The sequence below is a fragment of the Electrona antarctica genome, assembly GCF_951216825.1.
Source record: "Electrona antarctica genome assembly, chromosome: 3".
NCBI classification, from domain to species: domain Eukaryota; kingdom Metazoa; phylum Chordata; class Actinopteri; order Myctophiformes; family Myctophidae; genus Electrona; species Electrona antarctica.
Window position 1 is genome coordinate 35074743 of NC_136808.1, and position 72089 is coordinate 35146831.

The 72089-nt window shown below is 43.2% G+C and overlaps 1 protein-coding gene and 1 long non-coding RNA gene across 3 annotated transcripts; both read left to right on the forward strand.

The window, feature by feature from the left end:
* The first annotated feature begins 18334 nt into the window (after window positions 1-18334).
* Window positions 18335-32573, forward strand: sall1a (spalt-like transcription factor 1a). The gene is made up of 3 exons (XM_079496094.1): window positions 18335-18707; window positions 25308-29047; window positions 30960-32573. The coding sequence occupies exons 1-3, from the start codon at window positions 18629-18631 to the stop codon at window positions 31398-31400; spliced, it is 4260 nt and encodes a 1419-aa protein (XP_079352220.1). The 5' UTR covers window positions 18335-18628; the 3' UTR covers window positions 31401-32573.
* A 332-nt stretch (window positions 32574-32905) lies between these two features.
* LOC306918860 lies at window positions 32906-49162 on the forward strand. 2 transcript variants are annotated; one of them, XR_013789419.1, is made up of 5 exons: window positions 32906-33055; window positions 35653-35724; window positions 36002-36236; window positions 37461-37569; window positions 48721-49162. It is a non-coding gene; the product is annotated as an uncharacterized lncRNA (long non-coding RNA). The 2 variants fall into 2 exon arrangements; XR_013789420.1 differs by lacking the exon at window positions 48721-49162 and adding an exon at window positions 42070-42460.
* Window positions 49163-72089: the final 22927 nt, after the last annotated feature.

A 72089-nucleotide genomic window follows, 5' to 3' on the forward strand; every position in this document is an offset into this window, starting at 1 on the left:
GGAGATTGATTCATCTCCGTCAAATTAGTGATATGAAAACGGATCGCATCGCTCTACAGCCTAGATGCGCTTGTTGCGCAATCCTCTGTGTTGCACAACAGTGACACGTCATCGAAAATGTCCCCTGCCTGTTTAGCCGACGACAACAAAAATCTTAAAACGTTGCGATCTAAATCATCCCGCCTAATTATAAAAAAATATCCTGTGTTTGACGGCCCTCCGCGGTCCAGTCGCTAGTCGCGATAGATTTATTCTTACCTCCCGTTGTTGTCGATCGACTCTATAGTGGCGTGGCTAATGTTAGCTGCTACACACACATTCACAACAACATCCGGTCCGTCGGTAAAAGTGGTCCGGGGCGCTATAAACGATGGGCACATTTTATTAATGTATTAAATAGGCCCGGGCCCTTAAGGTGTTTTAACACAAATGGAATCCTCAATATCGCTATGGGAACGGCGTGGCTCCAATGTGGAACTTGAACCTGACGTGACCTGCAGCCTGTGACGTCAGATATCTCTGACGTCCGTCGTCTATGACGTATCTATAGGTGGATCTCCACCGCACCGACGTTAAGTATTGGAAATCTGCTGTTGAAGAGCTGCAAGACTTCCATTATACACTTACATTAAAAACAATTAAGTGTAAAACGTGTGTAATGTGTAATGGAGGTATATACACTAGCCTACTGACAGTGTGCGCAAGAAATCTGTTTGCAAGTTTAACTCACACTGAGTCACCCAGACAGACCCTCTTATAGATTGGCTGTATGGTCTCCTGCAGATCCACGTAGTCAGTGTGGATGTAGCCTCACACAGCAAGGATTTGAGTATTGCTTTCCATGCAATTGGTCCACACATGCTACAAATGTGCTCATGGGACTGAATGGTGGCTTTGTGTCAAACCTAATGGTAAGTGTTAATTCAAGCCTAATTGATAGTAACATAGTTCAGAACAATTGAGGGGAAATAATTGGACAGTTTTTTTTGGGGGGGGGGGGGGGGGGGGGGTCTTGAAACACTAATACTTTCTCCCTTGCTGCTGTGTTGCAAGCTTCACTAAATAAGATGAGAACAAGTAATAAACGCAACCATGGAACACTGGGAAATCGACTGATAGGGGGGGGGGGGGGTCGCGCCCGGCTCAATGTCCCCCCGGTTTGATATAAGAGCTGTTCTATGCAAAAGCACTCCCTGCTCGTTTGTCCTCCCCGCTCTCCACTCTGTCCCCCGCTCCTCCTTTGTCACTTAAAGAATGCTCACCGTCTGTGGATTAATTAAAGTCTAAACATTAAATATTGATTGATGCATTATCAGCCGCTCGCAGTCGCCTCCTCTCGGATTGATTTCCGCCGTGATTTATTGTCATATTTGCAGAGTCATTTCACTTGATAACAAAGAGAAATGGCTTGCAACCTCGCCACACCCCCTGCAAGACACACACACACACACACACACACACACGTGCGCGAGCGCGCACACGCCCATTAGCCCCCCACATTGACACGCTCACTGGTGCCTCCCCCACCCACCCTTCTCTGGTCTTTTTCTCCCTCAGATCCCTTTCTCTCATTTCACTCACTTTTCCTCCCGTTTCTTTGTCTGTCCCTGTGCGTGCGCGGTGTCTTCAGTTAACGATGAAGATGCGCAGCTTTCCTCTTTGTTTAAAAAAAAAGGATGATGGCGTGCTCTCATACTGACACACTCACACTATTGCACTTTACAAGAGTTGAAAATGACCAAAATATTTTACTCATCATCAGAGAAGGAAGATAACTACATATAGTATATAGGCCATAGTAGTTATTTAGGAAAGTCATTAAGGTTAGAATAAATAATCCAAAACACTGAACTATTATAATATAACTTTAGGTTCTCCACTAAAATATAAAATGTACCATATATTTTTTGCCTAAATCGTTTATAGGCAAAGGGATTTTTTTCTATGACGGATCTGTCTGTTGTCATGCCATTTCCACACGTCAAACATAATTTATGATTTGTCTGTTCAGCCTGTCAGCAGTGAACTCTATTCATTTGTGGTGGGGGAGTCTGATTTATAAGCCACTGGGACCAGGTATTCACATTAGCATTTGTTATACAGATATTTGCTGCCAGCCTTTCAGATGATGGCCTCTCACTCTCTCTCTCTCTCTCTCTCTCTCTCTCTCTCTCTCTCTCTCTCTCTCTCTCTCTCTCTCTCTCTCTCTCTCTGTCTGTCTGTCTGTCTGTCTGTCTGTCTGTCTGTCTGTCTGTCTGTCTGTCTGTCTGTCTGTCTGTCTGTCTGTCTGTCTGTCTGTCTGTCTGTCTGTCTGTCTGTCTGTCTGTCTGTCACTCTCTCTTGCTCTCTGTGTCACACACACTCACACTCACACGCACAAATCACACTCATTTTTTTCTTTTGTTACGTATATGTTGTAAAACTGCTGCATTTGTCCAGAAACTCATGCTTATCATTGTATAAATAGGCCATTTACAACCATTGTTGTAATGCAGAGAAATGAGTGAAAGTTAATGAAATCCTTGCCAAATTTGAACATATACTGGGTCAAGGCCTAAATTAGCCACACACAAAAATATTAATACAAAAATACCCTGATTGTTTAATATTTTGTCCTATAGCACCAGCCTCAGTCAGAGCAGCCAACTCAAATTCTATTTCATATTTACAAGGCATCACATTATATTAATTCAGAAAATATTACATTCACGCCTAAGGTTCCTGCTATAGTTTTAGTAAATTAAAGAACATGGCGATTTAAACGCTCTGATTTTGCACAGTCATGTGCTGTCATTTTAGAAAAGTGTATCAGTCATTAAGCATCGCGGGGAAGATAGGGCCTGTATACTACAACTGCTCATTTAATCGGGATGTCTTTTCTGTCTTTGACGTCCATAATCAGCACACGACAAGGACAATTATTCAATTAACCCTAATTAACGCCATAATATCCCCGCTAACCAGAAGAAGATTAGTCGCTTCGTGCTCCCGACTACGTTGAAATGTGTTCACACGCAATCGTACAAGCTTCGTCTATTGTCTGGGAGCACTTAATTAAAGAGCTTAAATTTTGCTAATTGTTCATTTGTATTTTTCTTATTGGCCTGTCATGATAAATCATGGCACGGTAATTCATCTCATCCGGACGTAGTTCATCTCTGTCTTGGTGAGCGCGGGGAGAGCTGGGGGTGCCCACCGAAGATGAAATGCTCGGCGCTTGGCGTCATCCATCAACGCAACGGGTGCACAGTGATGACACAGCCCTGATCTGCCTGCCTGCCTGCCGGGGCTCTTACAGTATAACAGGCCTTCTCAAGGTCTCCTTTAATACAGTCACTCTCAACCTTCTATCATTTCAAGGACCCCCGCTTTGATATGCACTGAGTCAGTGGTTTTCAACCCTTTTCATATCAAGGTCCATTATTCATCATGCATTTAAGCCACGGACCACCATTTGATGACATTTTAGCCTCAGACCCAAAACTTGTCTCAAAATATTGTGTTGTCGTTCTCTCTTGAGAGCGTAAAATGAAACCAAATGGACCCGTAAGGGTCCATTTGGTTTCATTTTACGCTCTCAAGAGTTAAAGATAAGGGTCCATTTGGTTACCAACTCTCCATCATTTAGCTGAGGACTACCTAGAACCCCGTTCAAGGACCACTGGTGGTCCCCGGACCAATGGTTGAAAACCACTGCACTAGGTTAGTGTTTCACAAACACTGGGTCGGGACCCATTTGTGGGTTGCATGGAAAATGTTTATGGGTCGTGTTTTTTCATCTTGGGTGTCTTGTTTTGGAGGACATGGGGCTTACTGTGGTGTGGAGGTCAAAAAGGTCAAGTCAAATCAAACATTTTTATCTGCCTCACACATTTCTCATCCACAAATTAAACATAACAGGGAAAGTGGTTGATTTAAAAACATGAATATAGGATTTTTGTTTTGTCTTGTCTTGTCCACCAAATATCCTGAAACTGGGGTTGTTGCCCACATAGTAATAATTAGGTTGGTATCAGAATCGTGGTGGTGGCAAAGGACAGGTGTTGATTTTGTTGACTAAAACTATGGTGAAAAATGTCATTCATCATGCCAATGACAGTGTGAGCCACTGAGTACAGTATGTAAGGTCCAGTGTGAAGGCCTACATGACACAAGACCACTATATGTGACGTCCTAGACCTCACACCTGCACTGCCTGGCACATCGCACGGCCGGATTTAGTTCGCAGACTGTAGCCTATAGGTCACAAATCCACATCTCCTCAACTTCTTTAAAAAAAAGTCTAATAAATGATTCATTTATTTTTTTGCTTTTTGCTCATATATTCTATTATGTCGTTGCTGTCTGAAAGAAACCACCTAACTCCATTTTTTAGGTTTTTGATTATTTTTTTTCTTTGCATAAATGAATGCTATTGAACACCTTTCGTGTCTGTGTTGGTTAAAAAATATTGAACCATGGAAAGTATTAAAAAGTTCTAAAAATGCTAAAGTATTAAAAAAAACCTACTAACTCCACTTGAGCTGGATGTTTCATTTTCTGTGAATTCAGAGATTATTTTAACATGTCTGAATTAAATTTATATTCAACTTCCAATGTCCAAATCAACTATATACACAGTACAGTTTGACCACCAGATTTAACTGTGTATGCACAATGAAGGTTGTGAGTTGATTAATAATTAATTTGTAGTATATTACCCAATATCACTCGCTCTGCAGCCTCTGCTGATTATGACCTAGATATGTCATATGCGCATCTGACTGGCAAGATAATTAGTTATTTGGCAACACCTGTGTGAAATACCAATAGTATAATTTATAAAATGCTTTCATATAGCCTACTCTTAGAATAAGCTTTTTCTTTTTTTCTACAGGCCGGGCATGTGTACTACAGCTTTCTCTTGAATACGGAGCAGTTTACCGGTCTCGTCTATACAGCATTAACATAACCGCAATGTAGACGCTGGAAAGTTTTATATCATTTACAAACTTGCGCGGCTAACAGCCCGAGCCGAACCGTAGGCAAGGGCCTAAATGTACTCAACACTGGAGGCCAACAGTACTTCTGGAGTTTGTGACGGGGGCCTTTGGGGCCCTTTGGGGCCCTTTGCCACGGATCTCTGTGCCTAATTGTTTTGCAGGCTGCTGGGTGGAGTTGGAGCTATTCAGATGTGAGAAGGGGAGACACCTGGCCACTGTTTCCCCACACAGTATAAAAGATCTGGTTCGTATAGCTGGGGCATGGCCACACAGAGGCCCCTTTTCCACCAAAAGAACTTTGGTTCAACTCCGGTGGAAAAGGGGCCAGAAAGTGTTTGTGTTTCACTTATGTTTGCACTGTTTGGTATTATGCCTGCATTTTTGCTCTCTGCCGTTTCCCCTTTATTTGTTGGACCCAGAGCCAGGCCATAACAAGATCCTTAGTTAACATATCGTCTCTGTTCTACTGTTAGAAGGTTCAGTCAAAACTTTGAGTCTTTCTCTCTCCATGTCTCTGTTTATCATGCTCTCTCTCTCTCTCTCTCTCTCTCTCTCTCTCTCTCTCTCTCTCTCTCTCTCGTTCTGCAGCATACTCCAGCCTCTATACCCAGCCTGCATGCATTGGATCCAGTCTCTACCTATCGCCTTATTGATCACAAATGAAACACTGAACTGATCAATATGGTCTTAATGTGAGTTTGTTGTTCAATCACTTGCCATTTAAATCACCGACTCACATCCTCTTCCCTCCCAGCCATCCCTTTTCTGTCATATGCCTCACGTCTCACGTCAATTTGTTTTGTCATTTTGGGAGTGGTCGGTAATTATCATAAATATCTTCTAGGACTCACTTCATCAGCAGTTCGACGTTTCCACTATCTCGTCTGAGAGAATTCAGGAGCCCCGGCCGGCCCCCCACCCCCAACCCTCCCTTTTTTCCCTGCTTTTGTTGCCTTTTATACCACATTGAAAATGGGTACTTTTCTCTTACCACCGATACTTAACAGCGGGCTATTCTTACATCTTAAATGAGGGCTCCATGAATGTCACAAATGAAGGCGAAGTGCGAGCCCATTGATTAGGCTGGTAATTAAGATGTAAATGCAGCTGTGGGCTGCTGAGTGATCGCACCTGCGATAATAGCAGTGCACTGTTAACATCGCCGGGGGTTCGACTGCCATGCGCGCCACGGAGCTGCCTTATCAATGTTTGGACTGATACTGTTGTTTAAGTATAGACCACGCTGTGTGCTAGCACTGCACTATAACGATGCCTGCATTTAACAAGGCAAAGACAATTTTCTCCACCCAGATCATGAGCGTTGGCTACTCAGACATTGCATTTACAAGGTGATAGTTTAGCTTTTTAAAAGTCGTGTTTTACACCTTGTTAAACAGACCGAAATGTGGTGAATGGTCACCAGACAGAATCACTTTGAAGTCCAGATGAAAAGGCATTTCAGCAAGTATCGAACTTCCGTATCGTCGTGTGGCGTGTCTCCGAGTGGGCACAGGGCGTCACGTTGGGAGACATTTGAACGTTGGAATGGTGGGTGTGTCATAACAAAGTGGAGAATTACAATTGAAGTGGTTGTCATATTATTGGTTGAAACTGATTGGTTCAGGTCTATGGAAGCACAAGTCATATTCTGTTTTCTGGAAAGAAAACATTAGATTTTTAATATGACATGGATGTGATCTAATCCTGTTAAACAAATCCTGTTATGATGCATTTTAGGCGTGAATCCCTTCACTTAACGTATCTGTTTGTACTGATTCACTCTCCTCTGCAAAAGAGTATAGATCATACTCACTGCTTTATCAAGACTCGATTGTATGCCTGACGATACAAGATGCGACTGTTTCTGAAGTATACAACCCATCTCTGTATCATGTCATAATGATGTATTGTGTACTCATTCATATTCATTCTCTTTTACTTTATGCTCCTATATCTCTTATGATGACTAATCTGTCCCGGCCACGTATTGGACTGTCCAGTACAAAATGTATTATCTATTATCTCATGTGTTTAATATAATCAGAACCTCAGAACGAGCCTTGTTTCACTTTTTCTCAGAGCTTGCCACTCAACTATATCATCATTCACCACCCTAAATTAGAGGAACATTCTGAGGACTGCGTTGAGGGCTGTATGCTACTTTAAAATCTTCTGAATGAGGGACACCAAACTACGGTAAGTTGCATGATGATTTAAAAAATGCTCTGTCTGTCTGCCTGCATGGACATGTGCGTGCAGTGTACATGTACGTAGGAAGTTTAGGCTGTCATACAAGTGCTACGCTCCAGAGGCAGGAATGGAGCAGCGAGCGCCTGACTGTACCTACATGGTACATCCTCCTGGCTGATGCTCCCTCCCTCCCTCCTCCTCCTCCTCCTCCTGGTTCCACCCATTGGGGGCCACACTTGGCTGTTAATGGAGGAGAGAACTGGGAAAGCAGTTGTCTGGTGTGAGCCAAGACTCTTTCTGTGAATATTAAAGAGAGAGAGAGGGGGGGGGGGTGCAGGCAGATGAATGGAGAGAAAAATAAATGGAGAAATACTATCATCAAGAATGCGAGAGATGCGCTGGGAGAGATGGAGAGACATTGAGAGGTACAGACGCTGTCAGACGGAGGCAGAGAGAGAGAGAGAGAGATCTGGTCAAAACAAAGCTGTGGTTTGGAGAGCTGGTACACATAATAGACACTGGTCTTTCACTGCACACCCAGGGCACTCTGGAAAAGTAGGGAGGCCCGCTGAATGGGAAAGGAAGTAATAAAAACATCTTTGAAAAGAGACCTGTGTGCGTGCGTGCGTGCGTGCGTGCGTGCGTGCGTGCGTGCGTGCGCGCACAGAGCAGCACCTCTGTTTCTATTTATGTGAAAAAGCCTGCCTGGGCTACAGTATGTCCTTACAGTGTACCCTACCCGAAGTGGACACACAATTTACTTTTGTCAGATCAGTATATGGGGATAGAAATCGAAGCGCGAAAGAGGAGATCCCGCGCCACGCTCTCCTCCTCACTGCAGACATTTTGACAACAGACCTGCAGGAAGACGAGCCATGGAGCTGCATGGGGAGGAGAGACACTCACTGAAAACGCTGGAAAAGATGGGGTTATGCAGCCACATTTATTTGACATGAGAACCACAGAGTTTGAAGATGGAGAGATGAAGATGCCGGGAGGCAGAAAGAGAGGTAAAAGGCCTACAGGGGTAGGAAGAAGAAAAGACAGGAAGAGAGGGTGGGCCGTGGGGGTCAAAGAAGCAGGAAGAGGGACGAGAGAAAGGAGATTAAGCAGAGAAATTAAGGGGAGAGAGTGAGAGAAAGTCATGGGGGGAGAGGGGAGGGTTTGGACTCCTTCCTACGTCCAAACTTCTATTCTGAAAGGTAGGTTATAACTACAAATTGAAATAGGATCCAGCAGGAAAGCACGCACATCTCAAACACTTCTACGGGTGCTGAACAAAAATATGTGCAGGTGAGAAGAGAAGATGTTCGCACACCGGTCTTGAGCTCCAAGCTTTTATTAAAATAAATAGAAATAGAATTGTATTCTTTAAATAAAAGAAGGCAATAGCATAATTGCCTAAGTAGTTGATTGATATTTCTGCCTAACTATACTCTGCTAGCACTGCTGCTTCATTGCCCATGTCCTCAGCCTATCAGAACAATATTCCAAAATCACTTAGGCAGAAAGTGCTTTTAAGTTAACTTTTTTGAATTTTTTAATGTACCAAACATTAAGATAGGCTGAGGACATAAGCAATAAGGCATGATGAATCAGCAGCATTGAGAGAGCAGATATACAGTATAAAAGCAGATAAACATGACTTGGGGGAAAATAAAAAAAAATCACCATTGATTGCATTAGTCACCTAGATGACTTTAGGCAGATTTTAATTTTTAATTTTGTCTCTCCTGGACTTAGGCAATTATGCTATATGAGGCTAATGGTAAAGTTTCCCCCAGACTATAAATGCTGGGGTTCAAATCAAGTGGTTAATTTATCCATTTATAGAGGATTCATTTAGAGTTAAATGAACCCTGGGGGTAAAAGTGGGGTAAAGGTTTTACCCCATCAAGGTGGTCTCCTCAGCGCTCCTTGGGGACCCTAGCAGGCTCTTGAGCGACTCCCACATCTGACTCAGCTTCTACAAGGAGGCTAAATAGAGCATGACAAGTTCAAGGCCCTGGGCACACTTCACCCTGCTAGCCTCTGTGGAGTAACTCAGTGCAGTGATATGATGGCTCTATTGTAATGACGACACCATTTCCCTCAAATCTGTTTGCCCAACAATGTGGCAAAGACGTTGCTGCTGTCTCCAGAATCTGTCTGCCTCCCTCCCTGTTCTCTTGTGTAGTTAGTGGCACACAAAAACAAAATGCACGCACGCACGCACGCACGCACGCACGCACGCACACACACACACAGACACACAGACACACAGACACACAGACACACATACAGTACTACAGTACATCAATTACCGTCCACACACAGACATGCATGCACGGCATTGCACGCCTGCACACATGCACAGTTTGTCTGATACTACAACAATTACAACAATACTACAACACACACACACACACACACACACACACACAGCTTTAGTCACAGCTCTTGTGTGGTCAGTGGAAGGGAAAACGCATGCGCACGCACGCACGCACGCACACACACACGCACACACGCACATGCGCATGCACGCACATGCACATGCACGCACGCACGCACATGCAGGCAGGAGACCTCACATTAAGCTACAACACGTCTCCTTCCAACAGACAGCGGTAAGGCCTAACCACGGAAACCTCAGCACAGTCTAATGTGTGTTTGTGCTTGTTTTAAAAGCACAATTAAGCAAGGAAAGGCGTCATATTTAACACATTTTTTTTCTTTATTGGGAATATGGTAGAATATGAACTAAGGCAGAATTTTGCCATTTGAAGAATCTAATGGCGACTGAAGGCTTTGGGGCTGAAACCATGCACTGTTGTTCAGCATCATCATCACTGTCGGCCAGAAATCTCCATATGTAAACTTTTGTTGTTTTTGTTTGTTCGTTTTTGTAAACGAATACCCTACATCATCATACAAGAGTGTCACACAAAGGTAGTGAAAATAACAGATACAACTTAGCTCGCAGCGTCTCGCGTTGTGAGCTTGTAGATCTGCTATTTTCACTAGTTTGGGTCTTGGGGAGACATCGAATTTCCTCTTTTGCGTGTCAAGATATTGGAAAAGCTTTGAAAGTGGTTAAATATGTCTGTTTTTTTTTTGTTTTTTTTTAATAATTACTACAGTGGATACATTGTGACACAGCTTCTTCTTTTTCATTTCCTGACAAGTAACATGTTTTGGAGATACAACGTTTCCACCCGACATGCAGCAACGATGTAGGTATGTATGATTATTGTCCTGCAGAAAGAAAGTATAAAATCAAACCCAGACGCTGCGGCACATTAAAAACTTTATTTGAATACCGGAGAAATGACAAATCAACTTTTATGCTTATTTAAATACTTCAAAATATCAAACAACGAGTCAGTGGTTGTTGTTTTTCCTTTCTTCCTTTTTTACATGTTCAATTGTGGAACAATTAAACAAGCAAGTTCTAACTTCTGGGACCATTTACCCCCCCCCCCCCCCCCCCCCCCTCCCTCCAATATATTTGAGCTCAATGAAAGTATACTGTGCAACATAACCAAAAGAGATGCCTACTGTAATCTCGCTCTCTCTCTCTCTCTCACACACACACACACACACACACACACACACACACACACACACACACACACACACACACACCACACATATACACCGACCCCCACCCCCACATCATCAGGGGCCACAGTGAAGCCCTGGCTGTTAATTTATCCAGACCATTTGTTATAACTCTGTTACATTTATACCCTCTCTATAGAGTGCATCAAAAGTGGGGGGGCAGCATGGGTTGGGGAGGTGCCTCCTTCCCCTCTCCTCTCCTTCTCCTCCTCTGGCTCCAGGCAGAGGCAGGGACAAGCAGGGAGATCAATAGCCCTGCGTTGGCCCATAGCAGCTCCATTTCTCAGGCCGGGACACTGATGCTAACTATCAATAGCAATAAGGGTTCTGTCTGAGACGGAGTTAAAGTGCCGGGCCAACCAGCGCGGCTGTCTGGCGGCCGTTGATAAACATCTCGTGTCCAGAATTGCTACAAATAAACCCACTTGATATGTTTGAACTTTGTGTATTTATCGTGCACGGTATCTTTTTTCCTTCTTTCCTTCCCTTTATATATAGGACATGTCCACTCGCACTGTGGTGGTTACCTGCACACCCCCCAGCGCCCGCCCCCCATCATCCATCCTGCCTTGTAGCTTCCCCCAGACGTGCTGTGTGTGTGTGTGTGTGTGTGTGTGTGTGTGTGTGTGTGTGTGTGTGTGTGTGTGTGTGTGTGTGTGTGTGTGTGTGTGTGTGTGTGTGTGTGTGTGTGTGTGTGTGTGTGTGTGTGTGTGTGTGTGTGTGTGTGTGTGTGTGTGTGTGTGTGTGTTTACAGGCGTATGCAACATGAGGATAATTCCATGTGTAATTTTTCGTTTTGCTTCCAGGGTCTTAGAAATACATAAACACTGGGCTATTTGGGGGGTGATGTCTGTAATTTCTTCAAGATGTGTCGGGTCGTGTTTTGTTCCTCTTTTAACTCCCCAGTCTCAGTGATGTGTGTCGGTGTAATTCGGCTCCACTCGGCCAAACATCTAACAAACTAAAGCATCTCTTCTTCGTACAAATATCATTTGTCACTGTCAATATGAAAGCAGAAAGTGTTTTTTTCTGAGGGGGGGGGGGGGGGGGGGGTGAATATGAAGAGAGTTAAACTATAGTCTTCTTGGTGGCTGTACAATGCCGCAGTCAGTGTTTCCCATTAATCCAATTAGTCCAAGTCAAGCGAACATGTTTAATCAGGTACAATCAAGTTGATTTGTGATGTGACAGCTGGACTACTTGATTATTGAGATATTTGAGGGGATGTTTGTATGTCAAATGAAAAATTAAAGCAATTTTATGCATGCAGCATGAGAGAGAGACAGAGAGAGACTTTTACTAGATTTACTAGAATTCATATTATATAAATGTATATCAGAGCATTTCAGTTAATCCTGTACATATGAACACTTTGGATCTATTACAGTTCCCTCTTTAATATTTTATTTTTGGGTTGGAATTACGTGTATATTTTAGCCGTTAGTTGAAGTTCCATTTTGACATTTTCTTAAAAAAGATTCTGCAGTCAGCATTTACTGCAGTCAAAAGGAATTTCAAACTCAGAGTTAAATTAACACTAGTGAAGAGGAGTCCAAATGTATGTCAAGATGCATTAAACTGTACAGTGGAGAGGAATGTAACTCAGATTCCGAGTAGACTTCAGGGCTGAGAAGCTCACTTCCTTAAGTTGGAGTGTGTTCTCCAGTTACAACACTGAGGACAGAGACACTGCTGCCTGACTGACTGGCTGGCTGGCTGGCTCACTCTCTCTCTACACACTCACTCACTCTCTCTTTCTCCCTCTCTCTGTCTCTGTCTCTCTCTCTGGTAACGAGGACTGGTGTCTGGGAAGTTGCTTCGTGGTCAGCAACTCATCGGCCCACATCTGTCAGCGCTTGTACACCTGGGCTCATCATCAGAATGCTCATAGACAGACACAGGTACATGCACACACACGCATGCATGCAAGGATGCACATGGTTATGGACATGTGTGCTGAGTGGGGGTGCAGTGACACCAATGACACACACACACCTACAGACATAGTGTAAACATGCTGTGTGCGTGCGTGCGTGCGTCTACGTGCCTGTCTGTGCTCTCGCATATGTGTGTGTGCTCTTACGTGTGTGTGTGTGTGTGTGTGTGTGTGTGTGTGTGTGTGTGTGTGTGTGTGTGTGTGTGTGTGTGTGTGTGTGCGTGCGCGTGCGCGTGCGACGTGCGTGTGACCTTTAGCACCTCTGTAACACTCTTACTGTTTGCTTGTTTTGTCTCAAACAAGGCGGAGATTGAAAGGGGCTGCCTGTAAAGTGTGTGTGAGATAATGTAAGAACAAACAGGGGCCATTGATATGGGCCGATGCTGCAGGAAGTTTGTCAGCCAGGGAGGGAGGGATGGTGCACGTGCAGCGTGCACGGAGAGAGAGAGACACAATCGGCACGGACAAGTGCTACAGCAGGACTGCAGGAGGACAACAGAGGAGGAGGGGGTTGATCTCTTAATTAATGGAGGCTATTCTGTGCCGATGCAGGTACTGAATGCTAATGCGGGGCCATTTTTCAAAGTGCATCGACACTTTAGTTTAAATGCTGCATTCTGGTTCATCCCGCGAGTCATTTTAAGTCATCATTTTGCAAAATTATATCTGTGTTTTTCCCCCCTCTGCCGAGATGTTTGATCATTTGTGTGGAACGGAAGATGAGTATATATATTATATAAAAGTTTCCAAATAACGGGGCCTCAAGCAGGTTAGTTGTAATGCATATACACTATTGATCTAAATGTATACGTGTGAGCCAATTTGTTGTTCATTCTTCAGGCATCGTATATGGATTTGAACCTTGGTGTCCCGCATGGGAAGCCCAAACTTCTACCGCTCAACGAAGGGGGGTATCCCTGGGCTTCAGGCAGCAGTGCTACTGTACGGATGTCTTGGAACTCATTTTAAAATGGAAAATATTATTTAACATTACACATTGTTCTGGCAGGGTATTAATACATTAATTGTAAAAACGGAGAAATATCTAGCCTGAAGTTGTTTGCCTATTTATTTTTGTTTGTGCATGAGAGGCTGCAGCTTTACATGCCATCCCTTTAATCAAGGCCTTAATCCATTGGCAAGATGTCAGCATGCTATATGAATGAGGCCATCCAAGACCTTTACATTTGAGATGATTGTTGATCCAAAACACTCTTTACTTTCCATTAAGCCTCACACAACCGTACACATAACTACACAAACACAATCTGGAGAGTGCTCATTTAACTCTGGGCGTGTACAAAAATCAAATGTGGATCCATCAGTTAGTTAGAGTTAAATTATAACACTCCGTATTTGACTGTGTGACTGTATACGCACCCCCACAACATAATGTATAATATTCATTACGTGTTTGTGAATTAAAGCGGCATTATAGGCCTATGCAACTTTCCTCTTCTAGCCCGTATCATGTCAATCTGCTTTCCTGTGCAAGTGCTGCCGTTTATACCATTGAGGTAATAGAGCCAGCCTGCTTACTCAGGGAGATTTTGACCATTAGGGCAAAATTCTTCATGGCAGATCCATGTGTTATATAGGTGATAGGATCCAGGTGAGACCTTTGACCTTTGATATGATCTAAAATGTCTCAATGGAAGAGCAGGGAGACAAAATACGACCCTGATTGACAGTTTATCAAGTCCCGCCCAACGTTGTTCCTCTTTGTACCCATTGGTTGCTGTTTCTTGGTTGGACAAAAATCCTTGCTCTCCATCCACTACCATTGAAAAAAACGTGTTTTTCAGTTGCTTCGTATTGATATTGTGTGTATTCAAATCTTATAGTTTAAACTTGGTGTCAGTAAAAAGGAACATCTCAGGTGCATATAGTGACTGGGCATATTGTGTTTTTCTTTTCTTTTTTCTCTCCAAAAAAACTTGTATTAGCAAATTCAACATAAACAACCATAAGGCTGAACCAGGGAGGAACAAGGACAGGCTGCATGGTTAGTGGTTAGTCAGGGACCAATCAGAAGGCTGACAATGGCTACATAGTTTATTGTCACATACTTACAGATTGGACAAAATTCCATTTTATTCATTACAATGTTTTGTTTAATTTATCCCGGTGAAAACAAGTCGCTCTTGATCTTCTTGAGATGCACAAATGCATAAATTGTGTTTAACTGATCTTCTGCAAATCAGGTCCATCCATGCAGTGGATCATGGAGGCTGTAATGCCTATAATCTGCTTGTTTTGTTTTCTAACGCAGTGCTTATAAGATATGAGTGGATCCCTGCAACTCTGCACCATTTTCCTTCAGTCTTGTTTTCACACACATGTACACGCACGTGCACGCACGCACGCACACACACACACACACACACACACACACACACACACACACACACACACACACACACACACACACACACACACACACACACACGTTGTATTTGCAGTTGACCTAAATGAACATGTGATCCAACTCGTTGTAATTCTCCAGGCGTCGTCTTTAGTAGCAAGCAGGGCTGTGAATAGCAACTCACCACATGTTGAATGCGCTGTGTGTCACACACACGCACGCACGCGCGCGCACACACACACACACACACACACACACACACACACACACACACACACACACACACACACACACAGGCGATTTTTTTTCTCCCCTGGTGAGAAATACTTGAAAGATTGGTATCACACACAACACGCATGCATGCAGGTTGTTGGGGAGATTCTCCCCATTCTTTTTACTATTCAATTATGCGGTCAAACGCTCTGTGTTTCTGAGCCATGATCAATTATCGGACGTCAGTGATAATAGTGAATGATGGCACTATAGGATAGGCAGGACCTTCTCTGATATGTTCCGCGCACTATCTATTGATTGCGCGTAACAGGCGAGCGTGCATGTGCGTCATGTAGGTTCTGTCATTTACTCCCTTGAGGGGTGTGTGTGTGTGTGTGTGTGGGGGGGGGCATACACTTTCTTAACACAAAAATAACAAATGGTTAAAATGCATTATATATTTAGACATGATTCCACCGAGTAGTTTCTATATTGATATACTTCTATCTAGTTTAACAACTAGCTGCACCGAGTTAACATGTCATTAAACTAGGCTATACAATAAGCCATGTTGACTAAAAAACTAATTTTCCCCAGTGCATTCTTCGTTTCCCTCGGCGTTTTTAGGCCCACTGTTAGGCTACTATAGCTTACTGTTCCATGTGTGTTTGCTGCCTGTGTCTCTTCTTGAGTTATTTCATTCTGCCCAGTCGGTCGGTCAGTCCCCAAACTATGGCCGGTTGTGTCTGTGTCAGTCAACCAGAGACTGTTAGCGGCCCGTATTCTATACCGTGAATCTCATTTCAGATGTCTCTCGCTCGACTGGGCTGCAAATCACCCTGTTTACAATCTCACACCAACACTCACATCAATTAACTGGCCATTGATTTTCCCGCCCGGGACATTACAATATTGCAGAGCCCCCCCCTCTCTCTCCTTTTTCTCCCCAACAAATTCAGATTTGCTGCACATAATTGCATAGGCTTATTAAGCTTTACACGCAAACAGTTTTCCCCTATTGATGATCATTTGTCGTTTTCCGCTGCGGTTTCGATTAGGGAGAGAAATAAATATATAGGCTATGCCACGAACAATCAATTAAATTTGAAAATTAAAATACAACAGAAAATAATAGAAATAAAATAAGATCAAAATAATTTAGTTTGATTTGGAGCAATTTGCGATGATAACTCATATCTTTAGCCAACCTATCAAAAGTATAGTCTATTTTATTTTGTACCCCCCCCCCCCCATGTCTTGTTCTCTTTTTTCCCCATGAATAAGTAAATAGTAGGCCAGCCGTCCTAAAAGATAGCTGACACAGGAGAGGACCAGATCCATCTAGCCCGCAGCACCTCTTTAAATATTCAGCGAGAAATAATGGCATCCGAACTGCGTCACCTATAGTCACGTTATTATCTTCATTTCTCAAAATCAGCCCGACTGATGGCTTCGTTTATCTTCTTCATGTAATAAATCTAACTCGACCCGGAGAGGGGCAACAACACATGCAGCTCTCCTGTGGGAACTCTTCTTTGGCCCCTTAAACATATCAGCTGAAAGCACTATAGCGCCTAGTTAGTCCATCATTTAGGACAGGAATTATAATAGAATTACAATAGGCTACACTTATTATTATTGATAATAATGTAGGCTAAATATAATAATAATAGTAATAATTATACCGGTAATATTAGTACAATTGTATATTGTTGTTATTATAATTATTATGCTAATAATAATAATAATAATAATAATAATAACAATAATAATAATAATTATTATTATTATGCAGGACATGTTTTGTGTCTGCCAGATTTGAACAAATAATAATTGACCAGCACGTTTTATATAGCCTATATTGAAATAGGAAGTGCAAGTGCATGAAAAGCATGCTACAACTTTTGATGAAGCTCCAGCTTTTGCTGTCATGAGTACCGGACCCATGCAAACACTGTGCAGGACGAATCATTTATGGATATAATATGTATTAAAAAAGAGGATGTCTAATATATCAGGGAAGCCGATCCAAATAAAGTTTTTGGAAGAAAAATAATAACTACATTTTAAAAGCACCGTGCGGCTATGATGACGATGTCCCTATAATAGCCTACTTTAGAATAGATTGTCATATCACTTCTTCTTCAATGTCCCCCTGACTGCACCGGTCACTCGCTCCCTCGTGTGTTGTGTGTGTGCGTCCAGCGAGCGAGCGAAAGACTGAGAGCAAGAGAACCCGAGAGAGAGGGAGAGAGAGAGAGAGGGGGGGCTGTGATAGAAGAGCGCGCTGACCAATCAAATCATAGATGGGCTGGGCTCCACATTTCTCACTGCGCTCCACGGCCACGGGCCCTCTTCTCAAAGTTTGTTTATTCGCGGAATGCAGTGTGTGTGTATGTGTGTGTGTAGTAGTGTGAGTGTAGTGTGATGAACAACGTGTTAGTAAGTAAAGCCCCCTTCTACAATAATCATCAAATGAAACTGATTGGAACGTTGGATACGTCGTCGTCGTCGTCGCGGACTTTGGGAACGCGTGCTGCTGCTGCGCCGTTACGCGCGGAAGACGCTTCTTCCTCCTCCTCGACGGCCGTGCTGGTTCTGCGCGCCGCCGCCGCTGCTGGAAGAAGAAGTCTCGCTACAAGAAGAACTTGTATACTACTAGGTGTCGGTGTGTGTTGTTAACATATACACACCAGATCTTAACTACAACGAACGACCTGAACCGCGGAAGGAAAGAAGGACGGGACGGCCACAGTTTGTAGAAAAGTAGCCTACTACAGTGACCAGTATATGTGACCAGACCACGGAGGTTCCCCGAGACTACCGACACCGCGAGGAGGAGCGCCTCTCATCGGGTCTCAAACGGCGGGCTGGCTGCGGTTCATTGCCGCTTGATCAACATGAAAGATACGGTGGCAGCGGCACAGGCACGATGGTACTGAAGAGAATACGCGGACATTCCACTAGTAGTCAAAGATAAGCTTTCCGTGGCTATTACCAGCTGGTCGCAAAGAAGGGTTAACTGTATCTAAAGGGAGTTGGGGAAACCCAGCCTTTCTTTTCCACACGGATCAACTCATTGGGTGGGAGCGCGGAGAGAGACAAGAGTCCCCAGCAAATCAGGAGCTAATTGATTAAAGAGACTTCATTTGAATAGGGGGGAGGGGGGGCTGGCGACTTGCCAATCGCCTTTTCAAAGAAGCCCCGTATGATTAATCGCAGAGCATTATTGATAATCATAACGGGGCACATGCGCGGTGGATGGACTCGATTTGGGTGATTTTGAGAAGATATTTGCAGTCATTTTTTTTGTATTCTTTGCTCGCTGATGTGTGAGCCAGCATGTCGCGGAGGAAACAAGCGAAGCCGCAACACTTCCAGTCGGACTCGGACCCTCATCTGCCCTTATCGGAACACAATGGTAAGTGGAGTCCACCACGGACTTGGAGCCTACTGATCTTTTTATCCAATCTCCAAAGCAGAGAACATTTCTTCCTCTTTTTTGAAATGTGTCTGCCCCCTTGCAACAGCAAAGTTCTTTGGTTTATAGCCTGTAGCCCATTTAAAAGTTGTGCCATAGTTTATCACTGGAAATCTAACCTTTTCCAGATTTATTCAGGATAATGAGGATATTGTTCTTTCATTAGGTTAAGAGTATAAGCCTCGGTTTAGGAGAACGCCCTGGACGCTAATAGGGCAGGCTAGGTTGTTTTTAATTTCACAATATTCTACAAAGTGCTGCGCACACACTGGATAAGTTATAAGTAGGAGACGCGAGTTAAAAACCAATCGCGTTTTTAATAACGGTCACCTTTATTCTTGATGTATGCGGAGGGTTCGGCTGAATATAAAGTAAGGCTATAGCCTATAGGCTCCGAGTGAGCGAATGATTCTGACATTACGAAATATTTAGCCTTGACGGTTGTTAAAAGAGAAAAGAAAAGAGAGAGAGAAAGAGGGAGAGAGAGGACAAAAATCGTTCTCAAACAATATTACTTTCCCGAAAGAATAGAGAGAAAATAGTTTTCGGTTTTTGTAAACTCACTTCACTGCGTTCTGTTCACGGATAGCAGACTACTCTACTCTACGCGTCCCCAGTCCACTCCCCACATGCAGCTCCTCAAAGTTTTCTGGGCCATGCCTCTGTATTAAGAGAATACACACATAGCATGTATTATCTCCTGTTGGTCTGCAGGTCTGGGAAAACTTTGTTTTGACATTTCCACCGTAAACGAAACCAAGCCATTTTAGTGCATTTTAGGACATTTTTTTAGCCGAACTCGTTTTTTCTGTAGCATTGTAAATAAGCACATCGAGGCCTGCGTTTTATGGTTCTCGAAAATATTACCAGATTTAGCAGATTTAGGCTACCCCATCTACTTTTTGTTGTTGAAACAATAGCCTATTGAATTAACTCATCTAATCTTAGTCTCTACACCCCCCCCCCCCCTCTCTCTCTCTCTCTCTCTCTCTCTCTCAATCGCACAACATCGAGTATCGTGATTCGTTTATATTGCAAAATAAATGTTCGATCAGCTACAACATGTTTAAAAAGTTTCAACAGACTACAGGCAAAGGCCTGATCTGAACTGTATTTGCTTAACCAACTTGTAGATAAATAGGACATAGTTATTTTTTTACCCCCCACACCCCCACACACACTTTCTTTTCTGTAGGGTTTAGCCTACAAAGCAAACATTAGCCAGTAGGCCCATACTCGCTGTGACGGTGTTTTGAAATGGCTTATTATTTTAGTAGGCTAATTAAAGTGTTATAACATGCATACACACCGCTGATATGGTGTTTCGTATCGAACAGGAGGAAACACGAACATATTGCATTGTTAACTTAAATTGCACTATATTCCTTTTTTTTTTAAAACAAACTAGATTAGCCTATCTAGATTTATTACATGCAGCAAAATCCTGTTATGTAGGCTATAGAAATTTGATACGTTTTGTCTTGAATTATGTAGTGGTATAGGCTATATTTTATTTTGATTTCATCAATGTAGAAAATTATATACATTTTACTTTATTTGCAGATGGAATTGTATTCATGCATAACATATATCATATCGGACAATATAAAAATGAGTTCTAGTAGTTCTATTTTCAAGATTTTGATGTAGGCCTCATGCTTACATTAGATGTCACTGGTGCAGATTTTATAATAAAATGCCAGACGCCATTCTGACTGACTTAATTTTGGTGTATTTGTTTTAATGACATCATTCACATAAAAATATAGTTTCACTGGTAGATTGTTATTTCCTTTTTATTATTCATACATAGTACCATGTCCACAGTCCTGATGCATGAAATATATAGTACAGTTAAAATAGGCCTATATACTGACTTAATATGTACACACACACACACACACACACACACACACACACACACACACACACACACACACACACACACACACACACACACACACACACACACACACACACACACACACACACACACTCAGTCATATGCACTGGCAATTTGACAGGAAGAGTTACTCTTTTCAACGGAGGACCTGCGTCAGAGCCATTCAGTGCTTATGCGACTTAGTTAAACCGGATCAATGCAATGCAGCATAGAGATCATCGCTGAATGATAACCTACTTGTTTTTCCACCGCATTCTGACCTCAAATTTAATAAAAGCGATGAAGTTACTTTTGTTCCCGTTGTCAGCAGACCGGTGGCCTAATGAAATTCCCAATTAATAACCCAAACTCACATAGGCTACTTAAACAGAGAGGAAAGTGCAGTGCGTGCAATTATAAGGCAAGGAAATTGGAATTCTTTGTAATTGACTGAACACTGATGAATGCATGACTGACTGACTGACTGACTGGTGAAAACACACATCCACATGTATTTATTTTTAAATGAGAATGCACATAGTCAGAAATAAAATAACAGAGAAGGGCACGCGTTTCCTATCATGCGCCCTCAATGATGCTGTGGGGACTGGGAGGCTGTGCTACGTACGTATGCGTGAACGTGTCGTCTGTGAGAGACAGGGAGCCAATGCAGGGTGGGATGTTGAGCTGTTTTAACCTTTGCCAGCGTCCCTCTGCGTGGAGGTGACGAGGGGTCAGGGCCTAGTGTGTTCCCCTCTACCTCGTCATTGACCCCGGTGATCAGATCCACAGGCGGCCGGCCATGCACGCAAGGCCCCTGCTTTTTTCACTGTGGGTGTGTGTGTATGTGTGTGTGTTTGTCCTGGAGTAGTAGGAGGACCGGAGGAAGGGGGGACCTTATCAATGTGGTCGCCGTCCCCTTTCGCCCTATCACAGTGTCCCCCCTGTGACGGAGATTGGCAGAGAGTGTCCCCCTTTTGCACTGCAAACAACAGAGATTCGGTTTCTTGTCGTTTGGCCAATGTTTATATAGTGCGAGTCTAGATGTAGCCTGAAGGACTTGTTCGCCCTTTTTTTTCTCCTTTTCCCTCCCCTGAAGCTTTAAGCATGTCACCGGGGCAGAGCTACTGAGACTTGGAGTCTTGTCCTCCTCGGCACCGTGGCAGCCTTAGTGTTGTTGAGTGGGAAAGGGATTTCTTGTTTTGGTTGAGGGGCTGCGAGAGACGAGGTGGTGCATGGGCGCCCACACAGACCCTCCTGAGGTTACAAGTGTCAAGAGGCTGGCAACAAAAAAATAAGAATGTAGGAACTCTTAAAAGCTCTCTTTTTTTTTCTGCTAATCCGTTTGTTTTCTATCTCGCAAATTCACACTTTGTTCAGTCTGTTCGCCTGCTTGTCTTTCTGCCTGTCTGTCCTGCTGTGCTCTTTAGCTCTGTGCACTGCTTGTAATTGTGCTTGTTTGTCTTATAGACTCCATCTTCACGCTGACTTAACTGTATTTTAAGTTTGATTTAGACTAATCCTTGCTATTTAAAGAATTAAACTTAATGCTAGCGTCAGTGCTGCTCATAACCTTTATTTGGACAGTGGATTGTAGATATTCTGCAATAGAGTTGCATATATATATATATATATATATATATATATATATATATATATATATATATGCATATATGTGTATATATATATGAATATATGTGTATGTATATGTGTAACAACAATTCACTGTTAGTTTAGTTTTTTTCCTCATAACAAACACAATGTGAAACCTATTCAGAGTTCAGAGTGCACACACATTTTTGCGTAAGCGTCTAAATCAAAGTTGCTGACCCAATAAACAAACACAGTATGCTTTTATTGCAGCTGTAACAGTGTCACATGTTTTCTGTCACATTTCCTAACATAAGGTCCAGTTGGGGGCTAGAGTAGGATATTCAGAGAGAGCAGCAGTTACAAAATCATTTAAAGAATGGTTTGTCTACCATACCGTTTGAAATCCATAAGGGCAAATGATGAAGATAATTGAGGAATCATTTTTAGTATGAACCAGATATATTCATCTTAATTATTTTTAAAATACATATTGGCTATCCCCAATGATGTGTGGGTGATGTACAGTATTTTAATTAATAGTAATGCAATGCAATTTTGCTAGAGATAATTCATAATCACCAACGGTTGCATCATAGTGTTGCCCATAGTGGTAGTGTTTTATTTTCTCCATTTATCTATGTTTATAGTGAATTTATGAATAATATGCATTTTTCAATATTCTTTATAAAATCTCTTTAGATTTTGAATAGCCTATTTAAAACAAGTAAAATACTAACCGTCAGTTATTCGTTTTTTAGAGACTATTTAAGACATTTTTGTGAAAGACATTCTGGGCTGTCTTAGTCTGACACATGTGTGATTAATGTATCTTAAGATTTAATGTAATTTAGCGACTCATTTGGAGCTTTAGCTGTACAAAGTAATCTTTCCGTGTATTCAGTACAGGATATTTAACCTGAACACACACACACACACACACACACACACACACACACACACACACACACACACACACACACACACACACACACACACACACACACACACACTTGGATAAAGGCGCTATATAAATGCACCATTTACCATTTACACACACACACACACACACACACACACACACACACACACACACACACACACACACACACACACACACACACACACACACACACACACCTTTTTATTTTGTGTCATTTTGACATTGTCCATAGGATCTTTAGGATTGAATGTTCGGCGATAGTAATTTTTCCATGCTACCTTGTGTACGCTGTTAGCTTTTAGAACACACACAACACAAGGCATTTCTGTAATCCACACACAACAAACCACACACATATTTTTCATTACTAACACTTTGGTATTGGGTGTGTGTGTGTGTGTGTGTGTGTGTGTGTGTGTGTGTGTGTATGTGTGTGTGTGTGTGTGTGTGTGTGTGTGTGTGTGTGTGTGTGTGTGTGTGTGTGTGTGTGTGTGTGTGTGTGTGTGTGTGTGTGTGCACGTGTGTATGCGTGTGTGCGCGGGGTGATTAACATGAAAACTTAACAGTAAACCCCCCCCTTCCCCCCCTCCCGTGTGTGTGCATGGTTTTGGTGGCATGAGGGCCCGGGTTTACTGTCATGGCAACTTTGCGTTATCTGATGTCTCTGAGCAGAGAGAAACTTTTTTTTTTGTTGAGGGAGATAATCCCTGAATTAAACAGGATCTGTGCCTTTTGAGTAGACTGAGATGAGCACAGCCGGGCTGCACCGCCGCGCTCGCCGCTCCCATGCTGGGCGAACAATGGGACGGCATCCTGTCCCTCTGCGGGGCAAGGTTGTGCTCCTCCGGGGGGTTTCATTTGCAAATGAATTCCCCGGCCCCGACCCTGATGAAAACGTTGAGGGCCGGAACCACAGTGAAAGGGATTCATAGAGAAAATGCAATTTGTAAATCAACTTGTATGTTAAACAGTGCAGATATTAGTGTGACAATGAGCGACGTGAAAGAATGAGGAAAATCTGGAGCACACAGCGGTCTGGTCTGCTCTGGGGGGGCAGGGGTTCTGTCTCGCCTCCTTTATTCTCTGTTACCCTGCCTGTGCCTGGGCGTCTGTTTTATTAAAACGTATAAAGACACAGACAGAATAGTTTTAACTTTTTCTTTGTGACGATTGACAAAAGTATTCTTGTGTGTCTGTATTATTCTTTGTTTTGGCAATTTGAGTTTGTGGCTACTGCATTTTAATGTCCATCCCACTTTGGAATATATTTGTTACTATTTATTAACATGATTCCATTAGCACAATTTCTTTGGATGTTTGGATGTTTATTAGAATCATTAAGTCACTCAATGTGTATAAGTTAATGCAATCAGGACATAATTGTTTTTTCTTTTTCTTTTTACAAAAGTTTTAACTAAGCTTAATACGTAATATTATATTGACCAGTGTTATTCACACTTTCATTGCCTGTTGTGTGGGTTGAGTGGGTGTCCATAACAATCTGTATGCCACAGGCTGAGTTGTTCGTGTCAGGCCATGACTGCAGCTTGACTGGATACAAATGAGTTTAGTGACATGGATAACCTGTCCAAGATGCCTATAGTTGCCTGAAAATGAGCAAAGTTGACAGCAAATTGAAAGTCTAATAAGTCTTTCAAATACTTGATTTACACCGAGTGGACAAGTAGACACTGAAGGGCATGAAATATAGGAAATCAATGATTTTCTATGAAATTTCATTAGGACCCAATGTCCTCACTTCACAGTATTCTATATTTTGATAGATTATGTTGAAGACGATGATTACCTTCAGCTGTACTGATGAAACCCAGATGTACATCTTCAAAGATCACTTTTAAGCAATATTTGAGTAGTGCTATTGATTTTGCTTCCCCTCTTATCATGTTGCAGAGGCCATCACATTGAATAAGGTCCTTTCTCATTTCTGTGGCTTATTGTTGCTTTTCGATCGTTGTTTTTGTGAACACATCAAGGGGATGAGTGTAAACCTGATTAACTTAAGATTAACAACAATGGAATTTCAAGAGATAAAGCTGCTTCTTCAGCTGTGAAACATTTTCTAATCGCTAATCCTCCCCCCCCCCCCCCCCCTCTTGTTTTTCAGGGGATACAGAATGTTGCTCCGAGGACCCCCCCTGCAAGGAGTCGGATGCCCACGTCTGCAGCAGATGTTGCGCAGAGTTCTTTGAACTATCAAATCTTGAGGAGCACCAGAAGAATTGCACTAAGAATCAATTAGTTCTGATAGTGAATGGAAATCCCGCCTCCCCTACTGGCACCTTCTCCCCCGGCTCTCCTCCCCATAATCCTGATGACCAGATGAATGACACAGCAGATAACACCGAGCAGCCAGAGTGCAGTGATATTTTGGAGCTTGACAAAGAGGAGTCTATGGATGTGGACGTTTCTGGAATCAGCAGTGGCCAGGAGGAGGAGGGCAGCAACACTGACAGCGGCAGCCCCATCAACACGGGCAGTGGACACAGCGGCATGGGCGGTGCTGGCCCCGCGGTGGGCTTCCCCGCCATCCACGCTCCTCTGTCTCAGCTCAGCGCCATGACCGACCTCGGGAATTTCTCGATGATAAATAGCAACGTCATCATTGAGAACCTGCAGAGCACCAAAGTGGCCGTGGCCCAGTTCTCCCAGGAGGGCCGCTCGTCCGGGGGGCCCAGGGTGGCAGTGCCAGCCCTCATGGAACAGCTCCTGGCCTTGCAGCAGCAACAGATCCACCAGCTGCAGCTCATCGAGCAGATCCGTCACCAGATATTACTGTTGGCCTCTCAGTCCCCTGAATTGCAGGTGCCCCCGAGTACTGCTTCAGGCACCACGGGCGCGGGGCCTGCAGCCAGCCCTCTAACCACACTCAGCTCCCATCTCTCTCAACAGCTGGCTGCAGCCGCAGGCCTAGCACAGAGCCTGGCTAGTCAGTCTGCCAGCATCAGCAGCTTGAAGCAGCTGGCTGCAGCAGCGCAGCTACCTCAGTCCAACGCAGGCAGCAGTGAGACATCTCAGAGCATCAGCTCACTGGGGCCCGCAACAATCAATAGCCTGGCCGCCTCAGACAAGAGACCAAGTCACATGAGCAGCCTGCACTCTCAGCTCAGCAACCCATCGCTAGCTAAGTCATCCACGCCAGCATTCGGGATAGGTAGCCTGTTAAACTCTGCAGTGAACCCACTTCTACCTCAGCCCCCACCTGGCAATCCCCTGTTCTCCAGCTCTCTGCCTAGCATAGGCACCACCGTAGAGGACCTCAACTCATTAGCGGCCCTGGCCCAGCGGAAAGGCAAGCCCCCGAATGTCACTTCGTTTGAACACAAGAGCAGCTCAGAGGAGGCATTCTTCAAACATAAATGCAGGTTTTGTGCCAAGGTGTTTGGGAGCGACAGTGCCTTGCAAATCCACCTGCGCTCTCACACCGGCGAGAGACCATACAAGTGTAATATCTGTGGGAACCGCTTCTCTACGCGTGGCAACCTGAAGGTACACTTCCAACGTCACAAAGAGAAGTACCCGCACATTCAGATGAACCCATACCCAGTTCCTGAGCATTTAGACAATATTCCAACAAGCACTGGTATACCATATGGCATGTCAATGCCCCCCGAAAAGCCTGTCACAAGCTGGTTAGACAGCAAACCTGTCCTGTCCACTTTGACCTCTTCAGTTGGCATGCTGCTACCACCAACAATACCTAGTCTACCACATTACATTAAAAAGGAGGACCATTCAGTAGCCATATCCAGCCCTTCGGTTACTGCTAAAGCTTCTGATTTGGCCCAAGTCGAGCCAATGTCGGCTAAAAGCAATGACGATTTTGAATTGTCTGATGATGGCGAGGGTGAGACCCAGCCTACCTCAAACGAGAAGACTGAAGAAGGCAGCATGTCTTCCAGCTTCATGACACATGTGAGCTCTGCCTCGGACCGCATGACTGACTACAGAACGTCGAACAGTCCTCCCATGATGACCAACCCTCTCATGCCCCTCATGTCTGAGCAGTTCAAAGCTAAGTTCCCCTTCGGAGGCATTCTGGATCCCCTCCAGGGCTCGGAGACCTCCAAGCTGCAGCAGCTTGTAGAGAACATTGACAGAAAGGTGGCAGACCCCAACGAGTGTGTCATCTGCCACCGTGTGCTCAGCTGCCAGAGTGCTCTGAAAATGCATTATCGCACTCACACCGGGGAAAGACCTTTTAAGTGTAGAGTGTGTGGCAGGGCATTCACTACCAAGGGCAATCTGAAGACGCATTACAGTGTGCACAGGGCTATGCCTCCTCTGAGGGTACATCACTCGTGTCCAATCTGTCAGAAGAAGTTCACCAATGCTGTGGTTCTGCAACAGCACATCCGCATGCACATGGGGGGGCAGATTCCCAACACCCCACTGCCTGACAGCTACCCCGAGTCCATGTGCTCTGAAACGGGCTCGTTTGACGAGAGAAACTTTGATGACCTGGACTTCTCAGACGACAACTTTGATGGCCTGGAGGAGGAGGGTCCAGACAGCAGTGTCCCTGACACGCCCATGTCAGGCGATGCCTGTCATGATAGTCTCTGCAACTCCCCGGCTCACCCTGATGCGGCCAGCCAGGATGGGCAAGAGAAACATGGCCAGCACAGTGCACAATACATCAGTGCACAACACAACAGTGCACACATCAGTGCACAACACGACAGTGCACACCACATCAGTGCACAACACATCAGTGCACACCACATCAGTGCACAACACAACAGTGCACACCACATCAGTGCACAAGACAACAGTGCACACCACATCAGTGCACAAGACAACAGTGCACACCACATCAGTGCACAACACAACAGTGCACAACACAACGAGACAGAAGAGCTTCAGGCGAGCCGAATGAAGGCTATGACAAATGGCTCAATGGAAGGGGATTGCCTCACCAATGACTCTTCATCCCTGGGAGGCGATGTTGAAAGCCAAAGTGCAGGGAGTCCAGCTGTTTCAGAATCTACCTCCTCCATGCAGGCGCCATCCCCCACCAGTGTGCACCCGCACCAGCGTAAATCCCCCAGCCTGGAAGAAAGGCATCAGAGGGCCTTAACCCTGGAGCACATTAGTGCCAGCCTCATGCACTCTCACCCTTCCAACATAGGCGCCTTGGACCTGACATCCGTGAACGCCTGCAAGGATCCCCTGGGCATGATGTTCCCCTTCCGCGAGCGTAGCACCATCAAGAACACGGCCTGCGACATATGCGGGAAGACGTTTGCTTGTCAGAGTGCCTTGGACATTCACTACCGAAGCCATACCAAAGAACGGCCGTTCATTTGCACGGCCTGCAACCGAGGCTTCTCCACCAAGGGCAACCTCAAGCAGCACATGCTCACGCACCAGATGAGAGACCTGCCCTCGCAGCTGTTCGAGCCCTCTAACACCAGCACACTGTGCTCCAGCCCCACCCCCTCCCTCCTCTCCATGGGCTCGCTCATCAAGCCCGAGGTCAACGGCTTCTTCCACGGCCTCCACTCCCTCTCCCACTCCCTCTCCCACTCCCACTCCCACCCCCACCACCACCACCACCACCATCCCCACCCCCACTCCCACCCCCACTCCCACCCCCCAGAGGTTAAGGACTTTAAGGACTTTAAGGACTTTCCTTCCAGCCTGGTCACATCCTCTGCCTCCACCTCGCCGGTGCTGTCGTCCGCCCCGCCCCGCAGGACGCCCAAGCAGCACTACTGCAACACCTGCGGCAAAACCTTCTCCTCGTCCAGCGCCCTGCAGATCCACGAGAGGACCCACACGGGCGAGAAGCCTTTCGCCTGCACTATATGTGGCCGGGCCTTCACCACCAAAGGAAACCTCAAGGTACGTTTTTTTTCCAAACATTCCCGAAAAATAATCTTATGATTGATTATAGTATTTGTATCATAGACTCTAGATCAGTGGTTACCAAACTTTTAAGCTCAAGACCCAAACGAGATGGTCGATGTCTCCACAGGACCCAAGCTAGTGTAAATAGCAGGTCTACAAGCCTGCGTAGATCTGCTATTTTCACTACATCTTAAACATTTGTTTTTTAAAAACAAAATGTAGGAAACCAAAAATTAAAGAAATGTTTACTCGTGACCCATAAAGATTTGTCCACGACCAACAAATGGGTCCAGACCCAGTGTTTGGGGAAACAGTGCTCTAGATATCCACCATGTTACATTGTGTATTAAATTTTTTTACTCTGGCCCCCGCCCTTTTCCCCTCAACACCAAATCTATTAGCTGAAAATAGCCGAACTACAAGCTCACACCGTCGTTTTGTGACACGTTGTGAGCTTGTAGCTCTGCTATGCTGCCCTATTTGCTTATTAAGAGGTTCATGTTGTTAAACGCTAGTGTGAGAATATATTTTGAAAAAGCAGTCCAAACACAACATATCTGTTTAAATTGGATGTGTCTGTGCATCCTGGCTTAATAAGTGGTAATGTTGTATAATTGATGAAAGGAACAGCTCTTTGTGAAGGGTTTGCACTTGCACTAGTGGTGGAAACTGGTTGAATCTGCCCATTACCCTATATATGCCCAAGCCCTATATACTTGTAAGACACATAGCTCGTCTACAGGCTCACAATGCCTCACATTGCCATGCGTTGTGAGCTTGTAAACATGTTATTTCTTCTATTTTTGAACAACATTTTAGAGTTTTTGACAATTTTTATCTGTGGTGACATGGCCAAAATATGGACGCCAGTTTGAAAGTGGCTATTATAATTATTGGGTTGGACATGGAGAATGTGATCAGCAGAGCTCACAGCTGGGAATGGTTCGGTTAAAAGAATTCACTTCAGTTACCAGAGGCAACTGGCCTCAGCTATGTATGGAAAACTCTGTAGTTTTCCATACTTTGGTTCAGTTTCCTTTGGTCGTTAGGAAAAGGACCCTTCTCTAAAGTAGTGGTAAATACTATGATGATGTCAATCAGCTGAGAGATAAAGACACGTGTTTGACTTTTAACCATTTAAATCCTAACCGGAACCCGGTTAGGATTTAAATGGTTAAAAACTAGCCTATTCCCTTAACACCAAATCACTTTATTGAGAAAAAAAAAAGCACTTGGTGAGCTTGTAGATCCACAATTTTTGCTGAATGGTCGCCCCCAGAATAGGGACACGTCTCTAAAATGTTGTTTAGACTAGAGCTGTGTCAGCTATAGTTTTCATATTTGTGTAAAATCACTTTAGCAAACACTGACATTTCAGTCTTATCGATTTGCCCATTTCTAATATAATTCCTTGTCAAACTGTAAAAGAGGGAAACATATTGTCCTTGTTATGGAAAGGACAGGGCAGAGGTGACATGTCACATGCAATACTGGCCTGAGCAATGGAAGTAGACAGTGCAATCTTAACCAGTCCCTCCCAAGCCCTGTTGTCCCCACGTGAGACGAGCAAATTAAGGTTTAAATTAAATACTACGTGTCAGTGCTGCCAAAATAAGATGTTTACACCATGCTGATACTTTTCGGCACAGGAAACCAGTCTGCTGCGCTCAGGGTGTGAAGCTATTTTAATTTGAGCCCCTACATGATTTTTTTTCCATTGCATCATCTCATGTGAAGTTCTTGAGGCCAAGTTTGTAAACATCGCTAATTATCGTTCGCCTTCCTTTCTCCCTCTCTCTGTGTCTGTTGCAATTCCCTTCCTCTGTGTCCCTGTCTCACCTATACTCACTTCCGTCTTTCTGTCTGCGTCTCTCTCTTCTCCTGGCCTCTCTCTCCTTTCCTGCAGGTCCACATGGGCACACACATGTGGAACAGCGCCCCCGCCAGGCGCGGCCGCCGCCTCTCCGTCGACGGGCCGATGGCGTTCCTCGGCGCGAACTCTGTAAAGTTCTCCGAGATCTTCCAGAAGGACATGGGGTCGCGGGGGAGCAACGGGGACCCGGCGAGCTTCTGGAACCAGTACGCCGCTGCCTTCTCCAACGGCCTGGCCATGAAGACGAACGAGATCTCCGTCATCCAGAACGGAGGCATCCCGTCCATGTCAGGGAGCCTGGGGAACGGGGGCAGCTCGCCCATCGGTGGCCTCACGGGCAGCCTGGACAAGCTGCACAGTGCAGAGCCCAACGCAGCTCTGGCTGGCCTGGAGAAAATGACCAACACGGAGAACGGCACCCACTTCCGCTTCTCGCGCTTCATGGAGGACAACAAAGAGATCGCCACCAACTGAAGTGCTTGTTTGGTCTGTTCATGAAGATGCCCCACACAGGCATTCTGTACAATACAGGACACGTCAAGAAAAAGAGAAAGCGAACAAGACAAGTGCAAAAAAAAGGACTAAAATGCATTGGCTTGCCATTGAAACTTTATGAACATAAAGTGTGAAGACAAATTGCTTTTTTGTACAATGTACAACATGTTATAGTTTTAAGAAGCTTATTTATTAGTGATTATAACCTTGCTTGGAACCAAGTGGAAGCATTAACAATTAGGTTTTTGTTTTTGTTTGTTTTTTCTGTTCAAAGCCAGAATGGGTATGTATGAGTGCTTAAAAATGTGCTTTTTAAACTTAGCATATCTGGGTAGATAACCTTACCTTGGCATTAAGTTATTTTCTGTCTGTAGTAGCTATAACAAAAACTGTTGATGTTCATGTGATGCATTAGATCTGTAATAAGCAAACAGACTGGATGTAAATAATGTACACTGATCTATTGTAGATGGTCTAACATCTGTGTATTCATGTCCCCCTGTGGAGAAAAAAAAGAAAAACAAAACAATGAAACTTCAGGCAAGAGGACTAATGGGTATGGTAGTTCCTTTCTTATTGATGGCTATTTACATGTATTTTATTTAAGGAAGTTAAAAAGCATCCACGTTGCTGCATTTCAAGTGTTTCTTTAGCGTTTAACTTGTTTTGTTGTTACGGTTTCTGTGTATTGTTACTTTTTTCTGTTTACTTCCATAGTTTCATTTTTTCTCTGTTTTCTTTTTGGTTGCTTTTTTTGTGGGTGTGAAGTTGAGAGCAAAACAGTTGTTACAGGGGAATATTGGACAGACCCACTTCCTGGTTTCTGGAACTGATACAGCCAATCAAATGGGCAGGATTCTCCTTTTAAGCACCCCCCCCCATGGGTTTCCACATTGCTGCTATCATATAATAAGCATTCTCATTGACATCAAGTTCACATGTGGAAATACAAACTCCAACTAAATGTACATAATAGCTCATCATCACACAAGACAAATGTCCATCATGGCCAGGGGACAAAATGATAGTGTTTTTTATAAAATATAAATATATATTAGGTTTGACAACCTTCGGACTGTTACATGCACTTTCTTGGAAAGTTGGAAGATCATTTATGGGTCCAGTTTCTCTACACTTTAATACCTACTAACAACTAAGATACTGTAATTCTTTACTCTAATAATCAAATACATCAGTTTTCCAAAAGAAACATTGTGTGTGTTTGTGAGCTTTCATTCCTCCCCCCCCCCCTTTATTTCGTTTGAAATTTTAAATAGTCACTGTCTACTATTGACAATATTTATAGAGCTGAGACTGACAGTTGGCCTACTTTTAGAAGCTTGTATTATTTCATAATGGTAGTAGGCTACTCATTCACAAAACTGAAATGATTAAATTAAATTGACATTTTGCATATATGCTTTTATTTAAAGCATGAACAAATATTTCTTTTTAGGAATGTGCATATTTTTGATACACTTTAATTGGCAATTCATCAGTGTATGAGTATGAGATTTGCTCGTAATTATTAGGTGAATTTGCTACATCATTTCCTTTTGAATGACCGTCCTCTGTTCTTCAGTTCACTAGCTTGATGAGACGGATTTAGGAGGATTTTCACTCAGTAAGGAATGGTAGGTTTGTTTGATTAATTGTGTGCATGCCATTAACACGCGTCTTGTTACCTAGACGTATTAAATTAAATGTAGTTTTAAAACCTTGATAGGGACGAGGGTTAAAGCTGAAGTTGTGTATCCTGGCCGCGCTTCCGTTTGATACAAAGTAAACAACGTCAATAAGTGGCTGTTGTCGGTATTTTAGCCTGCAGTGTTTTCTCAACGGCTTTATTTTTATTTTCATATGTTTATGGAATGTCTATATCGGGAGTATATCGGCCAACCCGCCGAGGCCTCTGGTGGCATCGCAGGTATTTTCTTTTTTATTCAAACTAAAGTGATATATTTGTTTCCCTTTTTATATTTCAACAGCTGCGTTTAATTTAACACGTCGTTGCACATCCTCCTCCTGCAATACAGGACTGTTCATTTGAGCCTCGTCTTCCCCCCACTTTCTTCTCCCCATTCTTTCCCTCTCCCTCCTTGGAATTTATCGCTGGCTAAATTCCCCCAATATTTACAAGAATATTTACAAGATGTCGGGACTCGGAACTAAATGATCCTTGCGAAGGCCTGGACCCAACAGTGAATCTGTTTTCCCTTTAGACGGAACGGGTCGCACTGCACTCTGACTCACATCTGTTCCCCCAGAGCTTTGTTTGTACAGAACAGCACCTCGGCTTCCTGAAGCTCAGCGACATTCTTCCCAAAGAAACTAGAAAAATAAAACTTGTTTAATTATAGGAGCTAAATTTCGTTGACTAGACTAACGCCCGCAATATTATAGCTATATGGTAAAAATGTACGTTCCGATTAGGGTTAGGCTTAAATTAACATTAGCTTATTATTATTATTATTATTATTATTATTATTATTATTATTATTATTGTTGTTATGCCTATTGTTTCTCCATTCAACCTTTTTTGATAATACAAATAATAATTTCATTCTAAATTAGAAAAAGCACTATAGCCTATCTTAAATCTTTAATTAATTATTAGCCTGTAGTTCAGTAAGCTATTATCACATAATGATGAAGATTCAGTTCATATTTATACATTTCATGGTAAATAGATTTAATTTAAATGTGTTATTTTATTTAAACACCGTATACTGTAAAAATGAAGAAAGGCAAAGAAAGAACGGTGGCTTATATATATATATATAGGCCTATAGAAACATATCGTTTCACGACCATGATGAGGAGAGTTTCGACTCCCGCAATCAAAGATGGGGAGATAATGGGAGTGATATCAGTAAGTAAATAACCATGCTGCTTATCGTCCTTACAAGCCCCTCAGTGAGTGAGTAGTCTGTTAAGTGTAAAGGAGGGTCTTCTCCCGTGAACCCCCACAACCCCTACCCGTCCCAAACCCCCCACGAAACACACCTCCTCCCATTTTGCCCAAAGTATATTGATTGAGCCGTGGAGTATTATGGAATCACTCGACTCTCAGGTGGCTGCAATGTGTACAATTGATCTCTTCCACTGTGGGTCCCAGCAGTGCCTCTCCTCTCTGCCGCACGACACAGCAGCACATGCAGCAGAGGAAGGAAGAAGTGGGTAGAACACACTGAAACACAATCGCTGCAGACGACGCGACACAGAGGGCCTTGAGTACTGTCCCCGATCTCCCCCACAGCAGCTCACTGTCACACTGTAATCATGCCGGGGAGTGTATAGCGTCACGAGCAGCAAGACAGACAACATTGTACAGTAGGGCAGATGCATGTAGTGTGCAGTGTGCACACAGACAGGCAGGCAGGGGACCGGCTGAACATTTTGGAGGCCAGCCTCATTCATACTTAGTTGTTTTCCGGTGTCGGGAACTGTAAATAGCAGATCTATAAGCTCACAACGCGCCACAAATGTGACACGTTGTGAGCTTTTAGATCTGCTATTTTACTGCATGCAACACCAGCATAAATCAGGCTTATAGTGTGCGACGGGCATGCAGACAACCCAAACAACATTCTTTGTGATGTCAATTGGTTTTAATTTATCATAGCAGCTATGACTGCCACACACGCGGGTTTGCCACCTTGTTTGTGAGAGTGACCAACAGTGGAAATAGGTCCCGTGACTTTATTGTGTTTCCTTCTCGATTGTTTTCTAACCAACGTGTTTGTATGACCGACCCGCCGTGGGTTCATGCAGTCTAAATAAACTAAAACTAAACTAAAACACATGCACACACACACACACACACACACACACACACACACACACACACACACACACGCATGCATGATACAGTACACACACGGCAGTTGCAACGTGTGTCTTCAATGTGTGTAGTGTAGAGTACAGTACACATTTCAATATATGCGTGACATATGCATCCTTACATAAATGTATGTTAGCATTAGTGTTCTTTTTTTCTTCTTCTTCCTATGCTGTTGTATAATAGACCTAAATGGCTTGATGGTTTTTTAGCGTCGTGGAGGATGGGAGTCATCAGGGAAAGGGAACATTACTTTCTCTTTAGTTGGACTCCAGTCCCGTCCACTTACTGCACTGTACTGTACTCTGGAAGGTTCATTAAAGGGTTGGCCTTAAGTACAAGGCCGTAAAGCACAGATTTATGCCACGGGCACCATCTATCTATCCACAGAGCTGCAGTCAGAGGACGGATCGGAAGAAAGTGATTAATAACGTCAACAAAATTGAAATACAACCATCCCAGGTAAAGGAATTCAGTTTAATGAAGCTATAGCCTAATATCAATTCACAAAAAAATATCATCTTGACTGTACAGTTTGGTGTGTGTGTGTGTGTGTGTGTGTGTGTGTGTGTGTGTGTGTGTGTGTGTGTGTGTGTGTGTGTGTGTGTGTGTGTGTGTGTGTGTGTGTGTGTGTGTGTGTGTGTGTGTGTGTGTGTGTATATACCAGTTCTTCATGACAAATTGAGTCCTTACTGTTGAGATGGGGTGTATTATTAATGCTTTTTTAATTATAATACAGATCACTGAGCTTCTCATGTCAAGATGACTTTCACTGTGACTGCAGAGGATGTTTTGGGAAGTCTGACCCCCTCCCTCCCATGTTCTCCTTTTTCCTTGCACGGTCAGCCCTCCCGAGTCGATACACACTCTAGCCCCAGGGCCTGGGGGGGGGGGGGGGGGGGGGACCACCACGACACCCTGCTGAGATTCTGCTTCTACTGCTGGGAGATCAAAGACCCGTGCAGGGAACAATGGTGAGCTGTGCAGCACATATGGCCACACCTGCACGTGCTGTCAATCATCCCCGACGAGTGACGCTACATGGTTCAGTTGTGTTATTACTCCGGACGCTGACATCTTACATGGGTGGTAACACATGCTCTGATGTGTTCTGCTTGTTTGGGTGTGCAGTAGTGTGAACCAAACACTTCACTGTATTTGTTGTTACTCCTACATATTGGCCACTGAAATGACAAGATATATCCCTGGCAAACTGATACGTTCTTAATTATTTTAATTTATATTAAAAGAAGATCGTCAAATAACAAAAATACAATACAAAAATATCTATAAGCTCCTGATTTGACATATGCAGCTTTGTGCATGCATATGGCTATTTATGCCGAATGTTTGCCTTTTATATTGGCAAACATATCGCTTCTTATGACATGCCACTATAGGGGGCATCAGGTATGGTCGCCCCTAAACCATCTCGCCCCTCGATTTTTCACGCCGACCACTCGGTGCCGCGGTTCTTGTATTCTTTATTTTGTTTTACTGAGAATAAGGTTAGAAATAAGTTTAAGGTTAGGCATAGTTTTACTGGGGTTAAGTTTAGGTATAGGGTTAGGTTTAGGCATAGTTTTACTGAGGTTAAGGTTAGGAATAAGGTTAGGTTTAACCGTTTAAGCATAATTTACTTGGGTTACTTTAGGAATACCAGACCGCGCAGTTCCGCCGGCTGTACGCCCGGGGCGAGTTGGTAAAGGGGCGACAAGTTTGGTATTCCTATAGGGATGTTAGAGATCAGGCGGTTAAATCAGCGTCAGAATAATTGTATTAAATACATTATATGTCCAGACATTTTGTCTGCGGGATGTTGATGCTGAAGTTTTCAATCGTGAAGCTTTTTCCTGTGTTGAACTCATTGTTTTAAACTGTAACTCACTGGGAGCAAATACAAGCTAATCTAAAATATCTGCTACATTCATTTGGTATAGTTTATTGTAAATATCTCTCCCTCAACTTCAAGTTACATTTGTCCCATTTATTTAGATGAAGATCCACACAGTCCACAATGTGGAACAGAACGATGTGTGAACAAGAATTCCATCATGCAGGCTTTACATATTTCCGTCCCTTGATGAAACACCCCTTTTCTCTTCAGCATTTGATAAGCATTAGTTGTTAAACTCTGCAGTTGTTGCTTTTTCATTGCATCTAAACCTCACCCTCCTTTTGCATTCTCCTCCTCTCAGCAATGCGCATGTCTCCCCGACCCGTGGTTCTCATCGCAGCGTTTCCTGTGGAAAATGGAGAGCGTCTGCGGCGTGTACACAGCTGTACGGAAGACAAGACCTCTAGATTGTGAGTACAAACATGAAGCGGGTTTCTTTGGGCCTGTGGACTCTCACAGCTATCACAGACGAGCAATCAAAGTCGTCTAGGAAATATCCATCCATCCTAAACCCAACACATTTTTTTTGTTGCTTCTGTCTGTTCTGTTCTGTTAAGTTGTGCTTTGGTCTTATGAGGGCTTTGGAGATACTGTAGTCTTCTTTACATGGTTTATTTTTATGGCACAGTGATCTGGAGACTATCGAAACGTCAAGGCCATTTATCTTGCAGTTCATCCGCTCCTTGCCTTTTGTGTGGTGAGAAAGAGGGGCGCAGTCCCATATTGCATTTCATGACCTATTGAGTCAAAGGAGTAGCCAGACAAACAGGTGGGAGCCCGAATGTAGACTCCTTGTGGGCCCGGCAAACCAGACTCGAGGCTCCCTGGCTATTCTTTAATAAGGCACTCATGCTTGCAGAACGGCCACAATGCTCTGTCCCCCCCGTCGTCAAATAGGATCCTTCAGGGATGCTAATGAATGTACAGTAAGGGCTTGTCTTACCCACAGTGCCCCCGCTGTCTTGTGTCTCCTGGTTTATCATCACCACCGAAATTGTAGGGCCGGTTTAGCAGTCTTCTTTTACTGCAAGGGAGACATTTACGTCATTGTGATGCTAATTCTTTAAAATTTGGAGTCTAGGGTTTGTTCTTTCAGGCCCAGATAGGTTTATGAGACTAGGGCTTTTGTCAGGGTACAAGCAGCTTCTTTTTTTTGTCTTAAAGGAGGGATGCAGTCAAGGGTGTTCCTCATGGCCTGGCACAGAAGTTTTAATTAAACGAGCATTTCCATTTCTCGATGAATCCCACGTCCCCCTTGTTGTGTACAGTAGAATGGAGACAGATCGTCTTTCCCTCGTTTAAGAGACCAGCTTCGAGATTAAGTAGGCTGATTGTGTCCCTTTCACCATCAGAATTACGGGCTGGTAACCCTAGCCAGCACTGTCTGCACCGGGGGCTTAGACACACACAGGCCTGTGGACACTCTCTGTTAATGTCATCTTGCAGATTCAATTTCCCCATCACAATCTAACCTTAAGTCCCACAGCCCCTGTCACATATTCTTCCTGTTTCTCACAGTGGCAAAGCAGCGCCAGTGGGGCAGTAAGATATTCTACTGCGGTGGCCTTCGGATGGAGATATTGATATTGAGCGTCTAGATGCGGTGTCAGTGTGAACTAGGAAGGAGCCCATCATCCCCCCCCCCCCCCCCCCCTTGTCAGGTGTGTTAGAATCCATAGGTGCACTGGAGAGATGCTGTGAGTTTATTGAATTTGTCATTTTTGGCCTGGGAGTGAAAAGGGCACCTGTGTGCTGCTGTAAGCCCCACACACCCACCCTACCACCCCCCCATGGCCACTGGTACTGCCACCCACATCACATGATGACAGCTGATGTGTGAGGACAACCCCGAAGCTGTCAAAGGTTTTTATTTATTTATTATTTTATAGGTATAATGCTCTCGTCCAGCCCTCTGTGTAACATTAGTTACATTATTCATCAGGGGAAACGGTTGAAAGGATATTTGATTTGTCATTTTCTCATAAAAGCCTGTTCTGGCACTTAGAATGAAAAACTAACAACAAAAAACAAGTCACCCAGGGTTACAGTGAGAAAAATGTAGCGGTTTCAAAGGAAGGTTTTTAGGGCCCCTGTCAGACTTAACTTGATGACTGCTATAATAAAAGATACCGGCCACCCACATCAATTGCTTAGATCAAAGCCATGCATGGCCAGCGACAGTTGCATGAATATTCAGTGGAGTTATTGGACTCTGGTACTGTACGTTGTGCCTCCATGTCCTTCACTGTGGGAACATTTTAATTTGACAAAAGTTTTGGATGTTACTACAAAGATAAGTACAAAGACAAGATATGACAAGTAATTCAGGTTCATATCAATATCAATTCCACCCACTTAATGCTTCTTTAAACGTTTATTTTGTATTACTGTACAAGCAATTGTTTGGACAAGAAAAAGCCATGGTTGTTTGCCATTTAGTTTGTTTCTTCTTACTATTCTTTGGCTGGTTGTGAACTTACACTACACCCACTACATACGGTATAAAATTGTGTTGCAGATTAAACTTTTTCATAGATGGCTTCATAGACTTGTTTGACAGCACTATCAATGTTGGATTAATTTTGATGTGTATTTTCAGACATTTAACCACTGTTTAAGTGGTTAAATGTCTGTGTGTTGTGTGTGTCAATACTTGACATTTCACTCTGTTCTTGGTCTACTTTTTTCCCCCTCTAAACCAAACCTCTTTGCTGAAAATATCCAATCTACAAGCCCACACCACCTTGCGCTGCGAGTAGCCTGAGGTAGCATTCCTTTTCGGGTTTATGATCCGGTTCGGGAGTGGATGGTAACTTTCGTCATGTTGTAGTCATCTGGCAGGAAACCACAAGACGGAATCAGTACTATGAATGGCGGAATTCTTATTCCGCCTTGTGGTTTCCTGCCTGATGACTACAAAACAAGACTACAACATGACGTAAATTACCATCCGCTCCAGACTGGTTCACTGGAACACAGACCAGGCTTTCCTCCGAGGTGAAAAGCCTGGTGACGCGAGGTTACGCTGCGAGCAGTAACTTGTGAGTACTAACTCTGATGACCCCCTAGGGGTCCCGGACCCCCTGTTTAAGACCCCTACAGTATTGTGTGTGTGTGTGTGTGTGTGTGTGTGCGTGCGTGCGTGCGCGCGTGCTCTTTAAGCACTCACTGCTCATGTTGTTTCCATGGTTGGTTTCCTCGCTGGACATCTCGCGGTGGGCAAGAGGAAATGTCTTCCTCTGTGAAATGTGTAATCGAACTGAAGATAAGAAAGGCATGAGGTCATGGCAATTCCCACAATGTGCCGTTTGATATGGAGATAGGTGTGTGTGTGTGTGTGTGTGTGTGTGTGTGTGTGTGTGTGTGTGTGTGTGTGTGTGTGTGTGTGTGTGTGTGTGTGTGTGTGTGTGTGTGTGTGTGTGTGTGTGTGTGTGTGTGTGTGTGTGTGTGTGTGTGTGTGTTCCTCTATATATAATAGCTCAGTGTACTATAGTGCTAAACATGTTTACTGGGTTAGGGATTATATTTCCTAAAGGCCAACACTCTGAGTGTGACTGAGCTGTGCTGTAGGCCTCATATAGTCTCGTATAGCAACATAAGACATTTGTAGAATCTGCCTCAGGTCTTAATGGATTAAGGAGGGTCCCAGGTTCAGACTCTCACTCATTCATTGTCTACCTTTGTTTTACTACGACTGCATTCTGTGTGTGTGTGTGTGTGTGTGTGTGTGTGTGTGTGTGTGTGTGTGTGTGTGTGTGTGTGTGTGTGTGTGTGTGTGTGTGTGTGTGTGTGTGTGTGTGTGTGTGTGTGTGTGTGTGTGTGTGTGTGTGTGTGTGTGTGTGTGTGTGTGCGAAAAACGTGTGAGAGTTTGTGTCTGGCTACCTCATGGTCAGTTAAGTCTACACCTGTGATTAATAGGAAATATCCCAGATCAGCCAGTTAATGTTTAATCAATCAGGGCAGAGAGAGAGAGAGAAGCCTCTAAAATGGGCTGGTTTATTTCTAACTACTGCATCACATTACATGCACCGTGTTTTTTTACACAGTCAAAACTCATTAGCTCTTTTCCCTCTCCGAACTAACGTTGGCATGATCGTCGTCGGACGGAAACCACAAACACTTATTTGGTCATTATGTCCAGTATGTTGGACATTAGACGGTGGTGTGTTTAATGTCCAGCGTGTTGGACATGAGACGGTGGTGTGTTTAATGTCCAGCGTGTTGGACATTAGACGGTGGTGTGTTTAATGGAGGTTCAGCGGTCCAAGGGTCATGAAACTCGCCTAAAAAGAACCAATACTTACTAACCAATAATATTATGCAACCTTTCAGCGCAAGTCGTGAAATGAAATGGCAACAAAACCGCATGCATGTGTTATGTGTGCTTCGTTATGCCCCAGAAACAATGTCTCGTGTCATTTGGTCTTAACCATGACATCCAAATACAAAATGTTTCCACATCTCCCTCATGCCGTTGCTGTTTGCAACAATCAACCACTGCTGTGCGTTCCGCTGTTCTGCTTTGCCATGAAACACAGCTCCAGAGTGCCTTGGGCCCGAGCCACCTCGCAAGTATGAAATCATCGCCTCCAACTCAGCAATAATGCTCTCTGAGGCCCTGGCTTGTTTACTAAATAATCGATCCAAATAAAAAGCAGCGGATAAAATTGACTGACCCTCATATACTTAATTATTGCAGCTACTTGACCAAATAGCATTTTTCAGGATGCGGCGTGTCATGGGCCATCAATATTCCTCTAATCGCTGTTAGTTATTGCCTTACTTTCGTTGCTGCGGTGGATGGGCCGGTCTCCAGTGGTCAGTTTGGCCCGCAGGCAGACAGGAGGGGAATGAGATGCTAAATGGTTGCGCAAACAATTTGATTATGCTGTTTAATTCCCGTCATATAGATCTGGCTGCTTGCTGATGCACTCATTTCTCCGAGGGCTGCACACAGCGGCATATAGTGCTGACCTGCCGACCACACACTGCACCGCACCAGCTATCCGTGGAAGAGCCTGTCTCTTCCAGAGTGGTCTTTTCGAGATCAATAGTGACTCCTCAGCGGTTGTGGATCAGAGTCTCATGGCCCCCCTCGCCCCCACTGGTCTTCACCTACACTTCCTAACCTTCACCTCCTGCAACTACCCCCCCCCCCCCCAAGCCCCCTTCCCTGAAGCCCCCCATCCTTTGCATCTGTTCCCAGTCAACTGCAGCTTTAGTGTCACATCACAAGCTTACAGGTGTAAAGAGTGGGTGTAAAGTTTTTTGGTACATCCTCCCAATGTTTTGCACTTTCAAGTAAAGATACATGAGTCTAAAAGAATAGAGAATGAAACGAGGGAAACAAAGGCCGATAACAAGAAGACGCAATGTCAAATATAGATGAGGTGGAATAAAATCAGGCAAACTTCTGTAGTGCATGTAGACAAACATAGTCATATTTGTAAATGCGGGTCTAGCTCTCTGCAGGGTCTCCATCTGTGCTGTGAAGGTGGTGTAATATGTCGGAAGGCTGAGGGTTAAGTTAACCTTAGCGATGGCACAGAACCCTCGGCAAGAGTGAAAAATGAGAAATGAGCATGGCAAAAAAGCTCTCAGCTCCCCAAAGTTGCCCCGGTCCCAAAAATTAACATTTCAATTCAAAACCAATAATAACGCATTGTGTCTGGCCTGAATGAGCGCTGCCGCTGAGGGGAAGGCGATACCTCCTGTTCCTGTGTGGATGAAAAAGCTCCTTCATCTTGTGCTAAACAGCCTGAAACAGGCCGGGGTCGGCCAGTCAGCCTTGGTTACACTGCACAGGCATGCCTGGGTGGACGGCCCCCGCTTCCTGGTGCCTTTACAAAAGCCAGAATCTACACAACACACACGCGCACACACACACACACACACATACACATGCACAATCATGCATGGATACACCGTGAAATACTCGGGTGTTCTTTTGTTTTGTGTTTTTCTTTTGGGGGGGGGGGGGGGGGGGGGGGGGGTGTTTTGGTTCCATTTGTACTGTATTTGAAGTTAAATGAACCACTTAAAAACCCTACCTGTTGTGAACTTGTAGAATTTATTTATTTGAACTTTTTAGAAAAGTTTAGACAATTCTTGAAAATCTTTGAAACCTTTCGCTTATGACATGCATGAAATGGGGATGACAAGTTGAAAGTGGTTAACATTAAGGATTTTACTGTGTAGCCTATACACACACACAAGGCTCACGTGCACTGTCTCCCACATAGGGCTTTCACTTCTAGTGATTTTTACTAGTTGACTAGTTTACTAGTCGACTAGTTGTTTAACCTACCTATTATGTTAAAATAATATTTGTACATTTAAAAACTGTGTACATTGGTGACTATAACTATAATCTAGCTGATCTTGAGGCCTATACAAAAACAGGAAACATTTTCCCCTTTTTTTTCTTATCAACTAATCAACTAGTACCAACAAGGTCAACTAGTGGATTTACTAGTCAACTAGTTGAATAGTCGACTAGTTGCTTAAAGCCCTACTCCCACATGCATGCACAGACAAATGTACAAACGTTCATGTCATACTTTGCATGAGGAAGATGATGCATCTCAAATTCTCGCGTAGTGCTTTGCATAGTGAAATGAAAGCACACTTTTTGTTTGCTTTGAAATGAATTGCAGTTGACTAATTACAATATTGAGTTACCAGTCCATCTCTGGGTTACCAGCATTTCATGATTTGAAACCTAATAGTTCCATAAGGCTGTATAATCTACATTCCTTTTTCCCCCTTCCGTTTTTCTTTCTTTCGATGAACTGGTGGCACCGACTGCACTCATTCAGCTGTGATGCCTTATGTTGAGATCTAAGGCAGTGCTTTTCAACCTTTTTCATATCAAGGCCCATTATTTATTCAGCATTTTATTTACGGACCACCATTTGATCAGATTTAAGATTATTTTGTTATCATTTTGTCTACAATTCCATGCTGTATTGATGTGGTACCATAGGAGAGATAAAGGGCAAACGTTGATCACATTATTTTACATTCTCTATTGTGTAGACTTCTTGTAAATTAAGTAATGCAGATGTTTAACAATCATTTTACCAAATGGACCCTTATGGGTCCATTTTACACTCTCAAGAGTTAAAGATCTACAAGGGTCCATTTGGTTACCAACTCCATAATTTAGCTGGGGACCACCTGGAATCCCTTCAAGGACCACTGGTGGTCCCCAGACAACTGGTTGAGAACCAAGGATCTAAGGCATCATCAGTACTACAGTAGCTCTTTCTTGTTTTGCCTTCAGGACGTATATCCTGATTGTATGTTATAGTTGCTTGCGCACTGGTTTCGCAAGCTTGCACAACACTTCGCAAGCTTGTAGATCGGCTATTTTGGGTACACGGTACGATGCGCCACCAAGTATAGATCGGGCGTATTGTGTCTGCCTTCACACTGGCTCCCCTGATATTCTGGGTGACAGGAGCTCCCAGGCTCTCAAGCGAGAAGAGGGCAACCAATGAACACACTGTGCTGAGGGTCTGTGCGTCTTGGCTTTCGAAAATGGGATTTGGAGCCAGGCTCTGTGGTCCTGCCAAGAAGGTGTCAGAGTGGGCCTCTGCTACATGCGTCTCTCCAGTGCAGAGCAGATTACCCATCTGGGATGTGAGGAGAAGGGACATGGGGGGGGCAATTTTAAAGAAGCGCAAGAGAGTTTATCTGGCTGTCTGCAGGGAGTGATGCAGACTGTTTTAGTACGAAGTGATTTCTCCCGTGGACTGTACTGTCTATAGAGTGGAGACTTGTCCTGATGGGTTAAAGTCCCATGGCTGATGTTTCACTTTCTCTGTGCTGTAGCACTGAGGGTAATTCCCTCCCAGCAAGCCGATCAGAAGTGTCACCTAAAGTGCACAGGCACAAGTATGCTGCACACACACATAACCATGCACTCATATGTGACTACACTCTAGAAAGCCTTAAGCTATGGCCTTGGCAATATTATTTTGACTATTCCCCCCCCCCCCCCCCCCCCCCCCCCCCCCTCCCCCCCAAAAAGTTAGAATATGGAGATAAGAGGTTTCTGCCAGACAGCAGCGATGTGCTGTTGTGCTGCATGGGCCAGAGCGTGTCTTTAGGCTTAGAGTGATGACATCAGCGTTCCCTCCCAGTGCAGATGCCAGCTTCCACTAATAAGGCACTGCTGGGACCGCTGCCCGCTTAGCTTGTCAATGAGTCCGTCTTGATCTGAGGATTAGGCCAGCCGTTCCAATTACAGCCTGGTGCCTGGAGGTTTGTCAGGCATCGACAGGGACGCCTGTCGATGGCTCCGCTGCATATTCCAGGACCCCTTTGACTGAGTGACAGGCGCCAGCCGCCACGTAAACGGCAAGGGACGACGATTGTGTGTGTGTGTGTGTGTGTGTGTGTGTGTGTGTGTGTGTGTGTGTGTGTGTGTGTGTGTGTGTGTGTGTGTGTGTGTGTGTGTGTGTGTGTGTGTGTGTGTGTGTGTGTGTGTGTGTGTGTGTGTGTGTGTGTGTGTGTGTGGCTGGCTGTCGCAGTGTGTACTCACTGGTATTAGTATCTGATATCTGTGTCATACAGTCAATACCGATGGCGGTCTATGTTATATAGAGTGTGTGCAGGAGATGGAGAGAGAGAGTGTATGCAAGCATGTCTGTGTGTGCGACCTAGTGCGTGCGCGCAGTGCTGGAAGAACATTTTTTACTTGAGTAAAAGTATCAATTCCAATGTAGAAATACTGTTACAAGTACAAGTCTGGTAATACAAATCTACTTAGTAAAAGTACAAAAGTATTGGTGTCAAAATATCATTATGCATAATATCCCATTTCATGTTTCTACATAATATTATAAAAATCATTTGAAAATAACTTGTAGCTTGTGTGGCTGAAGTGGTTAAATGTTTCACAAAGTAACTAGTAACTAAAGTTTTAAAATAATTGTAGAAGTGTTTAAGTACAATATTTGCCTCCGATATGTGGTGGAGTAGAAGTGAAAGTATCAAAGTGAAAATACTCCAGTAAAGTAAATGTACCGCAACATTGTACTTATGTACTTTACACTACTAACACGCACGCATGCGCGCAAGCGCACGCATGCGCGCAAGCGCACACACACACACACACACACACACACACACACACACACACACACACACACACACACACACACACACACACACACACACACACACACACACACACACACACACACACACACACCATTAGATTGTTGTATCCATGACATGGCTATCTACTTTGATGATGATGATGGCTGTGTCCTGTGCAGATTGAAGAGCACAGGTACACCAGTGTATGAGACTCACTCATTAATGTTGCATGGAGCATGTCTTTTATCTGTCATGGCAGCTGTCAGTCACAAGCATGGCATGATAGGATTTACACAGAGGCAAAGAATAAGTAGTAGTAGTAGTAAGTGGAACGGGTTATTGCCATTTGCACAGATACAGATGGTTTTAAAGGCCCCTCATTGGGGCATGCAGGGAACATGGGTGTTCTTGGGTTAAGATTTCTTTCAGGAAGATACTAAACCGTTTCAACTAATCTTGCCCTTATTTATGCACTTTCACACCAGCCCTGTTTGGTTGAGTTAAACGGAATCCTGGAGCGTTTACACTGCCCGGACCCTGCATGGTGCAGAGCAAACTAACTGGTTTACACTGCCTGGACCCTGGTGCAGAGCAAACTAACTGGTTTACACTGCCCGGACCCTGGTGCAGAGCAAACTAACTGGTTTACACTGCCCGGACCCTGGTGCAGAGCAAACTAACTGGTTTACACTGCCCGGACCCTGGTGCAGAGCAAACTAACTGGTTTACACTGCCCGGACCCTGGTGCAGAGCAAACTAACTGGTTTACACTGCCCGGACCCTGGTGCAGAGCAAACTAACTGGAGCGTTTACACTGCCCGGACCCTGGTGCAGAGCAAACTAACTGGTTTACACTGCCCGGACCCTGGTGCAGAGCAAACTAACTGGTTTACACTGCCCGGACCCTGCATGGTGCAGAGCAAACTAACTGGTTTACACTGCCCGGACCCTGGTGCAGAGCAAACTAACTGGTTTACACTGCCCGGACCCTGGTGCAGAGCAAACTAACTGGTTTACACTGCCCGGACCCTGGTGCAGAGCAAACTAACTGGTTTACACTGCCCGGACCCTGGTGCAGAGCAAACTAACTGGAGCGTTTACACTGCCCGGACCCTGGTGCAGAGCAAACTGCCCGGACCCTGGTGCAGAGCAAACTGCCCGGACCCTGGTGCAGAGCAAACTGCCCGGACCCTGGTGCAGAGCAAACTAACTGAATCCTGGAGCGTTTACACTGCCTGGACCCTGGTGCAGAGCAAACTGCCCGGACCCTGGTGCAGAGCAAACTGCCCGGACCCTGGTGCAGAGCAAACTAACTGAATCCTGGAGCGTTTACACTGCCCGGACCCTGGTGCAGAGCAAACTAACTGGTTTACACTGCCCGGACCCTGGTGCAGAGCAAACTAACTGGTTTACACTGCCCGGACCCTGGTGCAGAGCAAACTAACTGGTTTACACTGCCCGGACCCTGGTGCAGAGCAAACTAACTGGTTTACACTGCCCGGACCCTGGTGCAGAGCAAACTAACTGAATCCTGGAGCGTTTACACTGCCCGGACCCTGGTGCAGAGCAAACTAACTGGTTTACACTGCCCGGACCCTGGTGCAGAGCAAACTAACTGGAGCGTTTGCACTGCCCGGACCCTGGTGCAGAGCAAACTAACTGCGACCTGAGGTGATCTCAGATGGAGCCCAACCCTATGTATACCATAGGTCTGGCTAATATGTGACTTGAACCACTTTAAACCTGGTGTCCCTATTTTGGGCATGTCATTATAGACAGTTTATTTTTCTGTTTTTGCTTAAATGGTTTTTTTTCTTTGTTTTAGACAAAATATAGGTCAACACATTGATAATCGGTGGTGCAGTCAGTGTTCAAAGACTCTAAAATCAGGACTGGCATCGGACCCAAAAATCTGGCATCGCTCGGCACACTCAAGAGTTGTTCCAAGCGAGCTCTGAAACAATTCATTTCTGGTGCGAACGTCATTCAAACCAGATATACGATGCTGGTTTTATTTATCGGTGGAAGACAAGATCTTCACTTATATGATGCTACACATGCTTGAGTTGCATCACTTACATGGGGAGTCAATTAAATTCATTAGTTATTTATAGTCCCTAGTTAATTTGATCGGTTCGGGCTATAGTCTCTTCATAATAGGTCATGCTCCATATTTTTCGCTGACAATTTTGTCATTGGTTTCACCGGTGTCGCGTGTCACTCATGAAACATTTGCTACTCTGTGACATTCAACAATCTGATAGGCCGTACAAAAACTCACTTCTCATTTGTTAAGTGAGAGGTGTGTCAAAATATTTGCTACAAAATGTATCTACAAGCTCACAATGAGCTTGTAGATAGGCTATTTTGGGAAATGTAATATAGACAGAAAGAAATGCCAGTTTACTAAGTATAGATGGTTTAAGTAGTTACAACCTGTATTATTTGCGTAGGTCCATATGGCCATCTCCATATCTGAAGATCACGACACCTACCACATCGCCTCGTGACATCACGTCTCCATATGAAGATCACGACACTGACCTCATCAAACCCTGGATAGCCATACATGGAGAAGACTGGATCATCACCTAGATCTGCATGTATGGAGCTGGCCAGCAACTCTTCATCTGACCTCAAACCTTCCCCACCCGTACTTCCTTTTCGATGTAGGGCCCCGCCCTACCTGGGCCCACATTAAACCCTGTACACTCAAGACACTGCCCCCGCTGCCACCCATAGCTCTCCATATATGGAATTGACCTGTTCTGACATTCCATATGTTGATCTGACCTCATCAAACCCTGTACACTCAAGACACACTATGGCCAGACCTCATCAAATCCTGTACACTCAGAATTAATTCCATATGTTGATCTGACCCCCCCATCCCAAAGCGCCAGCCCAGCAGTCTGCCGTCACCCAGGCGGGGTGAGAGAGAGAGAGAGAGAGAGAGACGTCCTGTGTCTCGCGCATGTATCATGGGATCCTACGTGAGACGTCAAAATTAATTTAAACGGCCTGGGCCATGGCTCAATGGTCCAGGCACCTTGGCTGGTGGTCCAGTCTGGCAGTGATCCCGACGGCCTTTACTGCATGTCTTCCCCCCATCTCTCTCCCCATTTCCTGTCAGCCTACTGTCTGTCCCTCCATAACAAATATAAAATAAAGGCGAAAGCCACAAAAAAAATATTTGTATGGTGTCTGGATCGCATCTTGGTGAACTCTTGCAGTGTGTGAGATCCCTAGTCAGAGATCAACCGTTTAGTGTGACAAAAAAAAACTCTAGCGTGAGCGTGAAATATATAACGATCTGATGACTCCCCAACAACTTTAAAACTCCTACAGTCTGTTGGGCCATTACTTTGTAGATTTTGATTATTATTACAACATACACATGTACATTAACCACTTCAGCCCTATATAAACTTTGGCTGTTTGAAAATAACTGATCTACTAGCTCACAACACGTCGTGGCATGATTGCTATTTTCTAAATATATATATTTTTTACATTTTATACATTTGAAACCTGTGAAATGGAACATTCTGCATAATGAGTATACTTTCTGATTGTGTTACTTTAATTCAAGTACATTTTGATAGCAATACTTCTTACTTTTACTCAAGTAAATTTTGAATTCCAGACTTTTACTTGTAACATAGTATTGCAGTATTGATACTTTTACTTCAGGTACTTTTTCCACCACTGGTGAAACTACTGTCCAACCATTTTAAATCATCTGCTACTGTAGCTATGCAATCTGTCAACAGCAATACTCGCCTTCAACGGGAACAAGGAAGTGTGACAAGGAAGTGACACGATTAGGTCGTTAATCCATGAAACGGGAGTTGTTGCAGATGTTGACTAATTAATAGCATACGTTTTAAACTGCTCCAAGTGACACAGAGCTATACATACAACATGCCATGTCGGCAGACTGACTGGCAGCCTGCCCTGGAGAAATTAATACAGGCCTAACGGTGATACGTAAGTTATCTGTGGGCCTATACTGTACATAGGGCTGTCACTATTATTACTTGATGACGATTACTTATATAATTGCAATTAAAGATTTGATTGTGACTGTCGACTGAACATTGAACATTATTGGAACTTTATGAATAAAAAATACATTTGTTTGGCTTTCAGCCAACGTAATCAAAAGTTGCACGGGGCAAATATTACCAGTAAGACGCCCTGAGGGTGAGAAGCGACCTCGTCCTAAAGGGCGACGTCACGCTGAAACAACAGAGCTTCTTAATACGTTAAGAAGCATGAGTTAAACTATTAATCTGGTGTCCTTGAGGTCAAATGTAGAGTTGCTGGCTGGCTCCATATATGCAGATCTAGGTGACGATCCAGTCTTCTCCATGTAAGGCTATCCAGGGTTTGATGAGGTCAGTGTCGTGATCTCCATATATGGAGACGGCCATATATGGAGCGTGTGATGGAGGCGTGATGGACTGACAGCGTGACTGACATGAAATGCAGGTTGTCATAGTAAACTGCGACCTACGGTCACAACAAATGGCATATATTGAATTACTTTATACTTAATAGCATAGATACATTAATAGTGAAAATAGCCAATCTACAATCTCTTATTTGCACTATTGTTGATATGATTGCGATTATCTCAAGTAATTGCTGTAATAATGGCCTAAACCTACCCTAAAGGTTTGGCTCTGGTGTGTTTAGTAACATTATAGACAAAATGTACCCTCAGAAATTACAGTCCTTCTACACTGATTCACATTCAAGCATACAGAGTGAGTGTGTGCACAAATGTGCATGCACACACTCACAAGCATCATTCATACGCATGTATGTACTATGTACTTTGCTTATGTACTGCACACACACACACACACACACACACACACACACACACACACACACACACACACACACACACACACACACACACACACACACAGGCATACAGTATTACCACTGAGGCACGTGCACACAACTTCATGCACATGCGTCCAACACCTGTTAGCCTGATGCTGACTGTGCACCCCTGGCCCACATTTGATACTTTGATACACAGAAACTGGTGGTTTTCTTACATGCCATTAAAGTGAAAACTCATGCTACAAGGTGTACACATTTATCACATTGTCTTTCCACGTGTGTACTACAGTGTCAAATAAATCCTCTGTGTTCATTTATCCATTTGTAACACTTGATATTCTACGAATGTAACCAAATAATGGACCCATACGAGTCCATTTGGTTAAGTTTGTAGAATGTCAGAGCTAAAACAAATACTCAGAGTTTTACTGTGTGCAGTACTTTTCTTTTGTTATATAAGTTGACCTTTCTTAACTTCCTTTTGTAATAATTATTTTCTTTCTGTTATGGTATACAGTAGCAGACAGTGGTGGAAAAAGTACTCACATTTCTTACTGAAGTAAAAGTATCAATACTGCATTGTAGAAATACTCTGTTACAAGTAAAAGTCTGGAATTAAAAATAAAAAAGTATTGGTATCAAAATGTACTTAAAGTACCAAAAGTAGAAAGTACTCATTATGCAGAATGCCCCATTTAAAGTTTTCAAATGTATTAGCAGATCTACAAGCTCACAATACAACAAGCTCACTGCGACGCAGTGTGAGCTTGTAGATTGTCTATTTTCGAATGGCCGAAATGTATATACTGTAGGGCTGAAGTGGTGAATGTATTGTAATAATAATCCAAATCTAGTGACTAAAGTTTTCAAATAAATGTAGTGGAGTAAAAGTACAATAATTGCCTCTGAGATGTAGCGGAGCAAAAGTATTGGAAATAAAGTAAAATTAAAAATACCTCAAAATTGTACTTAATTCAGGACAGTACTTAAAGCTGCTATAAGCAATAATATGTATTTTCTTTTTCTTTGTTTGGTATTCAGACAGCCAGCAATGGGTAAAACGCTCCCAAAATAAATGTAGTCTCTGTGACACATCTAGGGGCCGCAATCTGCATTCAAAGATTTTCCTAGAAGCTTTGTCATTGGTCGATTTGCCTGCCTACTTCCTGATTGGTTAGTCATTTCGACCGGATTTTTTTCGACCAATGACAAAGCTTCTAGGAACATCTTTGAATGCAGATTGTGGCCCCTAGATGTGTCACAGAGACTAAATGTTGGAGCGTTTTACTCATTGCTGGCTGTCTGAATAGGCGACAAAAAGAAAAAGAAAAAAGCTAATTCAAATTTTGACATATAGTGCTTATAGCGGCTTTAAGTAAATTTACTTAGTTACTTGTCACTACTGGTAGCAGCTCTACGGTGCTGTGCTGCATGCTGTATAATGTTACCTGAGCTGAGAGAGAAGTGTTAGCAGGCCATAATTAAATATGAATGCAGCGTCATGGCCGTTCACCCAGCCAGTTAGTTTGGCCCCCGAGAGGAGAGCTCATCAAATCAGTTGTTGTTGTGTGTCATTCTATACTCGTACGACAGCAGCCCCCCTGACTGGGAATCTCGGTGGTCCTGTTTGACAAAAAACAAAACGAAACAATACAAATAAGAAAAACAGGGGGTTATGTGAGAATCACCTGCATTCAGAGTTAACCCATGAAGACCTGAGGCCCATTCTACAATAAATGCCTTCTAAATCAGTAGTTCTCAAACTTTTTGAACCTACATAATGATATGTATATTTGGCTGCGGACACCAATCTGAAAATGTTTTGTGCCAGGGAGACCCCAGAAGAGCATATTTTTTTTTTTTATTTCCAAAAATGATGACCAACCCGCAGCGTGGTTTGAAGTGATTCTTCGTTTGTGAGCTTGTGCTATTTTTTAAAACCACTGTTCTAAACCACTGTTCTAAATCTAAATCATAAGAGTTTTTCTGAAAAATATATGTTGCTATATATATATATAAGTGGCTAAAATCTAAAATGATACAGACGCTTTCCCGGTTTTAACGAGTTAATGGATTCGAAATAAACCACAGGCTCTTGGTCTTTAATGAAAGCTGGATTAATGAAGAAGAAGAGAAAAAAAGGCTCACCTCGCCTCAGATTGCATGGTCATGCAGATAATTCACTTCTTCTCAGTAATTGGATGCTGACCAGGGTTAATATGTAGGGTGTCATTAAATGGAAATGTTCAGTTGTAAAAGAGGGGGAACTGTATGATACAGCGAGTGTTTTCTATAGAGCCCTGCAGAGTTCTGAGTCCCTTCTCCTCGGCTGGCAGAGGTCTGCTTTATCCGAGGCAACTCAAGCATGAATTCTGCATGGGGGGAAAAAAGATCGGGGGGACAGTTATATTCACTTCTGTTTGTTGCCCGCTTGAATGAAACGACCTTTTAAGATAAAAGCAAATCTCTTGAGCGAGTCAGGTGGCAGAAAAGGCCAGATGCGGTGAAAGGAACTCTTTCCCCCCCCCCCTTTTTTCTCCCTTCAAAAACGACAGTGAAGGAAGGAACGCAAAGCCATGGGGGTAGTTAAAAGACTGTTGTGTGCCGTTCACCTCGCGCTCCCACCATGACAATGCCACATGGGAGGAGGAACCCAGCATGGACACATGCTTTTGCTTCCACACTGGATTGGCGATTAGAGAATTGTCTTTTAATTTTCATTTTATTCATAGCTTAACATTGTCAGAGCAAAGTCTTGTGACCCCACCCCCCCACCCCCCTCCCCCAAGAACATTTAGTTGGTCAGACAATCTACCTTTGGCGAATCAATGCGAGATAATCTAAAGCTTTGCTAATTAACCACATGGACCCTATAGCTTCCCCATTCTGGCCATGTCATTCATAGGCGAACATTTGCAGACAAGTTTCAGCAAAGTCATTTGGTGTAGAGGGCAAAAAGGAGGGGACCTGTATAGAACCCTGGGGGACTCCAGTCAATGAAGTATATAGGGATTAAGTGGTTTAGTTGCCTGCTCAAACGATATTCATGGGACATGTCCTATAATTAGTCCCCCCAAAAGCGTCTTCTTTGTATGGGTCGGCTTGAATTCCTCACAGCCATAATGGTGAATGCCTCACTTCCGTGGCTTCAGGAGAGCACGCACAACCTGCAATTCTCCCAGCGATATGGACACTGTAAAACATAATCAAATTAAGAAAAAACCCCACATCCCCCCAAGAATGTCCGTGCACATGCCAAGAGCAGACAAAATGAATGCAGCCTTGCTTGTTGTTTTGTTATTGCCATGCCTGCCTACTGGGCAGTGCCACGACTCACCCATGGCACTATATACCACCTACGGAGAGGGACAGTCTCAGGGCTGGCTGGCCCGGGTACTTTTGGTGGGGAAGTTAATCATATACCCCAGAGTAGCACCGCACAAGAAAAGCAGTGTTTGTAAACCTGCCCCCGCGGCTCTGCCCATAATTGGCTCTACAAGTGACTGCCCCGGCTTCCTGTCAGCATTATATCTGTGTTCACACGGGCCCAGCTGGTAAGACATTTGTTCCTTAGAAACATGGCTGCTGTTTTGATCTCTGGACTGTGAAAGCAAAGTTGCTCAGCACAATGGTTCTAATGTGGGGAGGATTTTCCAAGGCTGGCCACAGGGGGAAAAAAAGGTCCTGCTGACTTGCGCTCAAAGCGAAGAAGTGGACTTTGGAGAATGTTGTTGGACTGGTTTCTCTGTTTTGTTGTACATGTGTGTGAGTGTATATGTATAGCATTTTTCCTCAATTGAGGATGCTGCTCAGAGAACACAGCTCAATTAGAGAACAGAGAATTATGTATTAGTAGAATGTAGTTTCACTTTCTACTAATGGCTCATTGTCCTCAGTGTCCTCTGTGCAACGTCCCTGTTTTGGGCATGTCTTTAAAGATTTAAGGACAAGGATTTGTGGGACAAAAATGTAACACATTTGTGTAGAACAATATTGTATATTGTACATATTTGTCATATGACTATAACATAATGGCTTAAGTGGTTAAACGAAGAACTAGTGAGTCGTGACTATAGTGTTAGTTTAGACCAGTGGTTCTCATAGTGGGGCTGAGGGGGTTCCAGTGGTTCTCATAGTGGGGGTGATATATTTTAACATATTTTATATGTTGGTTATGCAAAAAAATAGATGCACAAGCCCACAGTGGCATCACTTGTTGCCACGCTGCGAGCTGCTACTTTTTAAATTCTTCTTTGAAATATGAAAAATGTTTGGAAAATACATATCAAAGTGTAAAAGTTAAAGATGTTCTAAGGAGCATGTCGCCACCCATCATCTGTCCTCCGTGCGCTGAACAGATTGCTGTTAGTAAGGAACGTTGGAGGAGGTGGAAGTGGAACCTTTATTTTGAAGCTAACGCATGCATTAGATCTGTAGCGGGATTTAAATTGGAGATTTAGAAACACGTCCCAGTCTACGTGTTGAGAGATGAAGCTTCCTGTACGGGCAGCTGTCATCTGACACTTCCCACAATCTAGCATTAGCTGCTGTGTGGAGCTCGTCTCTACACCTCCGTCCCGTTAATAACGAATGCTGCGGGAAACGGGAAGGCTGGCACACACTGGAATTTGCTAATCATTTGTAATAATTAACAGCTTGTTTAACATGCACTGAGACACACACACACACACACACACACACACACACACACACACACACACACACACACACACACACACACACACACACACACACACACACACACACACACTCTTGCAGATCAACAGGGGCATTGGTAGATGGATGCCTAGGCTTTAACTGCCTAGTCTCCCTGATAATAAGTCATGACCATTGAAGCTGTCATCTGCTGTTCAGACCGGAAAGGTATTATTTATTTATACATTTTGTCCTAAGCAGTAATCTACAGTAATAGCAGGTGTAGACAACCTTTGGCACGGCTGCCAACATTGGCACAGGGGAGGTAAGGTCATTTACATTTTATTTATAGTTTTCAAAACAAATCTTACAAGGTGCTGTACAATAAATAAAATAAATAAATAGTAAAAGAACATCACATTCAGCAACAATGAAAAACGGAGCAGGAGGGTGTTTACTCACTGGCAAGTGTGAGAGAGAGGATTTTCTAATGACAAAGATATTCCCCTCACATGAAAATTACATCCTGCACATAATTCCGCATTCCTTCAAACTCTGAACTCTGCCTGGGGAAGAAGTCTGGGACACAGGTGGGTTATTGCTCCGACTCTAATTATTATGACAATGTCCTGGTGTGAAAGAACATATGATACGTTATGGCAGTATCAAAATATGTTGGAAATATTTTGTTTTTGATGTGGTGTCATAATTAAACGCAATGTTGATTTGGGGGGGATTTGATTTTAGAACACTTTTCTAGATTTTAGCAGTCTCCATGATCTCTTGGACACTGGGCTCACTTACTTCCTGGACTACATGTTGTCTCAGTAAAGGTTCATTCATAGTCTGGATTTTCGGTGGTGAGGTGACCACCGGAGCTGAAATAACGTTGAGCGGTGGTGAGTAAAAACAGAGAGAAGGGCTGGAGCGGTGGCGGTGGTTTGCTCTTCACCATGCTCTTCATCATGTTGTAGTTTGGTGGTCACCTAACCACCGAAAATCCAGACTATGTATGATCCTTTAGACAGCTCTCCCCCTATCCACAAGGAGGAGCAGTGCACCAAAGCATTATGGGAATTGTAGTCCAGGAAGGAAGTGAGCCCAGTGTCCATGACATCATGGACACTGCTAAAATCTAAAATATATCTAAAACCACATATTGCACACATAAAGACCCCAGGAAAGTGTTCTAAATCTCTAAACATCATTAACATATATTTGTTTACAAAAAGGGTGAAGTGTCCCTTTAAACACCATTGCACTTTGTGTCCAAAAGGTTGCCGACCACTGCTATATACAGGCTTCGATTAATTTGATGTACTGTAGGATTGATTTTATGCGGAACGGAAGAGGGGGGAAGGTGGGACATCTGCTTTAATTTCTGTGTTTCGGGTACTGTTAGGCGGAAGCATTCGGAAATTGTGAGAGTCAAAAGTATGCCTCGAGAGAGTAAATATACATACTTTATGTTGTGACTGACACGCACGCACGCACGCACACGCGCACACACTCTGTTAAATGTTTGCTTTGACCTCAACATTGTCATTTAGTCTATCTTGTTTAGCTTCATTCAAAGAGAAACACCGGCATGAAGAATTGGCCAGCATCATGTGGAACTTTATTTGGCCAGAAGATGAATATGCTTGCTTTGATCATTGATGGATATGAGTTTTGTGATCTTTCAAACATTGCATGTTCTGTTTGCTTTTCTTTGGAGGTGGGCATCCTGCAGGCCTCTGACAGATAACTTAGCCAGGTATGAGGCTAGGATGCTACAGTGCTCGTATATGCTTTGCGGTGCGCCGAAAATAGCTGATCTACAAGCCCACAACACGTTGTTATCCGACACATTGTGAGCTTGTAGATCGGCTATTGTACGACAAAGTATAAATAAATCATAACAGTTATCCCGTTTTGTTATATTCAGAGGAGGGCCTTCATTGCGCCGCACATGGACGAGTATATGTTCAGATATGACTCTGGGGACTGAGTTCTCCCATTTATAGTGGAGAGGCTAGATTTGTTTGGGATTTTTTCGAAAACCACACACTGATGAACATCCTGCCCTAGACATTTAATTGTGGCTGTTCTGTTCTGCGCAGCATGCTGGGCTCTCCTTTTTTAAACCTTGTTTATTCAAAGGCGTCCACATGTTGGTTGTAGCTTACTTTCTGCTCCCTCCTTTAGACACCAATGCCATTCCTCCAGACTTCATGAAAGTAGTCTGACGTTGATGGGATGACCATTTAAATTCATGCCACCGCTTCCTTAGCCGACCACAACATTTTAATTTACAGTTCATTCATCAGCTTCTTTTAACCGGTACGGCATGTAATTTGATTTACGCCGCGGATTGCAAGAACTTTGATATTTGAGTAGCACTTCAAACTTGTATTTCACTTTGAGTAAGCACATGGAGGGAAGTGAGAGGCACTAAATGTGTTTCGGAAGAATCGTTGAAACATTCTTCATCGTTTCAGTGGCGTGAATTCATTTACAGCGTGTCTCTCGTGCCACAGTCTCCTGCCAGCGTGTGCTTGTAATTGACCTGTAAACAACACCCACCAAGTTATGATTTACCGTTGGCTCTCGCCGTTTTACATTTAACACCCCCTGACACACACACACACACACACACACACACACACACACACACACACACACACACACGCCAAGAGCAGAAGCTGAGCCACTTTGGCACGTTTGATATGTAATCTAAAAAGGCAGCGAAAACAATACGCTGCCACCTCATCCATAAGTCATTTCGTTCTTATATTATCTTTTTTTTTTTTAAACCAGCACCGGTGCAGCAGCATCCGACAGAAAGGGGGGAGGGAGTCGGGGTCTTTATGAATGGCAGAGAAAAGTCTGTGAATGATAACGGCCATTAATATGTCCATTGAGGGTCACCACGCTCAACGCCACATATCAAATCCCCCCTCTGAATGAGATCGGTTCCCTCCTGTCAGAGACCATTAGATCCGTCCCACGGCCACAGTGGCCAGCTGACAGGGGAGAAACTCTAGTCCCCCCTGTCCCTCTAGTCCCCCCCCTCACACACACACACACACTCACGCACGCACGCACGCACGCACGCACGCACACGTGCGCGCCGGCCTATGAGTCATTAGCATTAGAAAATGAGCAATCAGCTGGAATGAAGCACGAGGGAAGCAAAGGGGGGTTGTCCTAACTTTATACTTGGCAGATCAGATACTATGCCAAATGGAAACAAAGGTGCGAGAACAAAGTTCTGCCGCTGCCATGCATGTGCATTTGCATAGGCGGGCGCTGTACGTAAAGCACACACACACACACACACACACACACACACACACACACACACACACACACGTACAGCCTCACCAATTCCTTCCTTTTTGGAACACGTTACACTAGTGCAATACATATTATACAGTTAAGTATGTACCATCTTTTCAACTAAACTAAACTCATACCGGCTGACTGATAGAAAATTGTGTTGAACCTTTCTTTGACTTTGGAAAATAATTGAGTTAAAACACTCGATAAAACATTAATTAGCTTAGCTGTCTGGAGCAGATAACATAGATAAAACCCTATGTAATTCATATTGATTAGAATATGCACAAGGAGTGTAACCTCTTAAGACAAGTTTCCTTTATTAAATGGACACAAAGCCACGGTCATTCATCGTACAAAGAAAGATCACTTTAGATTTTATCTTTTCAAATAAAAAAGGTTTGATTGGATTTCTTTCCGAGCAAGCCGCACAATCTATTTTATTCTGTTTGATTGTATTACCTCTTAATTAGTTTGTATATTGAGTAGAACAGGCCATATTGATTTGAGGTGCTTTCATTTGCATTGCAAAAATCCCCTTTAATCCATTATAATCTCATCTTTACTCAAACACTGCAGAACGCGTCTTTGACTTGCTCTTCTCTGTTTTTTTGTTTTATTTCTTGGCGTCAAAGAATGTTGGCTCTTCTCCGACCACCGATAGCCTACAGTAGGATAACCTGAAAATAAGAGGTTCTCTTTGTGTAAATGAGGAATGCTTCCCTAAATCTAAGTGGTTTTATTGAAAAGGGCAGTTTCAGGACTTATTTCCATGTACAAGTATCACATTGGGGAATTGCACGGTTAGTTGTATGGTAATTCCAAACACCCCGTACCTAATGACAAGCTCCGCTAGTTTCCCCCGGCTGTGCTGTGTTGTTGTGAGCCGGGGCTAATTTGGGGTTGTTCCAGTGAGTGATTGGCACTTGTAGGTGCCGGGTGTAAATCTGCTGACCAACACCCGCGGAGTCATGTCGCACACGGATCAGCGTCGCAGGCGGCAAAAAGCCCTCCCGCCCACACCTTCCCGCGCGGCACAGCGGCAGCCTTAACAATCCTCTGTAATTAACCTCACCTGAACCCTAATGGACCACCTCGGGGACCCAGGGCCTTGCCTGTGTAAAATTACTGTCACACATGGAGCTGAGGGGGCCGGCGTGCCACAAGGCAAGGAGGGAGGGGAGGGAGGTTCTGTGTGTCTCTCTGTCTCTCTCTCACTCACTCACTCTCACACACACACACACACACACACACACACACACACACACACACACACACACACACACACACACACACACACACACACACACAGTGCACTACGTAACAGGGAATAGGGGCCAAGCACGGCTCCAGAGATGTGGTTGAGAGAGCACGGTGTTGGAGAGACAGTTATGCGAACCAGAGCAAATGTTGTTGTTTATTTTTTCCTATTGCTTTCCTATTTTAAAATGAAAATGTAGGTCTTTGTGTGTGTGTATAAAGTATACTACCAAATGTGTCAATTACCTACTAGGTGTAACAGTATAGTAACTGCATTGAAAAATCTATTTTAATTTCAAGAATCGAAGTATATCGATATGTAAACTCCAACAAATTGTATCATTTGTATTGTATCGTGTCGTTTTGCAATTCAAATAATGTGTATTGAATCGTTTTGCCTGAGTACTTGTAGCGTTGTATTTAGCAATTTTAAGAAGAAAAAGGAAAAGGAGGGGTTTAATTACTTTTCCATTCAATATCGCTGTGTTCATGTCAAGGTGTGGGTTTGTCCATATGTGTTCAAATATAATATAATGTCCATGTATTTGACAGAGAATCACTGTTTACTTATTTATATCCATAATACATTTTTCCCTTAAAAAAAACCTGCACTATCCACATGTTTCACACAAATTTAATTTATTTGGTAAATAGTTACTGTATCGTATCGTCAACCATGTGTCGTGATACGTATCATATCGCTGTTAAAATGTATCGCTACACCCCTTAGTACCTACTGTCTATGCATGTAAAACTATTCCCAAGATGAGTGCCCACACATCACATTTTTGTTTTGTTCTGAACATGTTCCCAAAGAAAATCATGGATGATGTGGTTAAGTACAAAGCTGATCAAATCATAAAAAGTGCATTGACAAGCCCAATACTGTGGGAAGGCGTTTTGTTGCGAGTCCCTGAATGGACCCTTATCTGTGTGTGCATGCTTCATTAATTAGCAGGGTTGGAGAGTTCTCACATAGACAACAGAAGCTGTTGGTTTTTATCCTGTTCTCCGAGCCACTCTAAGAGCCCTTGAGCAACAGCTGCGTGCAACTACCAAAGCTCTCAGCGGCGCTGTGAACATGTGCATCGTTTGAACACGGATCTGAATCCTGTGTGTGCCAGGGGTTTGTCCACACTGAGCCCAGGGCTTTGGGGGCAGACAGGGAGGGGGAGATGTCTGTCTGCCGGCCTCTCTCTCTGATGGATACAGCTAGTCTGAAGTCATCCACTCTGCCCTGCGGGATGTTAAAGCCAGGTTTCCTGTACGGCCTTTCTCACAGTGTGTGTGTGTGTGGGGGCGTGCGTGTAGGCCAGTGTGTGGTTCAAACACACGGAGCAGGCGGGTGAGTCAGAACCGCTATCCCAGGATCAAAAGGCTTGAACAGGCCCTGGTTTTACCATCAGCCCAGATCACCCTGCTGTTTATCACTGTGGCTGTGGTGTGGTCCTCTGCCTTATCACAACAACAGAACATTGATACGGAAGGGGAGGAGGCCCAAATGGCCTTTTAATACGTGCATTGTTCATTTCTGCCGTCTGACAAAATGTACCATGCGTTTATTTAGGTGAAGCTGATGAGGAACTTTCACTGTGTTGTACTAATACCAACTTACTATATTATTGAACGTGCCTTACAGTTTCACAAGTGAAATCATTGCAGTGTTGAGGTCTGTATACCCCGGGGCATGACGAATAAATGATATGAACATCACTGACAGGTGATTTATGTCAAGGACCCCAAAACTTATATGTATTTCCCCGCTGACCACCATGTCAAAGGGACCAGGGACCCCCAGAAGCAGAAGAAAATGTTTGCTTTAAAAATATATATACATATTCAAATAAGATATGCACACATTTTCCGCATTTTTCAAAAATAGACAATCTACAAGCTCACAAAGTGATACGACGCTATATCTGCTCTTTTTGAGTAGCCAAATGTGCTTTGAGAACCATAGCTAAAATCTAAACATTTTTAATGGGTTTTATGATATTGCCAAAATCCTCATTAGCGCTCAGCATGTTCACTGATGTTGCATAGAATGAGAACACATCAGCTCCTCTATCATTTCACAATGTAGCTCCATGAAGTAAACGTGTGAAGAAAAGATCATTGAAAACACAAATTGGTTTAGTGTACGTATATTGGTGAGATGGGGGTCAGTGGTGCTAGCATTTGGCAGGTTCGTCAATCACGATCAGTTGGGTTGCAACACATAATCAAACTAATTGATTTCATTTCATCCAAATCCAATTTAATGCAAATCATTTGTATTTGTCCTGTGACATATTGTGAGCTCTTATTTTTTGCATGATAACATTGTACACCAAAGTAGTAATTGGGGCTCAAGTGATAAGTAATAATTGATTTCAATCGATTATAAAACGTCTATCAAACATGTGTTGATTAAAAACACGCATTTGATTATTCAAAAAAATTAATCTGTAGAATATTCATGAAAATAATGGATAGTTGCAGCCTTAGCCCTATATCTTGCGCCACCCCTTACCCCTTATCCCTAAACTTATTTGCCATTTCTTACTATTTTAAAACATTTTAAAATATTACAAATAGCCGATCTACAAGCTAACAACGTGTCGATGCAGATTGGCTAGTTGAACTATTTTTAAATGTTTTAAAATAGTAAAAAATGGCAAATAGGTTTAGGGATAAGGGGTAAGGGGTGGCGCAAGATGGAGCCTCTAGCCATATCATTGCTGTTGGGCAGAAACCTCATACTATCTAGTCCATATTCAGTGTTTCTGTATATGAACCCCCTGATCACACACACGCACACTACAGCGTCACACACAAGCATCGAAAGTAGCAGATCCACAAGCTCTACACCCGGATCTGACATTGTAGATATGTTAAAGTTACAGTTATGGGCATACTGTATGAGTGTGTTTCCACCCGCCAGGGACGATATGCAAAGTGACAGGCTCATAGATCCCTCTGGCCTATACTGGCTGTTTCCCATAACACCCCCGAGCCTCTATCTGTCTGCCTCGTCCATGACGGATAAAGAGACAGGATGTGGGTGTGGGAGGGCCGGGCTCTGTGACTGAATACGCCGTCAATGGGCTTATTTTCATTACGGCCAAACAAATGTGTCACCCCAATCATCACACGGTTGATTTTAGCCTTCTGTTACTGTAGCGCCACAAGCATTTCCTTTTGTTGAAACGCTCGCTGGCGATAATCCCAGCCTGACAAAGGGGGCCGTGTGCCGCCAATGAGGGTCCATGACCAAAAATGTAAAAGCAGTCATTTCCACTTACATAGTTTGTCAGTGATATCATGTATTATGAGGAAGCGTGTGTGTGTGTGTGTGTGTGTGTGTGTGTGTGTGTGTGTGTGTGTGTGTGTGTGTGTGTGTGTGTGTGTGTGTGTGTGTGTGTGTGTGTGTGTGTGTGTGTGTGTGTGTGTGTGTGTGTGTGTGTGTGTGTGTGTGTGTGTGTGTGTGTGTGTGTGTGTAAGCACTTTTAGGCTTGTGTTTTTGCAACTCTTGTAATCCTGGGTTTAAAAGAATATGAGGTCATTTTTTTGTCACGTTATAACATGATGTCTGTGCAGTTTGGAATAATTTCATAATAAAATATCAATATCATGCTTGGATACTAGGGATGGAACGATATGAATATTACACGTCACAATTATTGTGGCAAAAATAATTGCTAATAAATAAATCCAAATATGCTAAACTTAAAATGCCACTTTTGTTAACCACTTGAAACCCCAGCATCCCTATTCTGGGGGGAACGTTCACCAAACATAGTCAATCTAAAAGCTCAGTTGATTTGTGTAGTGTGAAATAAGTCTGTTTTATAGTATCATCCTGGTGTATGACGGACGACATTTCACGATGTGTGTGTGTGTGTGTGTGTGTGTGTGTGTGTGTGTGTGTGTATGTGTGTGTGTGTGTGTGTGGGGGGGGGGGGGGGGGGGGGGGGGGTTCTGAACCAGTGATCTTCAAACTTTTTGACTACAGGTAAATCTCAAGGCACACCTTATATTCATAACCAAAATATCCAGTCTATCAGGGACTGTGTAGATTGCCTATCTTCGCTAGTTCAGAAATAGGCAAAAGTAGGTGAAAATATATTCATAATGGTACTGATGCCATGATAGTAAATTAAAGTTAAATTAATTACTTTTAGTGTATATACCATTATATCACGGTAATGTGTGGTTTTCACAAGATCCCAATAACGGGCAAGCCTTGACATGTGTGCCTTGTCACACTGCAGTGACAAGGCACCGCACCTTTAAGTACTAGACCGGTGCCCGGCTGTAGAGCACCGAGTCGGTAACGATGAAAGTTGGAGATCCTTGCCCCCCACCCGGCTATGCACTACCCGTTGTGTACCTGTGTCAGAGTACCCATTCCACCCATCTGTCTCTGTCCCTTTTATGCCCATATACATGTATGGAGATTTCTGTATCTGTCTCTCTGTGTCCTGTTCCACCCATCTGTCTGTGTCCCTTTTATGCCCATGTATGGAGATTTCTGTTGTCTCAGCAATACTCCCCCTATCCACAAGGAGGAGCAGTGCACCAAAGCATTATGGGAATTGCAGTCCAGGAAGGAAGTGAGCCCAGTGTCCATGACATCATGGATACTGCTAAAATCTGAAATATCTAAAACCACATATTAAAGACCAAAGTGTTCTAAATCTTGTAAACGTCATTAACATATATCTTTTTTTGCAAAAAGGGTGAAGTGTCCCTTTAAGTCAAGAAATGTAGTACTTTTTCCACTCTTCACTCTGTCCTTCACTCGCAGCCTGGCTCCAGCTTCACAAGGCAGTGCTCTGCAGTAAACAGGACTAAATATCTTTTTACTCAGATGTTGCCGTAGGGTTGCCAGACTCTGTGTGGGCTGCTGCAGGGTGACCTTACAATGTTACTACTGTGTAAAAACCTACACAAAACAGGCAGGCATGGCTGTTGCTGCTTACTGGGGGCTGGAGGTAATGTCACTTGTTCATTGGAAGAGACATGCTAGATTACGAAATAATAGTTACCCAAGTACCCATACTGTTATGAAATACTCAGTTGCACAAAATATAATGAACAAATCCTAATTACTTTGCTGACCTGGATCTCGCAGGGTCTGTACTTTGCCCCCTGTGTTTTTCCCTATACACCAAATATCTTAGCCGTAAAGAGCCCATCTACAATCCCACAACGCGTTGCAATGCGAACCGCTGTTGGCTTGTATAGCAACTATTTTCACAGAATATTTGCCTTTTTTCACAGAATGTTCGCCTATAATGACATGCCCAGAATAGGGATTATGCTTCAGGGTTAATGTGGTTAAATTGCGGGTGATTTACAAAAAAAAAAATGGTAGTGCTTCACCGACAAATTGCTATTCATCTTCAACATTCTGGGAGAAAATAGGCATACAGTAGTATGGCTTTTCAGAATTACATCTCTTCATTTGATGTCACTGCATCCGAGCCGAGCTACTTGACTGACATTGTGTTGAGCTGGGTCAAGCATCATTGATCCTACGTTGTTGGGGGGGTTAATAAAGGTGAATTGAGGAAGGCCTTGGAGAAACAAATTGACCCGCCGCACCCCCTGTGACGGAGAAATGCAGTGTCATGAAGGCGCTGGCTTCTGTCACAGTGGGTGCCACTCCTCTGCAGCTGTGTAAGTGGAGACGTGGACTGAAGAGACAGCGATGTGATACTGTTGTATGTGCATACTGTAATTAGACACAGGTGTATCTATGCAACTTCACACACGCTTAATAACATGCATAATACATAATACACATATCGTGTGAAGCTGAGCAGACAAGTTGGTGTGTGTGTGGGCAACACAAATGCATTCATATTAGCATTACTCTGCATAACTGCAATATTACAATAGTATTGTAATATTGCGTGACCTTGTCATAATGACGAAGTATAAACCAGGGCTTTAACATACAAGGTTATTCCGCCCGACAGCATATGATATACCGGTAACACCGTTTTCAAATGTTTGGACTCATCATCCATCAGGAGTGACATGTGGCACAGGCAGCACCACAGTGCTCCTTTTGAAGAGCATTTGGAGCGAACACTTAACTTGCAGCGGTGAGGAATGTGGCACGGGTCTGACGAGCAGACTGCAGTGACTTGAGGAATGTGCCACTGTAATCTGCTCCCTCCTCTAGTAGGAGTGCTATCCTTTCTAAGGACCTGTCAAGTCTTTTGACTGGCATATAAAAGCAAAAAAAATAAAAACCGTAGTCTGTCTGGGGCTATAGCCCTGGCATCCAGACCCCTTCTCCACAATTATTTTTTAATTATTATTTTTTTAGAAGCCGTAGGAAGTTAGGGATAAAAAAGTGGGTTTGGATTTCTTCAGCCATGCAGTCACACAATGCAAGATGACGTTCGATGCCACCGTTAACCCGTTATGGGTTGAGGGTGCAGTGAAGGTAGCCTGGCTAATAAGCCAGACCGAATCAGCCGTTGGCAAAAAAAATTGCCTGCCAGCGGATTACACGACAGTGTGATTTGAGTCTGGCTTATTAGCCAGGCTACAGTGAAGGTACTGTAATGGTGGGAAACAAATGTAATGTTCCAGTATTGTGGAAGGTAGCTTAATACTAACAGCATAGTTTCATATATTGTTCATTGATAGATGAAGTGTTCTGAAACTCCAAGTCTTTGCTGCTGATATGCCACACAATGTGCATTTGCTTTCCTTTCGGAACTTATTGCACAGATACAGTACACAGATTACTGGTTACTATAAAAACATTAACAATACTGAACTCCTATATTGCTGGTGTACACAGAAAAGCACCCTTTAAGGGTTTAGTTCACCCCAAAAATGTCTTATTTTCTATCAATTACGCACCCCATGAAGTCTTGAATTCATAGGGTGTAAAGTGTCTGAATTTCCTTCATAGTAAAAAAGTGTCTGAATTTCCTTATTCAACCTTCTGGCGAGTATAGGCAGTGTGTTGTGTGTTTATTGTAACCAGACAGCTGTAGCATGAGATCAATTTTATCTGCTAAACTGTAAAGTTTATCAGCAGTCTGTTAAAGAACACAAAATACAATTAAATGACAACAAATGGCTGTATGTTGAAACCTTTACCAATGTCCCTCAGATGGTCAGTTGGCACATAACTCCAGCACAACACATCTGTGTCATTTTAGATTTTTGGGTTGGCTATTCAGAAATGGCAGATACCGTATTCAAGTTCAGTGAGCTTATCATCTGCTATTTTTGAACATTATTGAAAAAATATTATTAAAAGTGTGAAAACTACTGATTTAGAAGGCATTTGTAGAATCAGCCTCAGGTCTCAATGGGATAACAAAGAAAAGAGAAACATTTGCATAATTTTGTTTTGTCACAGTGATTTGAAATATATCCTGTCAAGGTTTCTTTTGCTAACCCCCAGTATTTTTAGCCACCTATAGCCATTACCTGTTGCTCCAGGGACACAATGATTTATCGACATGGTAAACAGCTTATGAACGAGGCCAAAGCTGTAGTTATACAGTTTACAGCGTTTGTGTAACCACAGGAGGTTTATGTACACACACACGTTCTCCCAGGCTACCGTGGAGGGTAGAGAACCAGGTCGCCCAGCCTCATCCCATGTCAAGGCAAATTCCTCAATGTCTTAATTGTAAGCCCGTAAGATTAATTCTGCGTGTACAATCGCCTGTGTAAACGTTCCAGCGTGACGCTGAGACATTTTTAAACAAGTTTCAAGCAGCGTGACGAGTGAAGGGGATTGTTTACATGGGTACCTGCAGTTTTTCTCTTTTTTTTGCCGTGTCAGAGAGGCGATTCTCTTACAGGGCTGAGTGAGGAGGCTAGCTGGTGGCGGCTCATTAGGAGAACAGGATGTTGGTTACGTTAACTAGGAAAGCTGATCACCTTTTTTATAGTTGTGTTCAGCTTTGTATGGAATTTCTTATTTTTGTATTTTTGCTCTGTTTAGTTTTTGACTGGTTAATGTTTGACTTTAACTTTCATCATTTCACCAATAGATTCAAAGTCTTAGGGTAGTTTAGTGTGAGGGGCCAGCTACACTACAGTACATTGGATTAAAGGGTCATTCTGCTCTGGCTTTTGTGTGCACCCCAGAAAGTCACTTGATACAATTATTTATTAGACTAATTGATACTTTTATTTTTACATTTATTTTATTGATGTAACATGAGTCTTAACATGATTAAAATGGAGTTTAAAATTCAATGTGATTAAACTAATACCAAAAACAAACAAACAAAAATGTCTGCGGAGTAGGCTACACAAAAGCCAGAGTAGTGTTTTTAAAGTGAAATACCCCTTTAAATGAACTACAGTTACTACACCATATTAGGGCTGGCATCTATGCCCAAAATATAAACATATATAATATGTTTAGTTTTGTGACATGTAGAAGGTAGAGGTGAAATTATAAATATAGTACTTAACGTATCTAATGCAATTGTAGTAATAGAATAATTGGTTTAATGAGGTTGCCTGCTTAAAACTTCTTCTTTGTCTTTGTTCTATTTTATAAAATGAAAAAGTTATGTTTTGGACTGCTGGGTAAACATATTAACTTAATGTTTAATATTAATTTGTTAACTTAATTAATATTGTCCGAAACCCAAAACTGACATCCTGAAACCCTTTTGATGTTTTAAGCGTTACGTTAAACTTTAGCTATTGAAAAATAGCAGATCTACAAGCTCATAGCGCTATGAACTTGTAGGTCTGCTATTTTTGAAAAATCGTTAAAATGTGCCTCAAATCTTTCAAAAAACATTCATGATTTAGAAAACATTTTTTTTAAATTTCGACGTCAGGCCTGAATGGGTTAAGCATTTTCCGGATGTCAGTTTTGCGTTCGGACAGAATAAAATCAATGAGAAGAAAGTGACAGCTTTAATTGATGATGAAATGAATGGTTATGTGTAGCTCCATTAGTAGTGTAGTTTAGTGTGGTGCAAGTTGAACAGCCTAGGAGGACAAGACAGAATCTGTTATTGGCTAATGATTAACCAGTAAGTGCTTCTTCCATTGTATTGTTGCTGTCGGGCAGAAACCTCCTACAGTTGGGTGCCACCGATATTGTCCCTTATCATTTGACCCATTTAGGCCTGACCTCAAAATTAAAAAAAAACCTTCTAAATCCTCCAGTTTTCTGAAATAAATATTTTCACGATTTTTCAAAAATAGCAGACCTACAAGCTCGTAGCGCGCCACTCGGTGGCGCGCTATGAGCTTGTAGATCTGCTATTTTTCAATAGCTAAATTATAACAATGTTTAAAACACCAAAAGGGGTTCCCGCCCAAAATGGGTTAACTGTCCTTTTGCGCAGATCACGCAAAACTCAGCAAAAAGAAAAGGACAATATCGATGGCCTCCAACTGTATGTTCATATTCTATAGCGTCACACAAAAGCATCAAAAGTAGCAGATATACAAGTTATTTCGCGCTGGGCTTCCAGCTTGAAGACCAGTCCTACTTTTGCATTTGAATCCTGAAAAGAAAACGTATGATGTTTCCATCCGACAGAGACGGTATTGTGTGTGTGAGGAGGAAGGCTGGCTCCCTGCTTTACAGGGATCATGTATCCTGATGGTTCCATTTGCTGGGTGGATGGAGGGATCTCTGTATTTCATAACTGAATCAATTTTAGTCTGAATCAGTTTGAATTAGTTTGAATTAATTAGTTTGAATTAATTAGTTTGAATTAATTAGTTTGAAATTATTAGTTTGAATTAATTAATTAAATTAAATAATTAATTAAAAAAATGCTATTCTGCTATTCTTGCTATCTGTTGCACGACAACGTATAATGGGGCTTAAGATCCGATGTTAAGAAAATGTCCCCCCCTGTATACAGTAACAGTAAAAATAAGTGTTGGCATGTGGAGCATGCCAACACTTGTACAGTATAAGTGAGTGACAAATAAACCTAGTTGTAGTTTTTTTTAATGCATAAAATGTAATTATGTCCAATCTGTATGGTAGAGTATTTAAGAGTAGTTAATACTCTTCAATTGAGACATTTAGATCGTGTCAAATATCATGGCTCACACATGATCTGACACATTTTGACCTGATGGTCAAGATTCAATTTATCCCCCAAGCAAGCAGGCCGGTTACATTATCTCAATGTAAACAATTTCAGCACTTGTGCAGTGGAGACCAGGTTGAAATCTGTGGTATAAAAGAAAAGTTACCTTTCTATCAAGTCATGGCTTGAATTTCTATCAATAATATTGGTTATTGCACAATGCAAGAAAAATAATAGCAAATTAAAATGTGGGTGGCAATTTTGTTTTTTGAAGTTTGCTTATTAGCCTTGAGATGAAGAAGAATGCATTAGTCTTTGCACCACCATGTGTGAAAGCTGAAGAATATTGTTCCTTCAGGTATGTGCTTGTGTGTGAATAGTGTTATTTTACACAGCATGTCTACAGTATGTGCATGCTACCGGTATCACTGAATTCTTGCACACACGTATTTAAGCACAGCTATGTAAAAATGGGCTTCTTCCTGTTGTTGTTTTTTAGAGACCGATTCTGTTCAAGACTCAGGAAGTGGAATAATTTAAATGCAGATGTTTTTGGGGGGCGGTGGAGTGAAGGATGTTGCCCAGAGCTAGAAAAAGAACTGGAGACCTGTACTGCTTGCCTGGAGAGGTCCTGATGGGAAATGCTGCCCCTTGTGGGCATCGTGTTGAGGGGCTTGTTACAAGTTTGTACCTACACTTTTCATTGAAATAAGGGTGGCAGTTTAGAAGAATATTAGTCCAGCACCAGTCAAGAAACTATATTTAATAATACAAATAAATGTGGGCCTTAAAATACTCAAGTTCTTGGTTGTATTCACCGCCTGTCATGAGGCTAGCCTTGGACCTTTGCTTTCCTCATGGACCTACCTCTAAGGTGCAAGTGGATTATACCACTTGCACCTTAATGTCTCTGTTATGAACAGTACATGCTACACCAGCTGCTATGCTCATCACCTATAACTACCACCTCATGTACATAATGTTCGAATGGATGCGCTATGTGTAAATGTACTAGATAACCTTGTTTATTTTATTTTATTCCATGCTTTTTCTTTCTTTTTCTCCTTACTGGAAACAATAAAAAACAATGGAGCTATTCACAAACTAATTTCACCCATTGTTTTATACCTGTATAAACCTGTGATGTGACTAAAGATTATTCTGATTATGACACTGAATTATTATTATTACTGCGTATTATTGCGTTTGCATAAGCTTGAAATCTAACTATGCAAATTCATCACCCACTGTCATAGTCATGATGACTAGTAAATAAGGAAAAATATATTGGACACCAGTGGAAGTAGAGATGATATTCAGAAAAGTACTGTGATATAGTATACTAGTGCAGTACTGTACTATGTGTAATGCAACTGTCAACCTCTGTTTTAGCAGCCTTGGATACGGCTGATAAAGTGGAGAGCAGGTCAGTCTGATCTAAAAAAACAAAGTGGGTGGCTTGTCGGTCGATGAAAAGAAAAATGACACGGCCTTGTTGAAGATTAATTTGAGATCCAAGGACATTTTGCTGTGCTGAGGCGTTATGGTTAAATCAACATGCATAAACAAATATGTTCTGGCCCAGAGCAAACAAGAACGGGGCAACACGTTTGATTAATGAGCTGGGGTGATGTAACTGTGTGTGTGTGTGTGTGTGTGTGTGTGTGTGTGTGTGTGTGTGT

Coding starts and splice junctions, on each gene's coding strand:
- sall1a (XM_079496094.1), top strand. CDS start 18,629: ATGTCGCGGAGGAAACAAGCGAAGCCGCAACACTTCCAGTCGGACTCG. Junction 18,708..25,307: donor GCCCTTATCGGAACACAATG/GTAAGTGGAGTC, acceptor CTTGTTTTTCAG/GGGATACAGAATGTTGCTCC. Junction 29,048..30,959: donor CCACCAAAGGAAACCTCAAG/GTACGTTTTTTT, acceptor CCTTTCCTGCAG/GTCCACATGGGCACACACAT.